Source organism: Lytechinus variegatus, chromosome 6, assembly GCF_018143015.1.
Source record: "Lytechinus variegatus isolate NC3 chromosome 6, Lvar_3.0, whole genome shotgun sequence".
Classification (NCBI taxonomy): Eukaryota; Metazoa; Echinodermata; class Echinoidea; order Temnopleuroida; family Toxopneustidae; genus Lytechinus; species Lytechinus variegatus.
Genome location: NC_054745.1, coordinates 731,645 through 803,733, shown reverse-complemented (window position 1 = coordinate 803,733; position 72,089 = coordinate 731,645). Strand labels below are relative to the sequence as shown.

Here is a 72,089-nt window from a genome sequence, read left to right as displayed (position 1 = left end):
TGTTTAGCAAATAAAAACTGAAGAAGGCCAGGGCCGAAAGCTTTACAACATAGTGTATACTTTGCTTCATCCTTGATTCTACTCTACTCTTCACACACACACACACACACATATATATATATGTGTGTATATATATATATATATATATATATATATATATATATATATATATATATATATATATATATGTATATATATATATATATATATATTTTATATATAAATATTGGTAGAATCTTTTTATGATAAAAATGTTATTGCGCTGTGCCACCCCCCCCCCCCCCCTAAAAACAATGCAAAATAACTTTATATAACTTAAATCCTAATGACTTTGACGTCCATTTTAGCAAAATGGTTATTATTATTATTTTTTCATTAACTTCCTACTTTGCCAATCTTGCTGAATATTTTATATGTAAATGGCTACTTCAAGATATTGTAGAGTGTATTGATCCAAACCAGTACGGAAATCGACCTGGATTAAGTACGAATCACTATTTGATACAATTTCTTCATCAGATATCTGCCAATGCTGATGAACCCAAGACTCTATCCACTGTTATACTCACCGATTTTTCAAAAGCGTTTGATCGCATCGACCACAACATTGTTATTAATAAATTGATTGACATTCATGTGAGACCCTGTGTTATATCGTGGATTGTGAGTTTCCTTGAGTGTCGTCAGCAAAAGGTTAAATATTTTGGCCAAATCTCAAACACTAAAGTTGTCAATGCAGGAGTTTTGACTATTGTTGAAAGCCGTAAAGTTTCAGCTCAGTCTAATATACAAAATGCAATCAACGACTTGCATCAATGGTCTTTGAAAAATAACATGACCTTAAACCCATCTAAATGTTTTTCTATGGTTATAACATTTATGAAAAATTATGTTGAAGAAAGTCAATTTTTCATTGGAAATAATAATTTAAATTTTGTTCACGAAGCAAAAATACTAGGTATTCTTATACAATCTAATCTTAAGTGGGATAGCCAGGTATCAGATCTTATAAAAAGATGTAATAGAAAATTGTACATGCTTCGTTGCCTTAAAAAGTATAGACTCTCTTTTGATGACCTTATTTTAATATATAAAGGATACATTCGCCCAATTTTAGACTACGGAGTACCGGTTTACAATGGTAACCTATCTAAAAGCCATGTACTTGCCTTGGAAAATATTCAGAAACGTGCTTGTAAGATAATGCTTGGATTCCAGTATGAAGACTATGCTAACGCATTGGAAACGTGCAATATTTCTTCGTTAGAGGCAAGACGAAAACAGTTATGTTTTGACTTTGCCAGTTCTCTTGCCAAACATCCACAATTTACAAATAGTTTACCTCTCAGGCAGCAATGCAATTATGTTTTAAGATCACAATTGAAATATCAACAATATAAATGCAAAACTAAACGTTTCCAATGTAGTTCTCTTCCATACTTTGTTAATCTTTTAAATAACATGTAATCAATCTAATTTTGTTTTACTTTGTATTTTGACGTTTCCACAGTTTAATTACATCGTTTGTTATCATTTTACCTTTTTACTATGTTAATATATTGAACGTTTTTAATGTTTATTTTTTATTTAAATCTCACTACAATTTTCTTACTGTATACCATCTGCGATAGGATATGGTGTGTACATGTCAAGATGTGATGAACGTGATCTGTTCTTTTCTCCTCTTTTCCTCCTTCTGGTTTCTCCTCCCTTTTCTGTCTCCTCTCTTTTCCATTCTCTCCATCTATTCCCTTACACCTTCACAACTTCCATTTACATTTTTCTAGTTTCCTTCTTTCTTTTCGCTTACCTACCACTGCATTCTTCTTTTTCTCCACTGACTTTTTTTTCTTCTCTAAGATCACATAGTATACATAATAGGTTCGTGTATCCTTTTAAGAAAATGTTACGATACTTTGTATGAGAACTTTATATGTAACTTGCATGTTTGTAAAATTGATCACAATTCGGCCTTTGGCTGCGATGATCTTGCGGTGATTATGGAATTATTGCGTGGGGATGTGCAATACAAACACAAATAAATAGAATATTACTTCTCCAGAAAAAAGCTCTAAGAATAATTTTTCAAACACACTTTAGATCACATACTGATGTCTTATTTTTTGAAAATAACATTCTTAAAGTAAATGACATATATCTTTTCGAACTTAGTCAATTTATGTTTAAATTAAGCAGGGACGATCTCCCCGCCATTTTCTTTAATATGTTCCGTAAAAATGCTTCCGTACACAGCTACCCAACAAGGCAACATCAATGTTATCATCTTCCTTTAACAAGAACTTTATTTGCAAAAAACTCGTTTGTCTTCTCCGGGCCTGCCTACTGGAACTCTCTGCCTCAAGATTTCAAAGAATCCCCTAATGTAAATATTTTTAAACGCAAACTGAAAAAATGTTAATTCTGAAATATTCGTCGCAAACAGGTCAAGCTGAATAACTAAAATAACTAATTTAATTATACTCAACTTTTATGTATATGTGTTTATATTATATACATATAGTCATGTATATTATTTGTTTTACATTTTTTTTTCTTCTTAAAACTGCAATTAGCCAAGTACCTGCTCCTGCTGCCTGCCATATTTCTTTTCTACTTAGTGTATTGCACTGCTCTGTCCCTTCTGCCCCCCCCCCCCCTTACCTCCCCTCTCTTAAAATATTGTATAACGTAAATATTTCTTTTCATGACCAATCAGTTACGTTTTTTCAAGTGCACAAAAATTGTATTTATTTTTAAACAAATTTATTATTACGAACCAATATTTATTTGTTGTAGTTTTAAACTAAGTTAGGGGCTTGCCTCCTGTACAAGCTTTGCTTTTTTCGGCAAGTCCCTCCGTATTACTTTCAAATACAAATGTCATTTCAGATGAATGTATTTACTCAATTGTGTTCTTTAAATTTATGATTATTTATGTATTCATATTATATTTCGTAGTATTTTCCACCTTGTTTTGTTATGTTTATTATATGATTGCTATATTCATTATATTATTGTGAAACGGAAGATAAATAAATCAAATCAAAATCAAATCAAATCTTTTGATAAACCATTTTATCTATCTATCTATTATGGTTTGATACGAAACTCTTATTGTCAAGTCAGTGAGACAAGGTAAGATACCTAGCTAGATCATGTAATTGAGTTTCTTTTGAGATTAATACAATCAGTATAAATCTGCTTAATTTGTAAAACAATGACATTTGATAAAAATGTTATTGCACTGTGATAACTGCCAAATACCAATACAAATAACTCCATATAGCTTAAAATTAATGATAATGTCTTTGACGTCCATTTTAGCATATTGGTTATTATGGTTTGATACGAAACTCAATAATACTTCCCGTACTGATCATGCTGATGGGAAATATGAAATGATCAGACATGGTCATTCCTATATCATATCACTAGAATATTAGATTGACACATTCATCGTCGACGTTGTTTTGACTTAAAGTATCGTTCATTAAATAGGATTCAATTTGAACATTAGAATTACCTTTGAGGTTGAAGCTAGTATTGCAATCTCATGATAGAACTGGTCATGTAGAAAGAATGATGAACCGTAATCAGGATCATATCCATTTATTGTCAGGTCAGTGAGACAAGGTAGAAGACAGAGAAACCTGGCTAGATCACGTGATGCAGTTGGGTCATTATCCTTGAGATTACTATCTTCAATAATAATCGTTTGGATCTGAAAAACAACGAAATGTGATAAAAATGTTATGATAAATGCATGACAATACAAAATGACTCGAAATATCTTATAATAACTCTTTAAAGGATAATGAGTTTGCCGTCCATTGTTGGTGAACGGGGCAGCAAGCACAGGGGCACCAGGCTCGGCCAGGATGTAGCTGGGAACTTTCGTGGTAATGATGCAGGATGATACTTGTATTGATTTAAGATTTCAGTGTCGATTTTATTTATATCTATGCTTTGTAGTTGTTTATATGTATGAACTATCTGTATGAGGATAAAACAAGTCTTCCAATCTCATGGTAGAACTCGTCATGTAGGAAGAGTGATTGACTGTAATCAGGATGAAGTCTCTTAATTGTCAATTTGGTGAGACAAGGTAGAAGACAAAGAAACCTGGCTAAATCACGTGACGCAGTTGGATCATTACTTTTGAGATTGATACCATAAATAAAAATCTTTTGAATATGTAGAAATTTGATGAAATTTTGATTGTGGTAACTCCATCAAAAACAAAACAAAGCTATAATAATAACAATTATGATATAGAGTATTTATAAAGCGCCAAATCCACATTATGTGCTCAAGGCGCTGAAATACATATGGTGTATTAATATTACCCCGGCTGTAGCTGAGCGGCCATATAGGCGCTAGAGCATTTGAGGAATAAATCCTACCGGGTATCCATTCACCTCACCTGGGTCGAATGCAGCACAATGTGGATATTTTTTTTTGCCGTCGGAAATTACGCCATGGCTCGGATTCAAACCCACGACCCTCTGTTTCAAAGTACGAAGACTAATCCAATGGACCACAACGCTCCACTTTATAATTTTTTTTTTAGGAATAATGAATTTAGCAGTAATTTTTTAATTGTATTTATTGATCATTCAGATTATAAAAAAATACTTATCATAATCTGCTTTACTAGAATGTTACACAAAAAAGAATAACATAATTGTTATTAAGAAACAAACATACAGAGGTTACCAAATGCAAAGAACTAGGCAGATAGGCTGGGGCGAAAAGCCATTCATTCTTAATCTCGATCTGAAAAAATTATGATATTCAGACCTAAAAGAGGGACATTAGAATAAATTTGTTTGATTATGATATGTACCACGTCTCACTAAACAAAACAAAAAACAGAAGATGCTCACGCGAAGCGCGTGCTGAAATTTTGTTAATACATTGCCCCCTTACTAGAACATCTTAAGCACTATTTTTTTAAGAATTCATGATGAGCATACATATATCTCACCATAGCCATCTAGAACAAGTGCCACGCGCCTGCTAAACTGCATTAAAATTACATTTTAGCACATGGAAAAGTTCTTGTAGTCAATCTATTCATTGTCATCATTAACACCTCACTAATCAAATTTTAGTTGGCGCGAATAATTGGTGAATATTTATTTTTCTTTTTCTCTTTTTTAATAGAATACATTTGTATTATTATTAATAAGATAATAGAGCTGTATTCAGTTTAGAATATTACAGTAATGAGGATTTGTCATATCGTTTTCATGTTGGGAGCAGGTTGTAAAGCGAAAAAAGGTCGGGGATTCGAGTCCACCCCGGAAAGATGAATAAATAGTGAATTTCGATTAAACGTGCCACATCTTCGTGCGATATAGCATGTATATGGCGGCTATGTTACAATGGGGAACACTTCGTTCCTCGGACAGGACGTTAAATGGAGGCTGCGTGCAGATGAAAGTTGCCATCTTTTTTTACATTATGAACCCAATTCAATGTTCGTAGGAGAACAAAAAAGAGTAATATTTCATAAAAGTATTCTGAATAACACATAAATTTTTAGTGATATGCCTTTTACGCCACTGCCTATTTTCTTGTTACTGTTTGGGGCCACATATTTTCAATTGAATTCAATGCAACATGGAGTGTAGCTTCTAAGGTTCTTCATACTTTCTGTTTTTTTTTTTCTCTCACCTGCATAGCAGAGTGAGACTATAGGAGGGCTGCGGCATCAACACCAAATCTTAATCGAAGGTTAATTTTTTTTGAAATGACATCTTAACTTATGAAGTATACGAACCTAGTTCATGAAACTTCGACATATACTTAATCAAGTATTACTAAACATCCTGCCTGAGATTCGGGTCACATGACTAAGATCAAAGGTCATTCGGGGTCAATGAACTTAGACCTTGTTGGGGGCATCAACATCGAATTGAAATATTGAAATATCATCATAACTTAGATAATATAGAAACCTAGTTCATGAAACATAAAAAAGGGTTAATAAAGTATTATTGAACATTCTGCCGGAGTTTCAGGTCACATGATCGAGGTCAAAGGTCATATAAGGTCCATGAACTTTGGCCACATTGGGAGTATTTGTTGAATTACCATCATAACTTTGAAAGTATGGTGGTCTAGTTCACAAAACCTCGACAGAAGAGTAATCAAGTATCACTGAATATCCTGTGGAAATATCAGGTCACATGATTAAGATCAAAGGTCATGACTGTAAGGTCAATTAACGTTTGCCAAGTTGGGAAATATTTTTTGAATTACCATCATACCTTTGGAAGTTTATTGGTCTAGTTCTCACAAACTTTGAAATAAAACTAATTCAGTATCACTAAACATCCTGTGCGAATATCGGGTCAAATTACCAAGTCAACGGTCAATGAACTTTGCATATGTTGGGGGTATCTGTTGAGTTACCATCGTAACTTTAAAAGTTTATGGATCTAGTTCTTAAAAAAATAGAAAAGTAATCATGTAGCACTATGTAGCACTATCTCATGCGACGCATGATATAGTGCTACATGACCTCTCGCCGAGTTTCAGGTCACATGGCCAAAGTCAAAGGTCATCTAAGGCCATTGAACTTTGGCATTTTAGAAGTAATCATTAGATTGCTGTCATAACTGTCAAAGTTTGAAGATACATGTATAGTGTACAAAATGTAGATATAAGGGTAATCAAGTATCACTGACAAGTCTTAGGTCGCACGATCAAGATCAAACGATATTTATTGTCAATGAAAGTAGTATTTTATCATTATGTGAATTCTATAGTAGTTTTCAAAGTCGACACTGCTCCTATATTGAATCACGCGATGCAGGTGAGAGGGAGGCGCTCCACTTGTAATAAATTTATTCTTGGTCATTAATATACAGAAACCGTGCATACGACTTGAATGAATGCGTGCGAATTCCACTGCTGTGCGGACTGACTGAAGAGGGCAAAATAAACTTGAATTAAGTGCGTGAGGTACGTGAGCTAGCCAAATATATATTTCTAATATATAAATCAATTTGTTATGACAGATTTTGTCATGATGTTTAACACATACATCAAATTCAGTTGCAAAAAATGATTTATCTATTTAAACCGCTATTTTTGGCTCGGTCGCTTCCCTCGCAAACAGCATTCTTAAAGTATTTTAGCCCTTTATGTCATGTCTTGCCCCGAAAATTTTAGTCTCATTACGCCTCTGAGCTCTGCCCAAGCTAAAAGAATGATAAAAAATAAAAAGATCCCTTACAAGAGAAAAAAAACAGCCCCAAACCATGAATACAGATCGACACCCATAACTTGCCAGTATATGCTACAACCATGACAACAGTGATTTATTTTCAACCTACCACGATGATTAACATCTTCCGTACTATTAACTCTATTCATGTTCAAAAGATTATCCAAAACTTCAGTTCTTGACAGATTATGATTATTTTCCTTCAATATGTATTTTAAGTTGATGTATTTGTATTTAAGTTGATGACCTACCCAGAATGTATGTTGTTTAGTATGTGCATAATGTGGGTTGATGTCGTTGTGTGTATATGTGTGTTTGTAATAGTTTTCAATTCTATTTTTAGCATCCTAACCATATGTATATTTTGTCTTTTTTGTATCTTGTATATTAGTATATCCTATATGTTTTATATTAATATACCAGGGTCCTAATCACAATCTTTGCATTTAAAGGGGTCCTTAAAACCAATTCGTCTATGCTACATGTATAATCTAATTGATGTATGTCTACGTACTCATTTATCTTGTATGTATGTCTGTTTTCATTATGATGTGATGAGTTTGGTTTTGAATAACTAAACTTAAACATGAACTCCTTGCTTCAGTTAGCCAAGCTTTCACCTCTGTTCATCCCCCATCCTTGCCACTAATATCTTATTACCCTCCTCGCATCTATCTTGCTGCCATTGTTATGACCCACTGCCTCAGATACATTCTTAAAATTCATCATATTCGCTTAGAGAAATTACTTCAACACAACAACCAACCTGCGGATAGCCGCTGATCTTAGAACACTGGTGGGAAGAACAACAAAGAAGTAGAAATTAATAAGAACATAACATGAATGAAATGATTAAGGAAAATCATTCCTTATTTTCCCACCCACATTTGTTTTAATTGGGAATGCAATTAATCTTGAATAAGGTTTAATTTTTTTACCTTAGAATCCATTGTTTGTTGACATTCAGCTGATAGCCATTCTCCGTCGGAGGTTGTTCCACTCATTACCAGCTCCTTGATAGATGTCCGATGGCATAGAGCATCAGCTAAACCGGGTGTAACTTTACAGGATTTCAACTTTTTTTGGCCCTGTAGATGCAGAATCAACGTGATGGAATATTGTAATTAGACATGTTAGAACCGATCTCAAATGCGTCCAGACAACAAACCTCCATGAGCCTTACCATCTTGTCAATGTTAACACAAATAACATGCAATATTACAAATGTGAAAAACTGGTAATATAATTAAATTCTAATTTGACGTAATGTACATCAATCCGAATCAAAACAAAAACAACTCTATTTTTCAGGTAAATCATAACAAAATAAACTTGTCAAATATATAGGTTTAAGTCATAATTATTCACTTGTTTTGTTGTTAGTCACATGCACTCTAGTGCAATCGACCATTGACTGAGTTATTGCCCTAAATACCTATTAACTAGTCTCTTAATATGATGCCTTTTTATTTTCATTTTTATATTTTCATATTCTTTTTCGATTCATTTCTCATTTGTCATTTTTACACTCCTCCCCTCTTCTTCCTCCTTCTTCTTCTTCTTCGTTTTTATCTCCTTCTTCTTGTTCTTGTTTTATCTCCTTATTAGTATCCTTCTTATTCATATTTTTCTCCTTCTTCTTGTTTTATCTCCTTATTAGTATCCTTCTTATTCATGTTTTTTCTCCTTCTTGTTTTTCTTCTCCTTCTTTGCCTTCCTCATCCTCTTTTTTTCATTTACTTCTTCACATTCCGTATTGCCTTTTCACTATCCTAATCTATTCTGAACGATCTGGTCTGACCGCTATAAGTCCGTTTTTTAGGAAGTACAGTTCAGGTCGTTTGCCCCCTTCTTTTATAATAATAATAATAATTGGCATTTATATAGCGCTTTATCAATCTAGGACTGTTCAAAGCGCTTCACAATTATTATTACCCGGTCACTGGATTCATGGCATTCCAAGCAGCCCGTTAGGCGCAAATCTGCTAAACCAACCACAATGACGGTTGTTTCCTACCGGTACCCAAATAGCACCTGGGTGAGAGTGGCAAAGTGTGGATTGACGCCTTGCCAAAGGGCGCTAGGCCATGGTGGGATTCGAATTACACACGACCCTCTGATTACAAGGCAAGGGTCAGAACCGCTACACCACGGCGCTTCCATTTCTTGTGAGTGTTGTGTCAAATTAAAATGATATATTAATTTTGCCGTAATTCCTTTCTTCTTCGTCATTTCCCGCTCTTCCTTTTTAATGGTATATTACATTCCTCCTTCATTGCACGTCTTCCCTGGTCTTTATTTATACAGACTATACGCATAATTTCTCACTAGTTTTTAAGTATTTAATTGACATGTAATTGTGTATTTAATGCAACATTTTCACTTTTGCACTGTAAATAATCTAACTGTCATGGTTGAAGTCAGTTAATAGATACATAAATACAAAAAATAATAATCAGGAGAACATAAAACAAAAACGAAGTAAAAAACTGGGTTTTCTTAAAAAAAAAGAAACGTTGAGGTAGTAACAAAATAATCGTGTTTGTGTGTGCGTGTTTTTTTATTTACGTTTTCGTACCGCTCATTGCTGCATTTAAAAACAATGAACCAGTGTTTTCAAAGGTTTTTCTAACGATCAGTACATGTACCTGATGATGTTTAATTTCGACTTTCATGTTGTTTTCCTTGTTGATGTCTGACACCACCGGATCAAGCTCTTCATCAGTATAACAACAGATAACACTGCATAAATATGATATAAAACAAATAGCAATCATTATCTCAATCGACCAGATGACAACTAGACCGGGGACATCTAGACTGACCCCCCTAAAGACTGAACGACAGAAATACATCTTAAATGTTAACGCCATAAGCATGATAAGAGCAATCGAGGAGTGGGGTGTGATGACCATCAGTAAGATAAATAAGGGACTTCGCCCTCCAACTTGGCTCACCCCTCGGTTCATCATCCGTTGAGCACATTTGAAACAGAAAACATGAAAGAAATGAAAGTGATCTAGCGTTGTGGTATAATTTTATAGTTAAATCTAAATTTTCAGAATACTTATGATCATAAAACGCATTGTTAACAATTATACTTTATTTTTTATATTCATCATAATGTTCATGGTAATTTTTTTTAAATTGGTTTCGATATTACTAGAATAACTATCTCCATTATTATAACATGATAGCGAGAATGATTATAAAGATGATCACTATTCATTTTATCGTTGTCACATTTACGGTACATTCATCAGCATTATAACTTTTTTTTCTTTTTATCCAAGGTTCAAGGTTCAAGGTTTTTATTCATATCAAGCATACCACACTTTCAACAGTGTCAACAATAATATTATACAAAACAAACAATAATAACATACAATACAAATTATTATAGGTAAGCATAAATAAATGTCGTGAAATATGAAAAGTATATTTAATATAAAAAAAAGTACTAAAATGCATTCTTGTAAATTGTTGTAATATAATGACAGTGAAAGAAAATGTGAGGTGAAGATATGGGGAGCCAAAAGTAAAAGCAGAGCTTGTTGGTTGAAGGCTCCAAGGAATATGCAGTGAGAGTCCCGTAAAAATATCAATACGACAAGAGGGAAAAATAAAAGGGCAAACAAAAAGTAAACAAAAACTAGGGATACACAAATACATATATGATGAGTAGGAAGAAATAAGAGTAGAAAGCAACAAATTGAATTGAATTCGAGCCTGCAGAAAAATGGAAATAAACATTGCTAAGAGTGGGAAATGGAAAATTTATGGCATAAGGCAGCAATAAGATGAATGGACATCTTCAAGGATTAAGACAACCCACGCGCAACGATAGAGGAGCAATGAAAGAATAAGACATAAAAAAAAATCAATTTGGTATAAACCTGTAGAGCAAAGGCTATAACTAATTAAAAAGGTACACAACTGTGTTCGTGCTAAGTATAGTCCTTGAGAAGATGGTGTTTCAGCTTTCGTCGAAAGACATATATTGAGGGTGAATGTAAAAGATCATCATGGAGGGCATTCCAAAATTTAGGGCCTGTAAAAGTGATATTCCTTTTGGCAAATGAAGTTCTTACACGAGGAAGATGAAACAGATTACTTTGCCGAGTAGGATATCCATGGACACTGCTATTTTTTGAAAAAAGGGAGGCAATAACAGAAGGTATATCATTGGCATTTAACTGATACATAAAGATTCCTAAGTTATAGGTATAAATATCAGTAATACGAAGTAGTTTGTTTTTTAGAAATAATGGAAATGTATGAAATAGGTAACCAACACAGTTAATATTTCTGATTGCACGTTTCTGTAGTAATAAAATCCTATCAAGCAGGAATTTTGCCCCATTGCCCCAGGCTAAAATACCATAGTTGAGGTAGGATGATATGAGAGTAAAGTATAGTGATAATAGAATATGGTGAGGAAATTCGTGTTTCAGTTTATTTAAAACTCCCGCGTTTCGAGACAGCAACTTACATAGGTAGTTCACGTGAGTCTTCCACGATAAATTAGAATCTATATACATGCCAAGGAATTTTGTTGACTCAACTAGGTCAAGAGGAGTATCATGTATAAATAAATTGCCAGGAAGTGTTGAGAGTGAATTACTGAAGAGCATGTAGTGAGTTTTATTAACATTTAGAGATAGTTTATTGGCATTTATCCAACTTTGAACCATTTTTAACTCTTCATTTAGAGTATCAAGGAGAGTTTGAGGGTTGTGGTGGGAGTAGAATATGTTGGAGTCATCCGCAAAGAGGATGAATGACATGATTTCAGAACAATATTGAAAGTCGTTTATATAAAGAATAAAAAGCAAAGGCCCCAACAGCGATCCCTGTGGAACGCCACAGGATAATTGTCTTGAGTAGGAATCCTCACCATTAATACTCACAAATTGGTTGCGGTCCGTTCGGTAGCTCCTGAACCACTCCAAGGCCTTTCCTCGTACACCATAATTGCTCAGTTTGTACAATAATATATCATGGTTGATGGTATCAAAGGCCTTGGAGAAGTCCAGGAAAATTCTAACGGTATGAAAAGATTTATCGATTGCGCGGCTAACTTTATCCAAAAATAGAAGAAGGGCATGAGTTGTAGAATGATTTTGTCGAAAACCAAATTGGGTATCGGATAAGATTTCATATTTTGTAAGAAATTTCACTGTGCGAGAATAAATCAATTTTTCCAAAATCTTGGAAAGTGCAGTTAAAAGTGATATTGGGCGGTAGTTTCCGAGGTCTTCTTTACTACCCTTTTTAAAAATAGGTATAACTTTTGCAGTTTTCATTTTTTCGGCACAGTTCCATTAGACAATGATAAATTAAAAACATATGTTAGGGGAGATAAAATTTCTGTGATTGTTTTTTTTTAGCAAAGAGTTGGATATACTATCGAACCCAGCACTTTTGTTTATTTTCAGATTGTTCACTATGTCTAAGACTTCATGCTCAAGAATTGGATCTAGAAACAGCGTTTGAGGGTTTGGCGTTTTTAAGAACTGTTTGAAATTACAATTTGGTTCAGAGACATTTCGCGCCAAATTTGGACCAATGTTGACGAAGTAGTTGTTGAATTCCTCAGCAATTGCAAGAGGATCCTGTACTTCGGTTTCGTTTACTAGAATTCTGGAAATAGGAGTTGAGACTACCTTGGTTTTCAAGACATCATTTATAACTTTCCACGTCTTTTTTAAATCGCCTTTGTGAGCATCGAATTGTGAGGAGTAATAGTTCTTTTTAGCTAGTCGTAATGAAGTTGTTAGAATATTACGATATCTAGTATACTTGGATTTGGTTGTGGTGTTTGGAGTAGTTTTGTATTTATAAAAGAGGTTGTTTTTTTATTTATAGATTTGAGTAGCGATTTGGTAATCCACGGAAGCTTAGGAGTTTTTTTTTATAGTTAGAAACACGGCTTCTGCGGAATGGAATAGAAGAATTGAGGTTATGCATGAAGATATCCATAAAGTTATCGAAAGACGAATCAGCATTGTCTGTGGCATATACAGAGTTCCATTCAGCAACAGCAAGTGCCCTAATAAAATTGTTAACGTTATCCTCCGAAAAGTTGCGGGTCTTAATGTTGTTGGCTGATGCAGGCAGACAGGATGAGATTGGATATGATATTAAGTTATAAACAGGAAAATGGTCCGAAATGTCGCTGACTATAATCCCAGATTTTACGTTATTCGTTTTATTAACAAAAATATTGTCAATTAGAGTAGCTGATGATTCAGTTATTCTAGTAGGTTTGGTAATAGTTGGGACGAATGAATAAGCAAGTAGCAAGTCAAGGAAGTCTTGACAGTCTGAGTTTTCATGATGCTGGAGGAGATTAAGATTAAAATCACCCATAATTGCACAGGATTTGTTAGTAAGAGAGCAGGAAGATAATATATGGTGTATAGATTCAATGAATTCGCTAGAATTGGAATGTGGAGGTCTATATACTACTCCAACTATCATATTACCCTTGCTTTTTAATTTAATTTCAATGAAGATAGTTTCTAATGCATCAGATATTTGCGTCAACTCTCCAATAACTTCAAAGTTAAAATCAACCGGGACATAAATTCCCACTCCACCACCTCTTTTGCCAATGCGACTAGAACAAACAAAGTTAAAACCATTCATAGAAAAATAAGAGGATGGCGTGTCTTTAAGCCAAGTCTCACTAATTCCTAAGATAGAATGATTGAACTTTAGCTGTTTTGTGAAAAAATCCAAACGATCAAAGTTTTTGTTGAGACTTCTGATGTTAAAATGTAAAAAGAGAATATCATTGCCGGAAACAGATTCCAAAGTTGAGAAAAAATTGTTCTCTGTTACATGGTTTGATGAAAAGGAATCGAATGGAGTGTCTTCTGCATCAAAGTCAAAAAGAAGTTCAGGTGTTTCAAAGTTAAGAGAGCTGTTGTCAAGCGAATTACTAGAGGACTGGTTAGTATGCATATACGGTACATTAGTTAAGGTACTACTCATGGATGTGTAAGAAAAATTTGTCAGTTTTAAAAGTTGTAAATTGAAGGAAATCCATAACTAAATGGACAGAAGTAAAAAGAAGTCCATTCGCAATATACGGGGATGTTATCACTAACATATCATGGCGCGTGGGAAGTAAAGTGAATTGTGGGTAAGCAATTGGCAGTGTTAAGAAGAGTTGCTTTTCCGTAACGAAAGAAGGACGTCGATACTCAAATATAGGGAAGGGGGCAGGCTGGAATAAACATAGCGAAGTATACATGAACAATGAATAAGATGAATAAAATGGAACTAAAAATAAGATCATGAATAAGTAAAATATAGGTATTGATATAAATAGCGGGACAAGCACTGCATATTGAGTGATGGCGCACTCTAATTCAAGCACGAGCTGGACTACTGCCATTAAGAATAAATTATTAGATGATAATAACACGCATTATACACTGCAAAAGAAAAGAACGAAGTGCCAACCCAGCAACCACGGCGCCTGCATAACGACTGCACCGCGAGCGCCGATCCGCCAGCTCAGAAATTTAAAGGGAAACCAAACCATCGGAACGGGCCGGCCCATGCCAAAAAGGACAAATCAGAGAACGAGAACCAGGAAAGTCCGAGAGAAATCGGACAAGCACTGAGAGAACTATGGGCACCCAAATACCGCGACCGCAGGTGCTATGGAGATCCCCCCACCGGCAAAGCCATAAAGACGTGCGATGCCACGCGCGAACAACTCCATCTGCTTGACTAAAAAAATAAAAATAATAATAATAATGGGGAGAGCTGCTCACAAGCGACACCACACACCCCCATCGCACCGCCACCGGGAGGACCCCCACAGCAAAACATCAGCGATCGCAACACCCAAACGCCCACAACCCACCCCCCCCCCCCCCAACACCCTACCGACTCCCCTCAAACCACCGTTGGTCCGCTCCCCGACCCCCATTCCCACACAAGCCAGCGCAGCCACCACACAAGCACCCAAAGCGCCTGAGTGAGCACCGATGCAAAGGAGTAAAGCATTATACCAAGAGTAGTTGTACTGAATCTAATCTGGTCACTACATTCAGGAATGTTAACTCTGTTTGGTATCCCAACATAACACGTAATTCTAGCATCTATGATGCTTCAAAAATGGGTGGGGTTGACACGAGTGTTTACACACATTTACACATACAAGAATATATGAAGATCACAATACATTAAAGAAGAAACTTTTCATATGAAGATCTGAGTTATAAATAACTCAATTATACAAAAAAAATTGGTGTTCATACTCGTGGATAAAGATTACAGATTTAGAATGATCCTGTAATAATTAGGTCAGTGAAGTAATACCTTTACAAACTAGTAGAGAGAACAACTATGCATGGAGTTAGAAACAACTCCAACAACACTGAGGAAGTTGTTCACTATTGTAATTGAGAAAAAAAGAGAACATCTTTTACAAAGTAAATGTAGTACAGTGCATGTTGTACTGGAGTTGGAAATATCCAGTGTCAATGTCAGAATACCAATGTCTATAAAGTGCCAAAAAGTCATATCTGTTTCATATCCATGCTTAAGATTAAAAAGCATGGTTGAATGAAGTAAAATAATGAACTATAATAATGACCAATCTTTTCATAGCTGCAAGTAGAATTGTTTTGTTAAAGGTCAAGTCCACCTCAGAAAAATGTTGATTTGAATCAATAGAGAAAAATCAGACAAGCACAATGCTGAAAATTTCATCAAAAACGGATGTAAAATAAGAAAGTTATGACATTTCAAAGTTTCGCTTATTTTCAACAAAATAGTTATATGAACGAGCCAGTTACATCCAAATGAGAGAGTCGATGATGTCACTCACTCACTATTTCTTTTGTTTTTTATTGTTTGAATTATACAATATTTCAATTTTTACGAATTTGATGATTAGGACCTCCTTGCCTGAAGCACAAAATGTTAAAATAATGGAATTCCACGTGTTCAGGGAGGAATGAAACTTCACTTTACATGACAATGAGGAGAAAATAAAAATATTTCATATTTCTTATAATTTTCAGTGTTAGGCTTGTTGAATTTTTCTCTTTTTATTCAAATCAAGTTTTTGTTGGGGTGGACTTGTCTTTTAAGAATCCGTTGTCTTGCCATTATAATTATGCCCATCAATATTTTTCTGCGAATTGCGTAAAGAGAAGACATGTTGGTCGATATGTTCAAAAGAAGTAAGTTTATTTATTCATTGTGCATGAGCCTGTCGTTCAATTATCTACGGGGTATAACGAAATGAAACAAATAGTACTATACCTAACTTTCTGTGTTTTCCGATGTTTCTTGAGGGAGTTTAGGATAATTTTGCATCTATTGTTTCCTATCATAATGCCGTTGAATGCAATATTGATAAGTTGTTGGAATGATTGCAGGAAACATCTTTCAAGCGAGGAGGCATCGCCAATCAATGGGACAGGGCTTTCATAATAAAGATTTTCGCTCAAGTTTGAAAATGACAATTCTGTTATTCCAGAATGGGCCAAGGCGCCTACAGTTCCAGGTGACACTGTTTGGAGAGTACTGTAATGAAGACTTTCCAGATTTGGAAACAGCCTATCCAGATTTAAGCCATGCTGTACTACATCGTTCAGGAACCGGTGATCCAAACGAAGGTGATGTATCGTGCTACCTGACGTTCCAAGCTGTTTGGAAAATAAAGAGACAACTAATAATATCAATCTTGTCAATACAGCAAACTTCGAAAACAAAATTAAAGATGCAAACTATCAATGTCGATCTTTCTGATACATGTGAATGGTTCAATAGATGGTTATATATTCATATGTAGGCCTTTTGATATAGTGATTGCATTAACTACTCCCATAAAAAAAAATATTTGTGGCAAATTGGAACCTATATTTCTGTTTATTGTGCATGGGCTGGAAGTATTACTTCCAGCCCATGCACAATAAAAAGAAATATAGGTACGATCAGGAATCATATCTTCATCTTTTCATGAACATTAAAGCAAAGTAGCATTATTTCTATTACTTTATCATCACTGTTAACATTTTTATCAATTTAAACACTATATATTGTTATATTTTTAATATTTGTCATCATTTTATACGGAAAGGTAGACAAACTATAACAATGCTAAAATAACAAGGGATTTTCTTGTTGCCGTCTACTCTCTCTGCAAATAATCTGCAATCGCTCTTTTAACCATGGAACAAGTTACCTTGTGTAAAGTGAAAGTTTTACTAAAATTTGAAAAAAGACAGTCATAAACATTTGAATATCGAGAACACTGATGCCGAGGGGATCCTTCCACCATTGTCCACGAGCAGGACACGAAAGCCCTACTACTATCCTTATTAGACTCTGAAAGCATACCCAGAAGATGAACGCTTTTTTGTGTTTGTTTGTTTTTTGCTGTAGCTGAAGGACCAATGTTATCTATTCAGTTTGGTTTGGTTTATTTTATTTTCATTTCAACTAAAGTCAATTTAACAGCAAAAGATATCATTACAAAGATATAAATGAATATGCAAGTAAGTACAATATGACAACATGACATAGATAAATATTTACAATAGACACGAAACAATATGACCATATTAATGATATTTACAATGAACTACATAATCATAATAATAACTGTTGACTATTCATGATACAGAATTTTGCATGTAATTTCTTTTATTCATCTTTACTATTTAAATAAATGTTGAGGAAATGGAGGGACCCACTAAAAGCAGGGCTTTTTGAGTGTGGATTCCTCAAAGATAAATGCAAGAACGAGCAAAAAAAAATCTTAAAAATTCTATTGTGATGGATGGAGTACGGGAATGATGGGTGAAAGTGAAAAGAAATGTAACCGAGAAGAAAGACTGGTGCACCTGTGTGGGTGAAGAGAAAGAAATGGGGGAAATAAGGGTAATGGCAGATAAAAGGGAAGGACAAAGAGGAAAGAAGAGAGAGAATGAGAGAGAGAGAGAGAGAAAGAGAGAGGTTGGGTCCTGAGCGCTCAATTTGGACTTAATCTATAAGATTCGAGAATGTGTTTTTTAGCTTGATTTTAAAGCACTTCAGACTAACGGAGTTAATGATGTCGTGACTGAGTGTATTCCAGTATCAAAAAGGAATTGTTTTTTGCGCAAGTTGAGTGCGGGTACGGGGAAGGTGAAAACGGAGTGATTGTCTTGTTGGGTAATTGTGAATGGTGTTATTTTTGGTAAACATGTTAATTAATATGTTTGGGAGTTCGTTTGAATTCAATTTGTACATGAATTGCCCTGTTTGAAAAAGAAATAGATCTGGAAGTTTTAAAATATTCGACTTGTAAAATAAATTGTTAGTATGAGAACGAGGCGAGCATTATGTATAATTCTTATAATGTTCTTTGTAAGATGAGAATTTTGTCTGTAAGATATTTGTTGGCGTTACCCCATATCATTATTCCATAATCCAGATAGGAAAGTATTAGGGAGGAATATAGTGTAAAAAGTTTTAATTTTGGAGAAAAAAGTTTATTTTATTCATTATACCAATATTCCTGGATATAGTTTTGGATATATTTTGAATATGAATGTTCCATTTCAATTTATCGTCAATCATGAGACCTAAAAATTTGGTTGAAGAGACCCTATTTAGAGGAGTGTCGTCCAAAAGGATGTCTCCAGGTAGATTTTGCAAAGTATTACTAAATAACATAAAGTTTGTCTTCATGATGTTTAGGGATAATTTGTTAGCTTTAACCCATTCAACTACATCTCTCACTTCACGATTTATAGTAGATAATAGTGTAGTTTGGTTCGCATGAGAATAAAATAAGGTCGAATCGTCTGCAAATAAAATGAGAGATAGAACATCAGAAGATTTACAAAAGTCATTTATGTATATTATAAATAACAAGGGACCCAGTATACTACCCTGCGGAACTCCACAAATTATTGGTTGCAATGCAGAACTGTGATTATCTGTTTTTCTATAGTTTCTATTCGATAAATATTTCCTGAACCATTCCAAGGTTTTCCCTCTAACATCATAGTGTGACAACTTTACTAATAGGATATCATGGTTAATTGTATCGAAAGCCTTGTAAAAGTCCAGGGATATTGCAATTGTATGTAAATTTTGATCAACAGCATGTGATAATGTTTAGATGCATTTTAATACCGCTTGAGTTGTATTGTGATTTGCTCGAAAGCCACACTGTGATTCGCCAAAAAAATATTATGTTGGTTTAAGAAGTCTGTTACGCTAATAAATACGATCCTTTCCAAAACTTTGGATAAGGATGGTAACAGTAATATTGGTCTGTAGTTTTTTGTTTCAGATGTGTCTCCTTTTTTAAATATTGGGATTACTTTCGCAATTTTAAGTGAGTGATAGGTTAAAAATATGGGCCAGCGGAGTCGCTATTGTTAAGATTATTGATTTGAGGAGACAGTTATCAATCTCGTCGTGTCCTGAACTTTTCTTTCCTTGCGTCCCAGAAAAAACGAAACCGAGATTTAGCGATCATTTATCATAACTTAATCATAAATAAAATAGACAAATGACCTACCAATTTAAAGCTTAGAATCCCCTCTTTCATCTGAAATTACTTAGATTATTTCTTATTCACGCATGAGTGAGCAAAAACAATTTGAAGAAAGGATACCAAAAACTCATTTGGCGGGGGGTATCTGGGTTTCAAAAAGAAAACCACATTTCTGAAAAGTTCAATATCTGCTCTTCAATTTGGTACCTAAATTACAGAAAATGGTCAAGAAATAACAAAGTTCTGGTCATTTGAAATAAGGCTTGAATTTCAATAATTTCATAAAATGAAGAGGTTTTCCAAGCTGGCTTTCAAACTCACTCGACACTCCGTTTTGTTGACGATCAGCCATGCATTAAATCTTTTGTTCACCATGCGAAAGCTTCTGTGGGAAACCGGTGAAAACACGTTTATCTCATGAAATTATGGAAATACAAGCCTTATTTCAAATGACCAGAACTTTTTTATTTCTTGACCAAATTCTGTAATTGAGGTACCAAATTAAAGAGCAGATATTGAACTTTTCAGAAATGTGGTTTTCTGTTTGAAACCCAGATACCCCCCGCCAAATGAGTTTTTGATATCCTTTCTTCAAATTGTTTTTGCTCACTCATGCGTGAATAAGAAATAACCTAAGTAATATCACATGAAAGAGGAGATTCTAAGCTTTAAATTGGTAGGTCATTTGTATATTCTATTTATGATTAAGGTATGATAAATGATCGCTAAATCTCGGTTTCGTTTATTCTGGGACGCACTGTATACCGAAAATTTTCTCACGGTCAGTAGGGACAAAAAACAAAGAAGATGGGTTATTTTTCCTCAGATAAAAAATCACGGCAACGTCCAGTCGGTTACATAAAAGCCACTGCAAAAATTTGCTCTAAATCTAGATTTTAGCCACACTCACATCTCCTTTTCTATGTGTTTACATCTATATGTTCACTGTGACTATTGTGATTACTATGTGTGACTTCTACAACGAACTCCATTTAGAGAAATTTAAGTGGAACTCCAGCGTCAAGTCGTCTGCCAATACGAAGTAAAGGTAACGTGAACTATCCGTTACACCACCCGGCTAGTTACCCGTGTTTTGTTCTTGGTGAAACATATATGTACTACGGGGTTTCGAAGTATACTCTTCTTTTGTAACCGTGAAACCATTGTTCTGTTCGTATTGTGCTACCTGTTACGTAACATGTCGTTGAACTTGTTCTACCTTCTCGTGCATATCCTTGCCGTACTTGTATGTTCACGTGAAAACTATGCTTTACGTTTTGATGTCCCATCTCTTCCAAGCCACGTATGGACAAATTACAACGATGAACTTTCAGATATACTCGAGCCCTTACATTTTGAATTAGGTTCTGAAAGTGTTTCTCCAAAAGTAGCTGGAGAGCAATTTTCACATCTGCTAACAACCTTCCTGTCTAGAAAAAGTGAATTCACACGTGAAGAAAGGGAAAGTCGGTTCCAAAGTCATGTACCAAAAACACTCTCGGAGGCTAAGAAAAAGAAGAATGAATTGCGGAAAAAAGCATTTGGTAGACATGGTACGGAAGAAGATAGGAAAGCGTTTCAAGAAGCAGTCAAAACAGTGAGCTTCTTAAACAAAATAAAGCGAAGAAATGACGAGCGTAAGCTCACATCACATCAGGAAAAAATGTTCAGGAGTAATTTTTTTGACTTCGCGAAAAAATGTTCAGAAGGAAAGCTACTTTCCTCCCAACAGAAACCTCAGTTCTCTAAGGAGGAAGCTGATAAGTACTTTCTATCCAAATACTCTGAGCAATCCCCATTAGACTTTTCACAATTGAACTGGTTCCCCTGGTTACCCGATAGATTTGATACCAGTTTTGACATGAATGCTATTAAACCTAAAGATATTAAAAACATCCTTCGAGCAAAGAAATCTAAATCAGCCCCTGGAGATGATGGTATTATGTATGGAATACTGAGAAATCTCCCGACTACGCACAGATTTATGGCCACTCTGTTCACCAAAATACTCACTGAGGGGGACCCACCCGAATGTTGGAAAAACAGCAGAATAACTCTCTTACACAAAGGTGGCGACACGAAAGACCCTTCAAATTTTCGTATGATAGCTCTTACCTCCTGCGTAGGAAAGTTATATCACCAGATCCTAGCCAGCAGAACGATAAGTTACCTCCAAGCTAATAACCTAATCGATACCACAACCCAAAAGGCATTTCTTCCTGACGTTAGTGGATGTATAGAACACTCGAGATGCCTTACGGAGATCATCGCTGATGCCCGTCATAGGAAGAGAACAGTTCATGTAACATTTTTCGATCTCGCGGATGCGTTTGGATCTGTGAATCACGATTTGATAGCTCATACCCTTGAACGAAATGGGATCCCACCTTCGATTATTAGATATGTTAAAACTCTGTATAATGGACTTAATGGTTATGTTCAAGGACCGGGATGGAAATCATCTAGGTTTCCTTTCAAAAAGGGAACCTTTCAGGGAGACCCATTTTCTCCAGTACTATTTATCATGGTGTTTGACCCTATAATAAGTTTCCTTAAAACGTTTGAAGATTCTCATGGATATGAATTGAACGGGTATAAGATTATAACACTACCATATGCTGACGATTTTATTCTTGTTACAAATCACAAAACAAAACATCAGAAGCTAATGAACGAAATCTCAAGAATTGCTAGATCAATGAATTTCTCTCTAAAACTACCTAAATGTAAATCGTTGTCAATAAGTAGTGGTTCAATGAAAGAGGTAATCTTTCGAATTGATGGCACCCCCCTTACTAAGGTTAAAGATTCTCCTGAGAAATTTCTTGGTACATGGGTCACAGGTTCGTCTCATGGTTGCATGAATATGATAAGAGATAAAATAGAAACAACCTTAAACAACATAGATTCTGTATGTATCCGTCCAGAGTATAAACTGAAAATATACACGAAATATTTTCTTTATGCAATTAAATTCCTGCTTTCTGTGCATGACCTCACTAAGACGCAAAGATCTAGTCTTGACAAGTGCAGCTCAAGGTTCTTAAAGAAGTGGCTGAATATGCCACAAGGGGCAACACTTGCAATTGTTCACTGCCAACAAGGTATGGATATTCCTACCATCTCCCAAGTCTATAGCGAATGTCATGCACAGACAGTAGCACATTGCCTTATTCGTGCTGATGAAAGAGTCAATGCCGCTATGACGGCATGTATAGCAAGAGAAGAATCTTACTCTAGGAAGTCGTATGGTAATACTGATGCTAGAGATATGGTAAACATTGCAATGAACACCACGCCTGATAGAAAATGGTCGAAAGTGAAATCAAATATCACATGTGCTGTTAAAAACAAATATCAAGATATATGGACCGATAAGGTTGAGGGATTGCTGCTCCAAGGTAAATTCTTGGAGCTCATGAGGCTTGAGCAGGAAGATCTCACCTGGAAAAGTATTATATACGACCTACCATCCAAAGTTCTTAGTTTTGCAGTCAGGTCATCTATTGACTGTCTCCCTACTTTCAGGAACCTTCAGAGATGGGGTAAAAAACTCTCGGCAAATTGTAAACTGTGTGGAAATAAACAGACCCTCCTGCATGTTCTAAATGGATGCAAAATCATGTTAGAACAAGGTCGATACACATGGAGACACAACAACATTTTGAATGCGATATACGAGTGTCTTCAGTCATCAATATCTGGAGATTACACTCTCCGAGTAGATCTTCCTGACAAAGCCAATCATCCCACAATTCCTATGAATATTCTACCGACTCCACTAAGACCCGATCTTGTTCTTTCATCTGTCCAAAATAAAGAAGTCATTGTTGTTGAGCTCACAGTTCCCTTCGAACAGAACATTGATTCACGTCATGTGAGCAAATGCAATAAGTATGCACCTCTAACTAATGACATTATTGACCAGGGATATTCATGCAAACTTTTCTGTATAGAAGTAGGTTCAAGAGGTTATGTGTCTAAGCAAAATAAAGTTAGAATCAAATCATTACTCAAAACGATGAAACTAGGGAAGAAAAACAAAGCGATGTTGAATAGAATAAGCAAGATGAGCATCATGACTAGCTATTCTTTGTTCCTTGCAAAAGACCAACCAACTTGGACCGAGCCCCCATTGCTCAGTGTCCCGGAAAACAACCAAAGCTAGCCTTCTTTATCTGCTTGATAATTTTGACCATTATAAAGATGAGTAACTCCACTTTTTTTTCTCTCAAGATATAGGTATTGTGATCTCTAAATTATAATTTATATTCAGTGACGTTTATGAAACAATTACATGTATACTTACTGTCTAATAATAACATACATAGAATGTGAATCATTCAAACAATATATTTCATTAAATCAATGGATTATTAGTAATATCTATAACTTCCAAATGTCAATCAGAATAAACAATTTGAACTTTTTTTTACATTTATTAGTCTATCTATTTTAAAACATCATAATTACAATAGTTCACATAATGGAAATATTTATCATAACAAGATTCTATAAACTTGAATAAGTACGTAACACTGTTTTCGTTGTGGCGATGCGTACCGATATGTATATATATCTTTATCACAAAGTGATGGTTCCAATTTTGTATTTTCTTATTACTGTCTGGTCCCTCTCTTCATCTCTCTTTCATTTCATTGAGACAGTCACCTTTCTTTTTCATTTAACATGCTTGTAACTTTCATCTTTCTTATGCAATGTAAATTATGTGTTAAATCTTACTATATGTATTGTACCTTATGAATTGTTCAATTAATATTATGTATTATCACCCTGCCTATTGCCAGTGAAGGGGAATTTGTCCCATAATCACTGGCAGAGGACCTGGGTTTATTGTAACTTCTCTATTTGACTATGAAATAAAGATGATTTATATATATAATTTATTGCCAGTTGTCGGAATATTTTATGCAAGTTTTTCTCCAATTTGAGAGAAGTACGAATTAAAAGTCTCAGCTATCGCTTGAGGTTCTTCAATAAGATCGTTAGTCTCTGATTTGATTTTGATAATTTTTGGGTTTTGCTGTTTCTTTTGAATGTTCTGTTAATTATTTTTCATGTGTTTCTCATGTTCTTTTTATTAAGCTCAAATTGCATTGCATAATAATGTTTTTTCGCTTGTCGTAGTAAATTGGTCAAAATATTTTTATATCGAATGTATTTTTCACGAGTCTTAGGATTAGTTTTGTATTTATAAAACAGATTATTTTTCCGGTTTATCGATCTTAAGATAGATTTAGTCACCCATGGAGATCTAGGGTATTTTTTTATAGTTACTCACTCGTTCTCTAAATGGTATACAAATATCAAATTTATCCTTTAAAATATCAATAAAATTATCGTAAGCCTAATTCACATCTTTAGAATCATAAGTTTGTTGCCAGTAAACTGTACGTAAATTTTCATTGAGGCGTTCTAAATTTCTGGCATTTAAACATCGAGTTTTTATTTTAGAATTACGACTTTCATCTCGTGTGTTTAAAAGAGTAGTTCTACAAAAAAAATATGGTAATGCTCAGATATATCAGAAATAACGATTCCTGATTCTAAAGGCATTTCTTGCATATTAGTAAAAATGTTATCAATTAATGTGGAAGATCGGTCCGTTACGCTCGTAGGTTTAGTTATGGTGCAGAAGCCGAAAAAATCATTTCAAGAAAATCGTGAGGAAATCCTTGAGGATTGGACTGCAACAAATTGGCATTGAAGTCACCTATTTAGAAACAGTGTTTATTTTGAATAATTGGACTTTGTAAAATGTTTTGGATATCTGTTAAGAAATCATCATGGGGACATTGTGGAGGGCGGTAAATCACCCCTATTATAACAATCCTACTGTGTTTATTTTTAACCTCTATAAAAAGTGATTCAAGACTGTCATTCATGTGGGTAAGATTTTTTAAACAAGAGTAATCTAGTCGGTCCGGTATATACATACCAACACCGTCTCCTGGTCTATTATGTCTGTTGTTTGAGAGTAAATAATAATCATCAATATTCAAAAGAGAGTTACTAGAGTGTTGGAGCCACGTTTCAGTCAGACCAATAATAGGGCTACTATGTGAATTAAAATGTTCTAGAAGTAGATCAAGCTGATCAAAATTCTTGTTCAGGCTCCTTATATTTAAATGTAAAAGAGACGTGTTTTCATTTATATTGTTCAAATTATTTGATTTGTATTCATTTACCGTATAGTATTTAGATGAAGCAAACTGTTGTACTGGGTCATTGTCATCAAAGTTAAGGGGCAACTCTGCTGAGATTGTGTTTAAATCATAAGAGATGCTGTTGTCGTATTCGGGATTATTTATAGCTCTAGTGATTTTCCTATCTGCATGAAGCTTGAACAAAAACTCGTCGTCGTCAATAGAATTGAAAGGAAATTCCGTTGCTGAGGAACGAATCCCAATACTACATAAATATTTTTAGTAGTAAATACTTTCGAATTCCAATTCAGCAAGCCGAATAACGATCCCAACATTTGGAAATAGGGACTAGATAGGGCAATGCATGTGTGTAGTGAGGTATAACTAAGTGATGAGAAGGAGTCAATGATATGAGAGAAAGAAATAAAAGAAAACATGCAATGAAAACATAACATTTAAATAGAGCATGTTTGAGATAAGCGAAATTGTGAAACGGCGATGGTTAACCCCTGCTTGTGTATAGACCAATTTCACGACCGGTTTATGTATTTGGCCCTCTATCGGCGACGTCATTGCTGCGGTGGGCAAGTGCGCTGACGGCGATTGGCTCTGTGTACAAATTCAATGAAAGATTACAGATAAGCTCTGATATTGTGTCATTAACTTCATCATAAAACAATAAAATAAAGCATGGACACCTGGGTAGACGATGTAAGACAATGGCCATATCTGACCGATGAAGGTATGATGAATTTTTGCACTTTGGCTACTATTTCCCCTTAGTTTTGTCAGTAAAAGTGAGTTGATGATGACCAAGAATCGCTGTTGGTTTTCATCAGGGAGCTCACTTCTTGTTGCTAGTAAATTGTGTTAGAGTAGCGGGAGAGTGAACGAGACATAGAGTGAGAGAGGGAGAGAGGATGAGAGAGGGGAGAGAGTATGTGTGAGAGGAGGGGGATAGTGAGAGGGGAGAGGGGAATAGTGAGAAGTGGGGTAGTGAGAGAGAGAGGGGGGGGGGCTAGCGAGAGAGTGTGTGAGAGAGGGAGGGAGAGGGATAGTGTGAGATAGAGAGGGAGAGAGAGAGAGAGAGAGAGGGACTGATATTTCCATCTAAGTCCTTTCTGTTGATGTTTTTTATCCACTGGCGACGCATTCCTTCATCACGGCCTGGAAACCTATGCAGGGAGTACGGCTTCACACACAAACAGGCTTCATGAGTACAAGGCGAGAGAATTTCATATTCACTTTGCTTCCAATCCTGAAGCTTTCTCCAATTGTTGTGGCAATTGAACACAGCACAGCGGCGACCTGAACTTCTCCGATTAATGCTCATTGTGAATCTTACAAGAAATCTGCTCAATTGGTCCAAAAAAATCGAACGAATGTACCAAATACCCTATTGACTTGTGTACTATAAAAGTTGATTCGCCCACCGCAGCATGGCGACCATTCTGCTGCCCTCTCACGTTGTGAAATTGGTCTATAGATTAAGCTATTTTAGAAGTTCCCTTTGGTATTTACGAATTTCTGCATGATAGGTATAGGAACCAGGGGCAGATTGCACGAAAGAGTCCGGTTTGTATTGCATGTCATTCGATTTAAAAATACATATTGGTGTGGTTTGATGGACTTTCTAATGTTTCATCTGGCCTTTCCCCCCGTGCCACATTCTGCCTTTACAAATCCATCATTCTACCTATAATTGAGTATGGATTGCCTGTTTGGACCCCTTACACGCAAAAATTAATTGATAAAATTGAATCCATACAACGCAGAGCTACACGGATTGTCCTGAAACAAAGACGGAGAGAAATGTCATACATCGATAGGTTGCAACAGTTGCGCTGGTCATCTTTGCAGTCTCGAAGGAAGTTCATATTGATATCATTTATAATGAAGTGCCTTTTTCAGAACATATCATGTGATAGTGTAAACAGCCTCATAGCTTTAAACCCACGATACACCTCTGATCTGAAGTTTAAACATATGTTTGCTCGGACTGAGAGACTTCGATCCTTTGCCGTAAACTCATTCCCAAGATTGTGGGAAACTCTTCCTAGAGATCTACGTAATGACGCTTTATTGATTCGATTCAGCACTTGGTGCTTACACTTGAAGTCCTTTATATGTACATGATTTAAATTAATGAATACATTCACATTGTGACTCTATCTATTCCTCAAAGAGTTGCTGATAAAAATTACATTTCTGCTATTAATTCTATCAATACCGGTAATAACATTGATTAAAATTCTGATTGTGAACAGTTGGTGATAATTTTAATAACAAACAAAGGGCAATAATTGTGTTACATGTATAAATTATAATACCCATGGTGATACACTATGAATATTACTAATACCAATACTACTATTACTACCCCTACTATATACTACTACTACTACACTACTACTAATATAACTACTACTACTATTACCACTATTAACAATCACAACAATAACAACAATACTAATAAACAACAAAGGATATCCCTAAGGTGCAATATTTCATATAAATTTTGATTATGTCAAAATACAACTGTATAAACTTCTCACTTTATATTTTGAGCATATCTTCATTCCGTTTACATAAAACTGTTTCTCACTCTATCACAGCAATTGATGTACATGTAATCCTGGAAGCATTATAAAACAAGGCCGTTAAACAATGATTATGTTATGTTTATGTTTTTGAATTAGTGATTATATGCAATGATTTAATAATTTTTCATAATTTTTCTCCATTCGTTTATACATCATGACCATTACCAAATGTATGTATTTTACTCTGATATACATGTATATATAGATGTATTATTTCAATCAAAATCAGGTGCGTCTGGTCAGGTATGGGGAGGAAGGTCTGCGGACCATAGTTATAAAGTTAACTTTTTCCATACCCTGGCAGCTTGACCAGACGCACCTGATACAACGTAATTTTGTCTTGAATTTTATATTATGATTTGTATGACTCTATTGCATTTTGTATTCACTTGTTTGTAATATTTTATTTGATTCTGTATGCCGAATAAAATAATAATAATAATTAAAAAATTGGGTAAAATAAAATGGGGAATATTTACACTTGTCACATCACAGATCTTGGTTACGTCATGATCTGCGTAACATTCAAATTCAACCATTGTTTGAATAGCTAACACTATCTCACATGTATTATTAATTCAATTTTGTTCCAGCTTGCACTTATTGGTATGAGATTTTTTTGTATGAATTGAACGGAATACTGTGGTGGCCCTGAAGGGACATCGCATATAGACCGAATCACGAATATTCACGACGAAATTGGCGACGAAATTCACGACGTCGCCAATTTCGTCGTGAATTTCGTCGTCATTTTCGTCGCAAATTATTCACGACGAAATTCACGACGTCGCCAATTTCGTCGCCAATTTGAATATTGACGACGAAATTCGCGACATCGTGAATTTCGTCGCGAATTATTCACGACGAAATTCACGACGTCGTGAATTTCGTCGTGAATTTGTTTTGCTTGCCTGGGCGGTATGCGGCCGGGTTGAAACCAACTCGCCTGCTGCTAATTCGTCCACTCACAACAGGGTCTACATTCATTTAGTATAATGCAAGTCTGTCCATTAACTTTTCGCCTAACAACCATGGTCCAATAACCATTTGGTCCAGTCATCACTTCGTCTTATCACCAGTTCGTCTTTGACCATTTCGTCTCATAACTAGTTGGTCTAATATCAATTTTATTTTCCTTAATTTCGCCCAATTAACACTTAGTTCAATTAGACCAAATGGCACATGGAATAAATGGCAATTGGACCAACTTGGTTATTAGACGAAATGGCAGTTAGACCATGTGGATAGTGGACGAACTGATGGTAGACCAAATGATAGCAGACGAGTTGGCATTAGACCAATTGAAAGTAAACCATTGAAACGACAGAACGATGTCCACTGCTATCCATATGCATAGGCGGATCCAGGGGAGGGGGCCGAGGACCCCCCCCCCCCTATTGCCGGAGCAATAAAACATGAAAAAGGGAAGAAAGAAATAAAGACAAAAAGAGGGAATTAAAAGAGAGGAGAAAAAAAGAGGAGGAAGACGAGTGAAAAAAATAAGATGAGGGGAAGACATGGAAATAAAAAAAAATCTTTCATGTCACTACATCAAATTTTCGCTCGCACTCGCATTGCCTATAGGTGTTCCAGGGGCGGATCCAGCCTATTGTGTTTGTATTGGCCTCCATGCATTGGCATATTGTCATCATTTCCCAGGAGCAAACTTTTCTCTGGGTTAGCACATTCCATCCCTTACCCTATCTAATCTGTTCCCATGGTTACCCCTCACCACCCTGTAGAGAGTTATATAATACCCTGGACCCTGAGCGGTACCACATGTTTCATATGTATGAATAAAGCACTTATTTCTCGACCAGCAGAGAGAGCAGTAATGTGTAAAGTGTGCTACATAGAGTGTTATAGTAATGAACGCAAAACAGCCTTCGCCAAATAGGGGGGGGGGGGGGTCATTTTTTAGTCATATTTTCCCCGATCGGCCGCTCGAAGATGATTTTTGGTTTCTCTGAAGAAGGAGTCTTCTTAGCTTTATTCTTATAAATCAACATAAATATGTAATATCATAATCCTTAATTATATAATGTGAGCGTGATACGCGAGCTATTTTTTTTTAAATCTTATGTATTTTGTCCTAAAATTATAACATTCTTTGCAATGTTTTCCTAAAATAAGATGTGCATGCAAATAAATAATTATTACGAACACGAAGCGCGAGCAGAAATGAACTGGTGGAAATTGAAGGTACCTGTTAAAGACTGCATGCAGTTTATCACGGAGACGTTATATATTTTAAAAATCAAATAATGCGAGCGCGATGTGCGAGCTGGATTTTTTTTTACATTTTTACCTAAAAAATGAAAATATTACTCCGTAGAGTGTCGGCAATTTCATCAGGAATCTGGCCATATTACGTGATGCTTGTCCATTGGATATTTCCATTTGTATGAGTGATATTTTTTCAACCTGTAATGATGATAAAATAGGTTCATATTACTGTTTGTTTTATATGTAAGGGTGCATAGAGTAAGTCGATAACCATTTGAAAGAAAAAAAAGATTTGTCTACATTGGCGTAATGTGCCAAACATTTCACAGGGCTACATTTGTGGCATCACGTAGACTCTATAAGAAGTTGCAAGCGAGCAACTGTTTTGTCGCGTTATAAGGAAAATCAAATTTTGTGATGAATTTTGACATAATATTCAGAAAATTATTTCATATTTAACCATTGTCCCTTTCGATTTAATTCCTTTTCTATTAAAAAACAATCCCGCCTTTCTCTTTCTTTCAAGCCCCCTCCCCCCCCTCAATCTGTATGTTACTATGATGACACTTAAAAACTAAACCTTCGGTTAGGATCCGATATTCATGACGCCGCCACCGCCCCTTCCGCTGTCAGAAAATTGGCGCCTATAGTATCGCTCTGCTATTCCAAAAAAAAACCCAGGGGCGGTATTCTGAAAACGTTCTTATCTTAATTTTGTTCTTATCTACGTCACGATCTCAAATTGGTATTCTGAAAACGTTCTTATCTTTTTCTTATCTTTCATGGGATTTACGATAATATTTAAGATAGCTAGAGGGTTTTCACATCTCACGATTTCCTCGTTTTTTCTTGCTTAAAATCGATGGCCACTAGTAGTAACAAATACCCACAAGTATTCCTCCACCCCTTTTCTTTCATTTACCCTTTATTTTTCCGTTTCTTTTTTTCTATCCCTTCTTTCTTTATTTATTTTCTCCTTTTCTTCCTTCCTTTCTATCTATCTGTCTTTCTGACTTTCTATTTGTCTGTCTTTCTTCCTTTCTTTAAGTTCATTCTCTATTTATATCTTTTGTTTTATTCTTTTGAATCTTTACCTTTTTTTGCTTTGTTTCATTTATTCTTCATCTTTCTCCCTTTTTATTTTCCCTTTTCATTTTATCCCTTTCTTTCTTTTCTTCAATAAATCTTTATTTCTGCTTTTATTCATTCCCCTTTCTCTCTTCCTTTCCTTTTATTTTCTTTTAATTTTTCTTTTTTCCGTCACATTTTTGTAATCTTTTTATTTCTTCCTTATTTTTTCTTTCATTCTTTCGTCTTTATATGTGCTTTTCCTTTTTTCCTCTTTTTTCTTTCTTTCTTCCTTCCCTTAATATCAATTTGTTCCCCTTATTTTTTTTTCCTTTTTTCCATTTTGGGGTTCTTTTGTTCTTGTTTTGTTCATTCGTTTGTTCTTTCTTTCATTTTGTTTATTTCTGCTTCCTGACACTCTTGTGTCTTATTTACTTTCTTTCTTGTGTTTTATTCTTTATTTCGCTCATTCTTTTTCCGTTCATTCTTTATTTACTCTCTTTTTTTACTTTCCTCTCTGTGTCTGTCTTCTATCAATTTAAAAAATCTTTTTCTTTATTCCTTCCATTAGTGTTTTTTCGTTTTCTTTTTTTAATTCTTTCTTCACTTTTCCTGACTTTTCATTTTCCCTTTTCTTTCTTTGAATTTACCTTTCTTTCTTTTCATCTTTCTTTAATCTTTATTTTGCTTTAATTTTCCTTTAATTTTCTTCTCTCTCATCTTTATTTCTTTGTTCCATTTTCCTTTTCCTCTCTTCTCTTACTTTTTACATTTTTCGCTTCTTTATTACTTCATTTTATCCATTTTTAAAATCTTTTTTATTTTGTCCTTTTACTTTTTTCCTTTAAGTTTCTTCATTTATTTTTTCTTTCTTCACTTTATCATTGATAATCGTTCTATTTCTTTTTCCTTAATTTATTATCTTTTTACTTGCTTACTTTTGTTTACTATTTATTTCTTTCATTATTTTCTGCTTTGTTCCTTTCATCTCTATTTTATGCTTTATTTACTTTTTTCCTTTACTTTCTTCTTTCTTTCTTCATTTTATGCACGTGTCTCGAAATAATAATCAGTCATTGCGTATAAAATGCCCATTTCGCGCAATGCGCCAGCGCAGCGCCCATGATATTCTCTTGACATAAGGAACGCTTTCATTGGTTAAACTGCCAATATAAAGCGCATTTTGATTGGTAATATCCTAAAAATGGGCGTGTTGAAGATAAGAAGAAGGCAGTCCTCACAAAGATAAGAACGCGTTAAGAAGATTTTCAGAATACCGATTTGCAATGATTTTAGCGTCTTCTTATCTCAATGAGATAAGATAATCCCAGGGTCTTTTCTTATCTGTTTTGTGCCGAATACCTCCTTTCTATCCCAGGGTCTTTTCTTATCTGTTTTGTGCCGATTTTACTTTTCAGGTAGATTTAATTAACTTTGTGTATTCTTATTTTCATTCTGTTTTAGGTCCAGTTTAAATTTACTAAGACTTTTCTCTTTCTTTATATTTTGTATTTTAGTGTTTTATTATTTACTTTCCTTCCACAGTTTTACTTGTTTTTTTTTTCCGGTATCTTTGTCTGTTCTTATTTTACCTTCTCTCCCATATTTTGTAATACTTCCTTTCTATCCCAGGGTCTTAATCTGTTCTGTGTCTATTTTACTTTTCAGCTTGATTTAATTAACTTTGTTTATTCTTATTGTTTTAGGTCCGTTCTATTTTACTTTACTTTTCTCTTTCTTTACATTTTTATTTTTGTTATGAATATCCATTTTCTTTGTTTTACACATTTTTTATTCTAGGTCTCTTTTCTACCATGACTAACCATCTATCTTTATTTCACCAGCTCAGGAAGATCAAGTTGAAGGCCCTCAAGACCTCTTTTCACCAGGACAATTACAGATTTTATTCCCTCAATCGCATTATACCCACAGGCCTCCAACTTCATTGCACTCCCGGTCTCGGTACTCTCACACCTGAACTTCGCAAACGCTGGAACCAGACCTTACATGGAGCTTCAGTTCGACTAATTAACATTCTCTCTGAACAGTGTATTGCTTCTCTTGATTCCTTTTCAGCTGACATCAGTAGCTTGGAAGACGAACTACGTTCTTGTTGTACCCACACCCAGTGGCTTCAGTATAATGATGAAATTGAATCTGATCTCTCTAAACACAGGTCTCTCCTCACTGAACGCAGGAACAAGAAAATAGGTAACCTCACAAAGAAGCGACAACGGTCAAACAGATTTAGACGACATACCAACAACAATGATGCATCCCCCATTTGGTTGTTAATCTCTCATCCTCCCCTCTCTCCCAAGCAGAAACCTCTCTTCTCTCTAAAGGGCTCAAGTTTTGCCCAACGCCACCAGAAGTTGAACAGATAGCTCTCAGCAAAGACCTCTTTACATTCTATCGCAGGATACGTCTCAAAGAGTTCTTTTTAGATGAAATTCCTTCTGATCCTGAGCCCTTCTACCGGAAGAGCACATGGACTCCGCCCAAGAATAGAGTTCCTTCCCTTGAAACTTACATTCAAGCTGTCTCATCCCAAGTTTGCTCCACAGATACCCTCGACACCAGAGCACATGACAACCTTCCTCGAGAAGAACGCCACGCTCTCTCATCACTCAAAAACAGGTCCGACATCATCATCAAGCCTGCAGACAAAGGATCAGCCGTCGTCGTCATGGACCGCCAGCAGTACATCGATGAAGCCATGAAACATCTCAACAATCGATCTCACTATGCACTTCTTGACTCTGACCCCACTTGTAATTTCTCCCTACAGATCCAATCGACACTGAATGACATGAAAGAACGCAAGCATCTATCTGAGAAGGCCCACAAATTTCTCTCCCCTACTAATGCTAAACCTGCCCGCTTCTATCTCCTCCCCAAGATCCATAAACCTGGCAACCCTGGTCGACCCATCCTCTCAGGAAATGGTTCCCCAACAGAGCACATCTCACTTTTTGTTGATTATCACATTAAACCCCTTGTCTCACGTGCACCCTCTTACATCCACGACACTCCAGACTTTCTCAGGAAACTCAATGACATCAAGGACCAGATACCCGAGACTGCGATCATCGGCACTTTGGACGTTTCTTCACTGTACACCAATATTCCCCACGATGAAGGTACCCAAGCATCATGTGAAGCCTTGGCCGCCAGTGGCCATTCCAGTCCCCCCATATCCGATATCAAATCTCTGATGTCTCATGTACTAACAAAAAACAACTTCACTTTCATGGACCAGCACTACCTACAGATATTCGGCACAGCAATGGGCACCCGGATGGCTCCTTCAATCGCCTGTCTCTTCATGACCAAGCTGGAACAGCAGATGTTAGATTCTGCCCCCTGTCGCCCATGGATTTTGTGGCGTTACATAGACAACATTTTCTTCATCTGGACCAGGGAGGAAGATAGCCTCCACACATTCATTGACCACATCAATTCCTTCCACAGGACCATCAAATTCACTTCTGATTTCTCCCAACAGGAAACCCACTTCCTTGATGTCTCAGTCCAGAAAAGGCCTAACGGTATCACCACTACCCTGTACACTAAACCCACAGATACCCACCGATACCTCCACTCATCCAGCTGCCACCCCCATCACTGCAAAACCGTCATCGCTTACAGTCAAGCCCTCAGACTTCGCCGCATCTGCTCCGAGGACCCTGATTTTTCCTTCCATACCAGGAATTTGCGGAAACATCTCTGTGCCAGGGGCCACGGGGCCAGGGCAGTCCAACTGGCAATCAACAAAGTTCGTTCTCTCCCTAGATCTGAAGTTCTCAAACCTAAAAGTGACAAGAAGAATACCGACAGAATACCACTTGTGACCACCTTCCATCCCAATCTACCCCCTCTCCGCAATATCCTGTTTGATAACCACCACATTTTACACAATTCTGATCGTCTCCAACAGGCCGTTCCCGATACTCCCATTCTAGCATACCGACGCCCACCAAATCTCAGGGACCTCATTGTTCGTGCTGATTTGCCCTCCCTCACTAACCATTCTTCTCCCATACAGCATGGCACCTTCAAATGCACCAGCAACAGGTGTATTATATGTGAAATACACATTCACGAGGGCGACACTCTCACCAGCAACTCTACCAGCCTTTCTCACCGAACCAAGGGCAACATCACATGCACTACCACTAATGTTGTATATCTCATCACTTGCAGAGTTTGTAGGGTACAATACGTAGGGGAAACCAAGACCACACTCGAGAAACGATTCTACGGGCACAGATCCACCGTCAACACAGCAAAGCTGGACACTCCAGTTGGCCGCCATTTTAACCATTCCATCACTGACATGATGCTACAAGGCATCGAATCTTTAGGTACCCGTCCTGACTCAGTCCGTACTAGCAGAGAGAAGTTCTGGATTTGATTTGATTTTATTGTTTACTTCTGCAATTACATAATTCGTATAGAATACATTTTCCATAACATAACAAACATAGTATATTGATAATTTTTTTGGCATGAATCATAACTAAATGTACTAAAATTATCATTACAAATAAAATTGATCTCATACCAAATTACATGAGACGACTTCGCACCATCCAACCTCATGGCCTGAACGTCCAAGAGGGGAACGACTGATTAATCCTTCTTATCCACTTTCCATTGTATTCACACACATATATATATATATATATATATATATATATATTTCCCTCAGCTCTTTTAGATTAGTTACATTTTAGTTTCTGCCTCTACTCCCATATCTCATACAAGCTCAGCTCCTTTTTTTCTCCCTTATTCAGGCAATATAACTATTATTATATATTTATTTTTTTCTCTCCCTTCACCTCTCAGATTTACCAGTTATTTATTTTGACTATGTTTGTTTTTTTCTCAATACGCCCCCTCTCTCATACAGCATCAGCTTCTTTATTTGCTTTTACCCTTTTAGGCAATTTGCTTCCCTTCCTTTTATACAGGATTTTTTTTTCTTTTTTTTCTGCTATATAGTCTTCTGTTTTTTTCCCTCACACCCAGCAGATTACAATATCAGTTACACCATTTGTATATATATCCTTTTTTTCCATTTGGATATTTTTATATACTTTTTTACTTATAGATTTATTTTTAGGCTTACTTTTTTCTCTTAGTTTGTTTAATGCTCTATCATACATACTTATGTCTTTTGCACATTATCAGTTGTTCCCTTTTCTTTCCCTTTTCCCCACTCTTATGTACCAGTTTATTATGCCTTTCTTTGTTATCTGTTTGACCCACCTCTCACTAATTCTCTTGTTATTCATCTCTTCCTCATACCCCCCATCACTGTTTTGTTCTAGATCCTGTTTGATGTTGCCTGCCTCATATCTTAATCCCTCCCCAATTGAGGTCTTTCTTTGGCCTCACTCAACTTCCCTTTGTGTCTGCCTACTCCTTTTCTTTCATCTCTTACATTAACCTGATTGGTCATCTCTTCTCACTAATGCCCTTTTGTCTCCTTGTTTCCAGTGTTGCTGTTGAATGTCTGTGGTCTATATTATGGTTGTTCCACTTTATATGTTTGTCATTTTGCCTCCGAAGAAGATTCTGCTAGGATCGAAAGCTTAGGCCCCTTTTGACTCTCTTAAGATAAAAGATAAGAACAAAGATAAGAACGTTTTCAGAATACCATCCCAGATCTTTCTCATGTGAAAGGGGCACTTGCTAAAGACATACAAAAGGTCCTTCTCAGGTGATAGATGTAGAGAGCACGTTCGTGAGGGTTACTTTTCTTGAGTAAAAAAGGGGCAATGATTCGAGAAGGAGGCACTTACAAAAAGGCAAGGAGGCCCTTGTTCACTCATAAAACGTATCCTTCTCAGTTGAAAAGGGATGCGTTTGTGTTTCTGTGGGGGTGACATTTTTTTGATAAGTTGAAATAAATAAAGATGAAACAATCCATTCAACGAGGCGTAGCTAAGTTGAAGTGATCATTTATTTCATCTTTCACCGATCGAAGTGTTCTGTCCATTGAACGAATGAAAAGAACATTCATTATTTGGTTTATATAACACCTTCACTAGATTATTTTTCATATGAAATCAAATAATTTCGATGCAAGCTATGATCAGTCAGTTGATTGCCGCATACATACAACATGTGTGCTGCAAACAAATTACTTGTAACGCCTGCAGCGGTGCGCACGTGGACAAAATCGTGTGGATCCAAAATTGCACGATGAATTGCATATCCCTGATGGATCTAAGATTGCACGGTTAATGACGTCATTGTGAATAATACTAAATGACCGATATACAACCAATCAAATAACAAGGATCTATCTAGGTGTCACATAAAACTTGCTGACAAATAAAACAAGCCCTTCTCATGCGCAAGGGGCACAGGACAAGGTCGAGAGGGGGGTATTTCGGGGGTAAAAATTAGCACTTGGTGACATCTCCAAAGGGTCTTCCTCAGGTAAAATGGTTATACATTATTCGTTTGTGAGGGTACATTATCCTGCGTAAAAAGGCCTCGTTTTCAGTGCTTCCAAACGATGGTCGTGGTAATAATTCATCCCAGTGCCTGAAAATCAATTTGCATATTATGCAAATTAGCCAGTAAAATATAGAAAATATGGAAAATAATCCCAATATTACAAATTAAATATCCAAAACAAATAATTTGAATAAAAAGTTCATGATGAATAAATAATTTTAATGATTTTATAACAAAAACCCCAACAAATCTGCCTCGTTTGCACATTGTGAAAATAGGTATCCTTAATATATCGAGAATGTCAAGAAATTTTGACTTTTCTCACATTGACTGCAGTGAAAATATTTCAGTTGTTCAAATGAGTATGCTGCTATCGCTAAACATGCAAACTAACCTAATATACTTTATATTCAATGAAGAGTCGTGATGTATTGGTTCTGATTCTCGCCTTGTAAACAGAGGGTCGTGTGTTCGAATCCCATCGCGGTCAGGCGTCCTTTGGCAAGGCATTAATCCACAATTTGCCACTCCCGACCCAGGTGCTAAATGGGTACCCGGTAGGATGTGAAAGATATTGTTTGTTTAATTTTGCCAGCGCCATAATGTGGCTGCGACGAATGCAAGGAATGCTCCCCAGCAAGTGGAAATTGTACACTTTTTGTGCTGGATTGAAATAAATCCAATGACCGGGGTAATAATTTGTAACGCGCTTTGAGCCATTCTAGGAAAAGCGCTTCATAAAAAATTGGCTATTATTATCATTATTATCATCATCAACGAAAAATAATGGCAATATGTTCTTCGCTTCCTAAAGCCGTATTGTTTATCTGACAAGATGATGGAATTGGCAAGAACAAAGCACAGTATTTGAATTAGTGTGTAGCTTTATAGACTTGACAACCCTTTCTTATATTGATGTGAATGACAAAGACTTATAATTTATACAGCCTGGATTATTGTCAATCGGTCAAAGAATGTATGATACGCTGTCTACAAACCCTTCTATGGTACTCTTAAATGCATTGTAGCAATTCTGACCTTTACCTTGCGGATGCCTTTGGAGCTCTAATACGCGCAAGCCTTCCTATGAAACTCTTGTCTTCATCCGACACAACTTATGACCATTGTTCCATTGAGGCAACTTGTGTCAGAAGTAGACATGGGAAACGTTCTTGTTCTTGTCAAAGTTCTCTTGATTTGAATTCATTCTCCTCTGCTCGACTTGACGGATTTCAGTACAGAGAATTGTATACCCCCGGGGGGGGGGGGCGCTCGGTAGTTAATGCATAGTGGGTATGTGCCGCGGAGGAGAGCTCCACTTTTTTACTCTCAAAATTCCGTTCCAAGGCATAGCATTTTTGTCTTTTTGAGAAAAAGAACAAAGAAGGCCGCTCCAATTAAAGCATAGCATTTTCTTCTTATCGAGAAAAAAGAAGGAAGAAATCCGCTCCAATGCTTCCGATATTATCTGTTACGACGTTCCAGCCGTATTGATCTGCAACAATGAGCCGCAATGTTGGTGAACAGCGGCCGAAGAGCGCTGTCCGACCATCGCATCTGCGCTAGCGCTGGCACCCGGCGCCCGTGCCACTTGGCTAGCTGCATGCATGTATGCCCGTTCCGTGAGATGAATACGCAATCACATGCAGGCGACCCAAGGACGCCCGTTTTCACAAACATTTGTAGTTCCGAGGCCCGCAGGATCCTCCTTCTTACAATAAGCCTGCTCGAAAGCCCCCGTTTTTTTTTTGTCTCGCCCGCGGCACACACCCACTACTCTTTTGGGCAAGTACAGTGCCCGCCCCCCCCCGGGGGTTGTATGATTGTCCAAGGTACATCTGCTTGATCTATTGAACTCAGCGTTCCTCCAGAACCTTAGTCGTACTATAATTACTAAAAGGTTTAATCCTCTGTATACCCTCACAGTATACCCATGAATAACACATTGTGGCAAATAAATCCTGAATTGTTTACACGCCGTCTAATCAATGTTGAATGCAATTGATGGTGATGTTAAGGGTGTTCCATTATATTGTGTCTTCTTGTTGGAAAGGCAATAATCTGGCTTAGTCCTGCATCTGTTAAAGTCTACTTGTCTGTTCACTGTCTCACTGAGGAATTTCTGATTGCCATCAATATCGGGAAATTTATGTTATTATTTGCATACGACTAGCTTAGAAACTATACCTACAATATTTGGAGATGGTTGCCATCCTTAGGAGATTTACCAAAGAGGAAAGAATAGAAAATGGATGTTTCATCCTGTAGCAGCAGCTGGATTCAGCAAAAACGTCTAATCATGATTCCTGTACGTGAAAAATATGTCTGTATTCACTTTAAGCCTTTATCTTGACCTTATTAATGTCAAATGCTCGTTTGTACTCTTATTTATCATACCCAAAGGTCTCGTGATCCAAACAATTATCCACCCATAGAGGGCAACTGCTCATGAAAAAAAGGTCAACATCAACCAAACAAGAAGTGTAGGGAAGGTCATCATGGTTATCAACATGGAATTTTAGAGGAACGTGTTTACACGATGTCGGCCGCAACCATTCACCCATCAAGGGCGACAAGAGAAAAACAGATGAGAGCGAAGGGACAGGCAGATAATGTGGTGTAGTGTTTATTAACTATGGACAAAAACATAAGAAGGAAAATGGAAACATCCTAGTATAATAATGTCCCAGGAATATATGTCTCCTGGTCAGCTGCGCTCACGGTCAGAAGCCATGAATAATCAACAGCCTCTATATCAGCGGCTGGCAAATAACAACCGCAAACATACAGTAAAAAGCTAATGTTCAGCTTCCATAAGAGTGAACAAGCTGCGACGACTTCGTTTTGTGTTGTGCGCGGACACTAAGCTGAATATAAAAGTATTCAACGTCCTTATAGTGGTAGCAGCATGCAAATTTCAACATCAATTAAATGTTTTCAAGCAGTCGATGTGAGAACAATCACAATATTTTGACATCGTTGTTTCCATATAAGGATTCTTATTTGCATATTATGCAAATGAGGTAGATTTGTTTGCAATTTTGATCAAACACATTGAATACAGTCATTTATCATGAAATTTCGGTCAAATTCAATTATTTCGAACACTTATTGTAATCTTTGGAATATTTTCATAATTTTTCTAACGTTTTATGGCTAATTTGCATAATATGCAAATTTCATAAATTTCCACTGCTTGGCCGCGTTTCTTGGAACTTTTAGTGTGTTGTTAAAGGGGAAGTTCACCCTGAAGAAACTTTGTTGTAAAAAGAAAAAATAGTAAAAAATATTGGTGAAGGTTTGAGGAAAATCCGTTAAAGAGTAAGAAAGTTATTAGAGTTCAAAGTTTTTTATTTGTGACGTCATAAACGAGCAGCTGCCCCATGTGTTATGTAATTTAAAATGTATGAATTTCAAATTTTGTATGGTTCCTGATGACTTAATTTTGATTTCTTTTTATGATCGGGTGTGAAACGATTTGTCTATTGATATACAAAAGTTACAGTAAAAACCATTTTCAATTTTCTGAGAAAAAGACATTTCGTTGATTTTTTACCATTCGCTATGTAGGAATGCTGCTCGCATATGACGTCACACATCAAATAATTGAAATTCTAATAACTTTTTAATTATTTGATAAATTTTTCTCAAACCTTCGGCAATATTTTTTATTATTTTTTCTGCTATTTTTACGATAAACCTTTTGTCAGGGTGAACTTCCCCTTTAAGGAGCCCTTCCTGGAAAGCATTGCAGTGGAATTTATATCCTGTGTTGCAATCAGTTGTGAGTCAAACCCTATATTGACTGGACTATTTGGCTGCATTAGGTTGATGAAAAGAGGAAGGGTCATGTGCAAGATCAGAGAAGTCGATGTGCCATCCATTGAGTACCTCTGAATCAAGGTAGATCTGGTCAGCATATGCCAAAGCGTTCGTTTGAGTTTGATGACAATATCTGCCTTTATTCCTCTTGATAAGGTCATGAAACAGAGATTAATTAGCATGAGATGACTTCGCTATCTGCTTCCGTAGCGAGAGCTTTTGGAAAGAACTGGCCTGTCTCAAGGAACTCATTATTTGCTGTCTAGATGTTTTCTTTAGTTATAGCCTGCTTTGGGATGGTTCTTAGAACGCCATTCTCTCTATCCTCTTTTAGATTTGTTTTAGATAGCTTGAACAGCAAGGTACCATTCAAGCTTGCCTCTTTTGTTTGTCGATGGATATCAGTGAGGTAGTGAGAAAGATGTCTCCTCCATTGCTTCTGTAAAGCTGCATAGGAGATTGTTTGTGTTAATTCTATCAAGGAACAATATTTCATCCAAGATCTGAAAAGCTGAAAGGCATATCTCTCCTTTGGTAGGGTATACTTGTCATTGTCATTGTTACAGGTCCAGTGCAGTAACAAAGGACGAAAATGATAATTGCTGGAATACTGTTTCACAAGAAATCACATACAAGAAAGTGGATTGGAATTATAGATCAATAATGATAACACATTTTCAATATTTCGAATTGACAATATCCACATTCGTGAATAATATCATGAATTATGAAAAAAATATATAGAATGATTGATTGATAAGTTTTTTCTCTCATTATAAAAACAATACAAAGTATGTATATTCAAATAATAAACACACAATAATCGAAATAGTTAATATAGCGAATAGGTATATACATTTGAAATAATAAAATTTATGTTCTCAGAGAAATATGGGGAAAAAATATGCAAGGAGCTTGAAAGGGATTTTTTCAGTTACAGAAAACGATTGCGGAATAGATAACATGCAAATACCAAAAGCTGCCTTTCTTCCGACTAATATTTAGGTAGAATTTGATTTTTTCCCCTTGTACTTGTCGATAAGAATGAAGATTGTTTGATGTCACTGGAAAGTAGGTGCCTGCATGACATCGGGTCCCATGTGCCCTATTGAGTTAGAAGTTAACATGTTAACAAGTAAAAATGACTCCACCAACGTCTACGCGATATTTCCAAAACGCAAAAAGATGACTTGGTTTTTTGAAGGTCTCGCTCAACCTTTGAGATCAAATTTGCGACATACAGGTAAAGCATCGTGACGCTACGAGACAATGTCATACCGAAAATGGCTTATTTTTGTATTTTGTGTATAAAGTCTATGGTATATGAAATTCATCAAAGGGTGATGATTTTTCGTACTAATTGGTCTGTTAAATTAATGTAGGATATAATTTAGTTGTTAAATGGTCTGTAATAATTTCCTTTGAAAAAAAAATGAAAAACAGCCGATGAATCTACAAAGAAATACATAGGAAAAGGGGATATACAATTGACTTTCGCAATTTCTTTTAAACCTTTGAATTAGAATACAAAGATGAAATCTGGAAAAAAAAAATGAATTTAAATTGGGTGTTTAATATGCAAACAGTTTTTTTTTCATGAATAGGTTTGCAGTCTGAATTACTGTATATTCATATCAGCAACTTTTAACAGTCCCAACCCTTTAAATAATTTGGTCGATGTGGGCTTAATAATGAGATCCTGTACAAAATCTTACAGCTCTCTTTTGTAATTTGAACAGCATATCTATATGTTTTGAGTAACAATTTCCACAAGCAATGATAGCTTATGACAATGAAGACAAGATAAAGAAAAAGGTTTAGAGGGAAGGTAGAATTTAAGCTTTAATGCCAAGTGTATGTGACACATTTACTTAAAATTTTTCAAACTGGGGGTTCCATGTGAGACATTCGTCAGACAAAAAAAACCCCTAGGAACTTCACAGTTTACTTCTTTTCTAAGATAGTATTATTAATAATAATGTTTTGATTTGGGTTATCAACAATTGGTTTGTTCTTGCTATGAAATAAAATATAATTGGTCTTACTGATATTGAGCGATCATTTATTAGAACGAAGCCAATTGAGTAGTTCCAAGAATTCGGTGTTATACTGAGAGAATCGTATCTTATTGCAGAAAACAAATCATTAATCCTCCCCCTCCCCCAACAGTAATGAAGTCCTTAACTGATTGTATCGCTTGGTGAATCCAAACACTGATTAATCATGGTGACGACACGTGAGGACGATTCCCGAGACTTCTTCGCGTAGTTCCCGCAAGTACCCTCACGGCTTTTCTGTTTCCTCTTCTGAATTCAAAGTATAACTACAAGGGGAAGGAGAAAACCTCTGTACTTGTTACAGCAGCAATCAAAGACATCCTTACTGACGTTCGCTTCGTATCACTCATTGAGAGTCATGTTGTGAAACACATCAGTGAAACGAAGGATGAACTGGAGAAACAAGAAGCTCGCATTTTAGATATGGAAGCCACCATCCAAAGTAAGAGCGCTGAAGTGAGAGTTCTTCAAGAAAAGCTTGAGGTCAACACAAACACCATATCCCGGCTGCAGGATCAAATGAACCAACAGGAGCAATACTCCCGCAGGAATTGCTTGAGATTCTTTAGCATCCCAGAGACACCAAACGAGAACACGGATGATCAGATTATCAAGATATCATCAGATGTGCTCGGAATTGAGCTGACCAAGCAAGACCTGGAGAGGTCACATCGCCTTGGAAAGTCCCACGAAGGTCGACCGCGTGCCATCATCGCCAAGTTTAAGTCGTACCGAAAGCGTGACGAGGTCATCAAGCACAGGCGGAAACTAGTTGGGACAAGGAAGGCAATTCTTGAAGATCTCACCTCTACCAATGCGGACTTGCTTCAGAAAGCAAAGAACAGTGAGCGCGTCAAGACTGCCTGGTCTCTGGATGGCCGGATCTTCGCAATCGGCAAAGCCCCTGGTAGTACAAAGAGACTTATTAAATCCAAGAGAGACATTGAACATTTGTAGCTTATCTCACCGTGTACTCCTGGATAATCTCAAATGTCATACCATTTTTTCATACCTTTAATGTGTTAATTTTTTTGTTATGCTTTCTCATCTTTGTTTTTCTTTGTGGTGGTTATTTTTTATCTTTATTTCTATGTTTTGTATTGATTGTAACCTCGCAGTAAAAACTGAACTGATTACATGTTCCTACTGTAAAAATAATAATCAGGATGTTCCTGCCAATTTATGTCAATGCTCATTTCCACAATGCTTCCACTCTATTTTCCCTTTCAATGACATTGATGATGAAGAACTGATTAATATAAATTGCAATACTAGGAGTCCCAAATCTTTTAGAATTGATGATTTTAATAATTTGTTTACAAATTTCAGTACAGACAACTCTGATTTTAACTTGGAGATTGATTTTAATTGTAAATACTACTCAGATAATCATTTTATTGATAATTTTAAAGATGTGAATAATAAATTTTCTATATTACATTTTAATTCTCGTAGTTTGAATAAGAATTTTAATACTATATGTGATTTCTTATCTACATTGTCTTTCAACTTTTCCATTTATGGATTCTCAGAAACATGGATTAATAACACCACACCTTTACTATTTAATATGGATGGTTACACATTTATTCACTCTGATAGGAACTACGGCAAAGGTGGAGGAGTAGCTCTTTTTATTTCAAATTATTTTAATTACATAGTTCGAACTGATTTGTTAAATAACTCATTGAATTATGAATCACTTTTTATCTAAATAATACAACCTCAAAGAAAAATATAATTGTTGGCATAATATATAGAAAACCTTCTACAAATGTTACTGAATTTATAGATGACTTTGAAGAATGTTTGAAATTGATAAATTTGAAATGTAAATATGTATATATTATGGGTGATTTTAACATTGATTTAATGAAATACTCTAATTGTGGACTTGTAAATAGATTTCTAAGTCTAATTTATGCCTACAGTTTCTTGCCCCTGATAGATAAACCGTCAAGGATTACTGAATCATCATTTTCTTCATTTGATGATATTTTTACAAACAATTTTTATTCTGATGTTGCATCTGGCCTACTGGTGAACGACATCTCAGATCATTTTCCTGTATTTCAAATTGCAAACAAATATAATTTGTCTAAAAATACTATTGTTTATGAACGCTGCAATATTAATGAAAATACTATTTCCACATTTAAAGAAAAACTTGCTTTTATGGATTGGAATCAAATTTTGTTTTGTGAAAATACTGAAATTGCTTATAACTTGTTTTTAGATACATTTTGTGCTTTGTATACTAAGGTTTTTAAGAAATTCTCCAGAGGCAATGGAAAAGGTATGAGGAAGAAACCTTGGATTGACTCAGTCTTATTGAAAAATATACGCAAAAAGAATCAATTGTTCAAGAAATATCGTGAGAATCCAAATAATACTTCTAAAACAAAGTATGCCAAATTTAGAAACTTTCTTAATAAATCGTTAAGAAATGCCCGTAAAAAATTTTATGAACATAAATTTCAAGAATCTAAGGGAAACTTAAAAAAGACACGGAATATCATTAGAGATGTTCTTGGTAACAAAAAGAAGAGTCTGCCTGATTTTATTAATTATAATGGTAACACTATATATGGGAATAAGGATATGGGAAACACTTTTAATATTTTTTTTGTTAAAATTGGTCTCTGCCCAAATGGTAACTGCTCAAGTAGTAAAGATTTTACCAAATTCTTGCCCAATAAATGTTTTCAATCATTGTTTTTAAACCAGTGAATCAAAATGAAGTAGTTGAGATTGTTAAAAATATAAAATGTAGCAGTAGTTGTGGTTATTGATGATTTAAGTCCAGTTGTTATCAAGAAAGTGATTGTATTCATTCTGCATCCTTTATGTCATATTTTTAATTTATCACTATCTTCTGCCATAGTTCCTTCTAAAATGAAAATCTCAAAAGTTATTCCTGTACATAAGAAAGGTAACCTACATGATGTCTCTAATTATCGTCCCATTTCACTACTACTACATTTTTCAAAGATTTTAGAAAGAATTGTTTATAATCGATTATATAATTTTCTTAACTGCAACTCTCTTTTAAATGACGTGCAATATGGATTTTTAAAAAATGTTTCCACTGAAATGGCCCTAATTAACTTACATGTACATGATTATGTTATCAACTCATTAAATAAGAAATTACACACTATCGGAATATTATTAGACCTTAGCAAGGCTTTTGACTGCATTGACTATAACATACTTTTACACAAATTACAGTTTTATGGAATTAGGGGTCATGTATTATGTTGGTTTCAGAATTATTTATCAAATCGTGTGCAATACGTATCTTATAACATATTTTATCTGAACCATTAAAGGGGAAGTTCACCCTGAAGAAAACTTTGTTGTAAAAATAGCAGAAGAAATAGTAAAAATATTGGTGAAGGTTTAAGGAAAATCCGTTAAAGAATAAGAAAGTTATTAGAGTTCAAAGTTTTGGATTTGTGGCGTCATAAACGAGCAGCTGCCCCATGTGTTATGTAATATAAAATGCATAAATTTCAAATTTTATATGGTTGCTGATGACTTAATTTTGTTTTCTATTCATGATCGGGTGTGAAATGATTTGTCTATTGATATACAAATGTAAAAACCATTTTCAATTTTCTGAGAAAATGACATTTCACTGATTTTTTACCATTCGCTATGTAGGAATGCTGCTCGCATATGACGTCACAAATCAAATGATTGAAATTCTAATAACTTTTTAATTATTTGATTAATTTTTCTCTAACCTTCGTCATTTCTTTTTTATTATTTTTTCTGCTATTTTTACAATAAACTTTTTGTCAGGGTGAACTTCCCCTTTAAATGTTTTATGTGGTGTGCCCCAAGGATCTATCCTCGGACCACTATTATTTTAAATATTCATTAATGATTTACCAAAATGTTCAGACAAATTGAATTTTTTGTTTATTTGCAGATGATACCAATATTTTGGTTTCTGATAATACACTACAATCTTTTGAATAATGTTTTGAATCAAGAATTACCTCATGTTACCGCATGGTTTTACTATAACAAACTCTCTTTGAATATGGATAAATCGAACTATATATTATTTCATGGACATAATAGAGTAAATAATATTGAAGTATCAAATATTAAAATGAATAATCAAGTTATCAAACGTGTAAGTAGCTCAAAGTTTTTAGGCGTTTTAATTGACGAAAGATTTCATGGAATAATCATATAATGGATATGACAAATAAAATATTTAGGATTATCTGTATCATCCGCAAACTTAGTGATTTCTTGCCTCAACACATTCTTTTAACTTTGTATAATACCTTAATCTTGCCTTACTTGTCTTATTGTAATGTAGTGTGGGCAAATACATATCCTTCAAAACTAGAAAGATTGTTTCTTTTACAAAAAAGAGTTTTCCGAATATGTTCATTTTCTCACAGATTGGCCCACACTAAAGAACTTTTCGTAAAATTCAACGTTTTTAATATCTATCAACTCAATTCCTACTTCTGTGCAATATGAATTTTTAAACATAAACATAATATACTTCATAATTCAGTATCGTCTATGCTTGATTTAAATGTTAATATTCATGATTATAATACAAGAAACAAAAATAAATATCTTTTATGGGCTGTAAATAAAAATTATGTATTATTTTCGTTTAGACACATGCTCCAGCTGTTTGGAACAATCTTCCAATAGAAATAAGATCAATCAGTTCAACGAATGCTTTCAGCAGGAAATTGAAACTATATTTAATCAATAGTGTGTGAAAGCAAGGATTTTTACTGCCTTTGTGTGTTTATGTGTTGGGTTTGTGCGGTTAAATGTGTTTTAACTTATGTTTATATTATTACATGTACATGTATTATCAAATGATTTCAGTTATTGAATTTAATTTCAAATGAGCATTTTACTAAATTCATGATTTCAATTTGGCTTATTTTATTTTTTATGTATTAAAGGGTGGTTATCTCGACAAACCTTGATAGGTTTTTATGACCTCCTAATTCCAATATTATATCTCTTTATTCTCATTTGTATCTGTTTAATACTTGTTTTACATGTACCTTACATTTTCTTGCCTTATTATTGCACATTGTATTTGTTATTACTGTATTCTATACTCTGTATTGATTTTTATTGGAATTGAATAAAACATTGAATTGAATTGAATTGAATATCAAAGTCGATACTGAAAAAACAAGAAATCAAAGCCGATTTTTGACATAGCAGCTTGAACTGTAAAAAAGTCATGTCGATGACACACAACAAACAATATCCATGTATGTCTGCTGGAATATGCAAAGCGAAAATTAAGTCGAAATTGACGTTGCCCTTAAAGCCTGTGTATAGCTTTGGTAAAGGGTCAATAATGTGATTGATAATCGAATATCATCTAATATGACAGTCTTACTGAAGCGTAGAGACAGTTAGATATTTTTCCAACTGCACTTCTCTGAGAAAATTTCAAATATTCAAATCTTGGATATATAGCGCCCTCTCTCAGCGATGCTTGTTTTAAATTTAAAAAATGGGCATTCAAGCACTTATCTTATAAATTTAGTGATTAGATATCCAAAAGTTACAAAGAACATATCTTGAAAGTTTCAGCCCATTCCATAATGTGGAATAGGATTTAACTGAAAGACAAAAACACACAGATATTTCAATTTGATTGGGTGACCCGATCAAGTTAAATTTCCATGTAAAATCGCAAAATTTATCCTGTAAAACACATTTTCATTTCATATCCTCCACATCATAACTGTTATAGGGCATATCCATTCATATTAGCTAGCAATGAATTGGAATAGTGATAGGTGCATTTTGGTGGATTTACCAAAGCTATAAACAAGCTTTAAGGAAAACAATAAAACCGGACAAATCATGTCTTGCTCCCTTCAAATCACAGAAACATAATGACCAATCTGATATATTCAGGTACAAGTACAACGTATCGCTTTCCACACTCTCTTCTAGAATTGAACCGGTAAAAAGCATCAGCCATTTGAGATGGGAGCTTGCTTACCACGATGAGGGACTGGCTATCATCGTTAAGCAGTCGTGTAACTCAGTGCTCTTGGATGACCAATATATCAGTTTTTAGTATTTTTTTTTTAATAAAGGGACAGGTATTGAATGTGCCAATGGTAAGATTTGGTGCCTTTGGTGATTGTATAACGTTGGGAGGTATAGGGTGCTTGTGAAAATGGAGGTTGGTGCCTCTGTGATCTACGGTGAGTTGGGTGGACTTGGTACGATAGACAGATTCCCTTCTATGCTTTCCAACATTTGATTTTAAAGGAGGCGGGGCTCACTGAGCAAGTAGATGTTGGTATCTTGGAGGGATGCGTCAGATCACTGAGGGTTGTCGTTATTTCAGCAAGACTTTTTGTGTCACGCTGACCGAAAAACCCATCTGGGTTTGTTAAGATGGTTTGTTGCCTTGAAGGTGAAGTGTAATGTATGTTTGCTGGTGACTTAGGTTGAGAGCCTGGGGGCAGTGTTCATAATTTTGGTCAGGGCCATTTTGATTGCTGAAATGTTGGGAGTTTGGTTGCTTCTTTGCGATGACATGATTTAGAATTGACTTAAATTTCAAATGGTCTTCACCAGCAACAGTCGCACGAAGGGGTAAATAGCTGCCTGAAGCATCAATCAATAGCTTATTGTACACAAGTGCGGGGCACCTCAGGATTCTTCTCAGGGGGTCAGCCAAGCATTGTTCTGATTTCGAACAGGCTGGTAATTCAGCAAGGAGATCTACTGCTTTAGAGTGAGCTGGCTGTGTAGCTTGACATAATGACCTTCACGCCCAGTGTCAGTGAAGAGGATTGGTATCGCCATAGACGTCTCCTTATTTTGGTGAACTGGTGGACTAAAGGTCTGTTGCTGAATATTAGATATCCTCACTGGACAGATAGTGGTTGTTGACATGTCAGGTAATGACGACTATCGATCATCAGATGAGCCGCAGACACAGACCTACTCCTAGCAGATTTTGATTTTTCTTTAACATCAGGTTGTAAATGCTCTGAAAGGGGCCTGGTGGTTCAGCAAAGAGGCTGAGCCGGAAGTATGTCGGATCTCGTTTGGTACAGTGTATGTACGTCGGAGAGGGAGCATTTATCCAATCGGTGAGCTTTGGAAGGTAAAGACCACTATTACCAGATTACGATGGGGAGAGGTAGGGGAAGACTTAGGAGTGGATCTGGTACTCTTCTTTTTGCTCTTGTTGCGAGCAAGATCATGCCACTTTTTGTAACCCGGCTAGTATTGCGATACGGGGTTTGAACTAAAATCGTTTTGTTGAGATGCTGCGTGATCCCGTCCCCGATTTGAAAGGGCGCACCGTCATCAAGAGAGAGAGAGAAAAGGAAGCAGGCCCGACTGCTTTCTTTGGCATTGGATTTGATTTGGAAGTTGGTGATCAGTTTTGGTTTATGGCCATTGGTAGGAGCCTTGCTTGGGGCAGGTTCAGAATTAACATCGGTAAGGAGACCATCGGGCTAAGGTTTTGATGAAAGTCAAAAGAGTCGGGATTGACAGAATCAGAAGACGATAATTCAAAGTCTGAGATAATCAAAACGACAGTGCATCAATCCGATTAGTAAGTTTGATACGAGCTGGTAGGCGACTTCATTTCGCTCGAAACTCTTGAGGTTGTAAAATTGGGTTGGGATGAATACGAGGATCCATGTGTTTACCAGTAGTTTGGAAGGTCATTGAGGATCTAATAGGGGCTAGCTCACAAAGAAACTTGGTTTTGTTCCTCTTTAGATTTAGGCTTATTTTTCAACAATTGTTGTCTTGTGTCAATTGCTTTGGAGCTGCATGGCACGAAAGTATTTTTTTAACTTGAGATAGTTCCACCACGATATTCTCATCTTATGAGAGAAGAGCTTTGTTGGTCAGTTCTGGGGACTCACATGACTCAAGGTCGCTTCTTGAAGTTTTCAGTAGTTTCTCATGCGCATTGCATCTATATATATTTATGAGTGAAATCTCACATATTTTTATCCCATTTAATTTTTTACAGTGATTTTATCTTGAGATCATTACAAAAGAATGAATTCAATAATAATAATAATTTGAATTTATATAGCGCTTTATCAATCTACGACTGTTAAAAGCGCTTCACAATTAGTATTACCCGGTCACTGGATTCATAGCATTCCAAGCAGCCTGTTAGGCGCAAACTTGCTAAACCAACCACAATGACGGTTGTTTCCCACCGGTACCCAATTAGCACCTGGGTGAGAGTGGCAAAGTGTGGATTGACGCCTTGCCAAAGGGCGCTAGGCCATGGTGGGATTCGAACACACGACCCTCTGACTACAAGGCGAGAGTCAGAACCGCTAAACCACGGCACTTCAAGATTACAATATTGTTGGGGTTCGGCATAGAAGGATATACTTGTTGTCTTAGTCATTGTGCACTTTCCATTATCAAATTTAAAATGAATTGTCAAGTAGTGTTGTTGCCCTTCTGAACACGCACAAGGTTATTTGATAAGCTCTGTTATATAATGGATATTTCACTGGTCAGATAAGCGAATTAATTGGTCAGATTTTGAATGATCTAAGGGGGAAGATATGCTAGGGAGCACAAAAACATACAGCAGTAGTAGCAGTGCTGCATGTATGGAAACTTGGGGTTGGAAAGCACCGCTGTTATACAGTGCGTATCAAAGAAAGTTTACACTTGTAAAAAAAAGTTTACATTTGTAATATCCTGAAGATTTATCCACATTGTAACATTGGTACAGACTCATTTAAGCACCACTTACTTTTAAAAAGTTAGTGAAAAATGATTGGCGCAGAACTTTGAAATAGTTATGCGAATAAAAGTAGACCTTAATCATGAAGAACACGTGGAATTTAGCTAGTGAAATTGATTTGAAAATATCTTTTACGTTTTTAACTTGTTTCCTTGCCCAAAACATTTCGAAGAGTGCATTGCACCCCACCCCTCTCTCCCACACACAGAGGCCGTCGTGGCGATATTTGCTTTACACTGAGCTGTGATTTATATGAAATTGCTCACGCTTGATTTTCATTTTTTTTATTAATTGTCAAGTTTTTGAAAAGTGTAGAGAATCGAGTATTAGATGAAAAAATGAAATGTAAACCCACTTTAAATGATAAACACTTATTGAAAAAAAATGATGGAGATATCTGATTTAAACTCTTGCTCAGATTCTGTCTTCAGATCCAGCTGTCACCAAAAGGGTAAAGGTTGTGCTTACTAAGTGTTGAAATTTCAATTTGGGTGGCAAAAATGTTACAAAATGCTTAAATATATCCGTTTTATTTCAGTTGACTAAAAGTGCGAGGGAAATTTATGAAAAATGTTTCGCAGGGTAAGTTTGATTTCGCCCTTTCCCCTTGACACAGCGTGAAAACCAGCATTTCTGCGCAAACAGATTTCTACAAAAATGAATAGTGCTCACTCAATTGTAACAATCTGTCAAAACTTTTATTTTCGTTGGATAGATGAGACCCAACCCCAAGATTATTTGTGAAAAAAATTACCTACATGTTGTATATTTTTTATTTCCCAGGGCATTTTCAAAGTGTAAACTTTTTTATACGGACTGTATATTAGACTGTGCATTCAAAACCGCTGAAGCGAGACCAATGAAATCATAGAAGTTAGCACATGAGATAACTATCTAAAGGAGAATAATTTTCAATGTTTGGATTTATTCAGCCGTCTATCAGAGTTACATTTTTGGTCGCACTTTAGAATAAAGCCTTTTTGGGTGAAGTTCTAATTTATACTGTCATTGATTCAGTCGGAATACCATAAACATTTTCCCTCAGTTTCTTAGTATACCATTTGTGATCATGGTTACAAAAGTGCTTTGAAGTATTCAATAATGAAAACAAAAGGAGCAGCTTGCGCTTGCATTGTTTTATTTTATTTATTTATTTATTATTATCATCATCTTTTCATTTCTGCATCAATTATGTTCACACTTGGTACATATGATCTATGCATTACCTTACGTGTTTTCTTGAAAATGAAAGTTCAATGGTCATCTAGGGGTCAAAAGATCATATTGCATAGTTTACTGATTGCCAAATCAGGTGAGACTCATGGTCGTGAACCATGTTGTTTAATAATGTCGTCAACCATATCTACGCAGTTTTGATAAGGCTAAGAGAAGAGTTCATCAATTGTTATGTAAAGAAATAGGAAAGGTTAAAAGCCAAGTGCCCTGCCCCAATATTGCGCCTCATGGTTAGACACATTCCACCTGCCAAAGTTTACAATATGTTTTTCTCATCATTGAGTTGAAATGAATGACTAATTTTGTCTGTTCTTAAAATCCTTACGACGAATCTACAAACATGTATCACGAATAATAAAATGACGTAATTGTGGTATGAACCTACCTTGGAGTCTTGTGCTTTACCATCCAGTACTGAAAAGAATACATCATGCATATTGATCAGCTCAGGTTGTGTCCTTGAGTAATTGTTCGTATCCATCTGTATAGTTACTGACTTCAAAGTTCGTGAGGAGCAGATGAATTCAGCCAGATCCTCTGAAACAGTCCGTCCACATGATTTTCTAATTACCAGGTTCTCCTACATGTATAAAATATATCATAAAATAACCATAGGTCCATTATAGCATCCAGAGATCAAACAATTTCACTTTTTATGTACTGTCCGATCATTCTTTATGAATTAGGTATACAATTATTATCGATTAACAGAGCCCTAAATAAAATAAAATGAACTTAGAGGTCAAGTCCACCACAGGAAAAATGTTGACTTGAATAAATAGAAAAAGATGAAACTAGCATAACAATACAAATTCCATCAAAATCGGAAATAAAATAAGAGAGTTATGACATTTTAAAGTTTCGCTTATTTAAAAAAAAAACAGTGATATGCACAACTCAGTGACATGCACATCAAAGAGTCGATGATGTAACTCAATCACTATTTCTTTTGTTTTTTATTGTTTGAATTATACAATATTTCATTTTACAAATTTGACAATATGGACCAACTTGACTGAACCAAATAGTATTACACAATGCTTATTCCGTATGCTCAGGGAGGAATTATTGTTTCACTTGACACTGAGGAGAAAATTAGAATATTTCATACTTTATACAATAAACAAAAAATATGGATGACGTCATCAGTCTCCTCATTGGCATACCGACCAAGATGTGAAATTAAGGGAAACTTGAAAGTAGTGTCACAACTTTCTTATTTTACATCCGATTTTAAAGAGATTTTCAGTGTTATGCTTATTCGACTTTCCTTTTTTTTATTCAAACAAACATTTTGTTGGGGTGGACTTGTCCTTTAATACGAAAGAGCCATAGTTCGTTAATGACGCACTGATAAAATACTTGCCACCTTTCGCAAACCTCAGGAAAGGTAACTTTAGGGTCCCCTAACACAAAAGTTAACGATTAATCATAAACTTGATTTATAAGATTGATTGTACATTATAGTCAATAGAATCAAACGTAAAAAACTGCTCTACAGTCATTGCTAAGTTTTGTGTTAAAGGCCCTAATAGATCTTCTTTTCGTGTGCAAATTTCTTAAACGCGACACCCGTACCATACGGAATTTACATTACGACTGATGATCATCATCGTATATGCCCCCTGAGCCGGCGGCGAGCCTCTACTATGACAGCTGGCTTGAGATATTCGAAATACAGGTCCCTCTACATTAGATTATGACATGGATAAGAAAGTGTTTTTTTAAAAAGAATCGAGTACAAATTGAGTGAGGAAAAATTACTGACTAAAGGCTTATATATAGATCAATACAGCCCATTGAATCGATATTGCATTTAATGTGGATTATTGGTGGATCACTGGCAATTGATTCCATGGATTAGATCACCTCTCCAGCCGAAAGCATTTCGCATAGGTTGATATGTACACAGCATGCAGCAGGGCAAATTCGTCTGAACTTCAGTCGATTTTGCGGGGTTTTTTTCTTTTGTTTACTCTTTCTACACAAACGATATGCCTCTAGCACACAATGTAATGGACATTATGTTTACTTTCCCCAGAAATGGGGGATTAGATTCGAATTCCCGGGGGACCACTTCCATTGGGGTTTACCAGGCACGACCATGGGGTTTCGAAAAGCACCCTAAATAAAGGGAAGCAAGTCTGTTCCAGATTATGAAAAATGCATCTCATAACAAGTATTTGGCTTGTCAAATCATACAAGTATTGGAATTATATCCCTTTTTCATTTATTTTAAACATCGTTTTGTACACCCTTATAACGTTACAAAGGCCTATACGTAACGTATTTGCCGTCTCTGTCCCCTTTTACGCGTGGTCGCGCCTGGTATCCACATATCAAAGGAAGTGGACCCCCTGGGCGGCCTCTCGAGCTCTGGGAGGAACCAAATGTGGCTTTGGAGAGTCGTCCTAAATCGGATATATTTATCGCTGTTACCATAGTAGCAACCAGAATTTGGCACACGAAACGCATATTGAATGTGTCCGTTGCAGATGCGAAACGAAAAAAACAAATCTCATGTCACACAATTTGCATTGCAGGACAGAGTTTTAAGACCATGACGACGGGCCCAAAAAGTATTTTCCAAAATCAACTAGCGTTGTAAATAAGCGTTCGCGTCCTCAAACGAAAGGTCCGGACTAATGAATGATGATGGATTTCCACCGCGATATTTGTAACGAATTAAAAGTCCGCCAATTTACAATGTTTGACGTTTATCAACAATACCTCAAGGGCACTATCTAAGATTTGTGGTTAAAAAAATCACCAAACAGTTTTGTAGTATTAAACTGAATATACCTTCTCCAAACAGCCAAACTTCGCCTTTCCATAGAAGTATGATAAAAATCATATGAAGTCACTAAAATATGCTTACAAAACATTCAGTACCAAATATCGCTGAACACGATTACTCAGTAATCCCATTGTTTAAAGAAGGGTATTTGCTTACCACTTGACGATGATTAATGATGAAAATATGTCCTGATACAGTGTGTGCCTGCATCTCATGGATGATTCCCAGAGTTTTGCTGGATGAAGTCGACAGATGATCTGCCACAATTTTAGCCACTGTTTGGTCTTGGCTTTCATAGCCTACGTCAACGAGGAAGTCATCGTTGATAGGCCTATAATAGCCAGAGTAATCAACAGTTTGTTGATGTTTTATCAGATGAGAAATAATATCAAATCCGACTTCATTTTTCTGGGCAGATGTAAAGTACAGCAATTCCCGATATTCCCGTGCTTTGTCTATGATGTCTTCCCTCAACCTGTCATATTCGCTTCTGTTTGAGTTGTAAAGAGATGCTAAATACATTCCTGATAGATACTCTTGAAAGAGCTTATGAGGGAACTGTACAGATGGCGCTGCAGACTGTGAATGTTGTCTTCTCGTTCTCAAAGAAAAGATTTGCGTTTGTTTAGTTAGTACTCCAACTTTGCAACCTATATCGACAGACCCGGGAAAGTTTTTGAACTCTCCTTCTGTAAATACTAATCGTCTTTCCCTTAGCCCTTGCAGGGCAAGACATCCAATATTAGTTAGATGAAAGAGAATCTCCTTACGTTTCCTATCCATTTCTCCATCAACATTGTTTGAAGATATATCGAGCTTGGATAGGCAATGGTCAACCAAAAAATTGACCATTTCACTAAACAGCTGGGAAAAAGTTTGCAGCTTTGACATTGCTACGCGACGCTCTCCGTCAAACTCTTTCCACATGATGCAAAGCATTGCTGTATATATTGGATAGGGGGCCATGTTCTCTCTGATCACATCGTTACTTGATATGAATTGATCCAAATCCTCAGATGAAGTCTTGTCTGGGTGGAAGAACTTCTCGATGTAGGAAGACAGATTTTTAGCCGAAAAACCTTCTACTGCAATGAAAGCATAAGCTTTTCTGAGACTTGCGTTCTTTCTAATCTCACCAGATCTCCATCGTCTTGATGTGATCAGTACTTTACCAGACATGAATAGCCGGTTGAAAGTAATCAATGCAATTTGATGAGAACTTTCAACATCATGTGCAAACTCGTCCAAGCCGTCTAGGACAAGAAGAACGTCATTTTGATTTGAAAGGAAGTACTTATCCAACTGCTTGTCTGTGACAGGGTTATCGTCAGGAAGGTATGACTTCACAATCTGCCCGACAGTCTGATTTCCTGCTTCACGAAGGAGTACGAGGAGAACCAGTCTGAACTCGTTGTATCCAGTTTTATGGATCCAGTCCCAAGCAATCTTAGCGCAAAGCGTTGTCTTTCCCACACCACCTTCGCCCTCAACTAACAACCGCTTAGGATAGATGCCGTTTACTTTGGTCTTAAGCAGATCTTTATAGAGCAGGGGTGTCTTATTTTTTGTTCCTTTATCTTCTTCCATTAAAGTTAAATTGGTGAAAATCCGATCAAATTGAATAAGAAGTTCGCTATTCAGTGGATCTGCTTGAATCTGACAGTGATGAATTCTGTAATATGTTTGAATATGTGTAATGACCAGCTGGACTTCTTCTTTTGTGAGTGATGTAATGTGATCACCGACATGAGCTGTAGATATAAAACCAGCAATATATATATCCCATTATTCATGTTCGTATTTTTCTCATTCTCTTAAAACGGTAGAATTCTAAATTAAATGTGTAGAGGAGTAATGGAAACATAATGATATGTCATCCTAATGCCTATAATTCATAACACGAAAACTATATATTGATCAGACCGATTAGTGAAAGAATATCGGACTATGAATACTTATTAAGACCATTGTTTGAGTAGTCATTGTGTGAGTAGTCGGTATATGCTTACGCTGTTTTATGGTCTTAAGAAATGAAATGAACTTTTTTTCAAAAGGCGCTCGTTACTGTTTGATTCAGTAACCGCCCGCAGTCCTGTACTACTAAGCTTGCCTATGAGTAAAAAATCATGATTGCCGTTAAACTATCAAATTGATTTTTAGAAAAATTGAATGTAGTCTTTAAAAAGGTTATCATCCCATTAAGGATTTCAACGAAACTAAAAAAGTCATAATGAGACCTAAATAGAATCGAATCGTTCGGAAAAAAAAAGCAAAACTCAAATTTGACCTGAATGTTTCAAAGAATTTCATGAAAAACACGAGATATAAATTGTAATCTTATAATACTATCGTTGACTTAACATGCTATTTTTACATTTATATATCATGGACATGTTCAGAAGTAATTAATAACAATAATAATAATAATAATAACTAGCATTTAGTACGCTCTCCATAGTTAACTATATCACAACGCTTACAAACGAGTTTAAAACAAAAGTACATAATAATTACAATAAAAATACATTAAAAAAGAAATTAATTTGAAAAGAGGTCTATTTTAGAAGTTTCTTGAATTGATCTGAAGAGTTTAATGGTTTATTGAAGTGGGATTATTATTCCATTCTTTATTAGTATAATTAGTATCATTATGCATACTACTCCAAATCCAAAATATTTGAACGTCGATATCTCATAATTTAAGCGAGGGTCCAGCTATTTTTCCCCCTTCACATGCTTAACATAAGCAAAGATCTGATACGGTGTGACTATCAGAATGACCAAGAGTCTTTGTGAATTAGAATTGAGAATGAGAAATAGGGAAGATACACTGAAAACCTAAACTAGTCAAGCGAAGGCTGGACTAGCCTTTTACTAGTCAAGCATGCTAGTCGAGGCCGCTGGACTAGGAAAAACCTATATTTGAAACTAGTCCAGCCTTCATTTCCATCTTTCGGCCTGCTGGACTAGCTTTAAATTAGTCGAAATTGCTCGACTAATGTCCTTTTCGGTGCTGGACTAGTTTGGAGACGGACTAGCCTTTAGCTTGTCAAGCAGGATGGACTAGTTTATGACTTGTCAGACTAGCTTTTAGCTTGTCAGACAGAACGGACTAGCTTCTAGCTTGTCAAGCCACATCGACTAGCTTCTGGCTTGTCAAGCAGGATGGACTAGTTTATGACTTGCCAGACTAGCTTTTAGCTTGTCAGACAGAACGGACTAGCTTCTAGTGTATATAGAGGAGCGTAGATTTTGCTTGATTTTCTGTGAGAATATTAATCTTTTTGAAAAGTATTTTTGTGCAGACTACTATATAATACTGCTAGATTTTCGATGTAGATTTAAGTTGAAAATGTGTTTCTTTTTACAGGTTTCCTTTTGACTGCTCTATCGAATGCACTTTAAAGTAAATTTATTTTTTGAACTTTTGAATTATTTACATGGGATGTATATTTTTAAATTCCCAGGGCTTTTTCAAAGTGTAATTTTTTTATACGCACAGGATAGTTTGCGCTTTACATGAGAACTGTATGAATCATCTCCTTTATAGTATTGGACCCAAACTTTTAATTTACAACATATTCTAATTATGAAAAGAACGTGGTAATTGTCAGTATTTGGAAATGAAAATGGTATAACCTCTGTGACTCGCTCTTAATGCTATTTTAGTGTCATGAAAATACAAGCTGCAGAAGTTGTGTCGCAAATCTAAAGCTGCCTATAGTGGTGATTATGATGACGAACTGCACTAAGTCTCGATTCTAATCTAGCATTTTATCACATAAAAACAACTTAATTTGCTTTGGTAGCATCAGTTAGATAATGATAATCATACGAAATGAATTATTTTTTCCCCAGCTATCTACCGAGATGTCTCGTCTTCAAAACAAAGATGCACCACTGTCCAGATCATTAAAAAGGGGTCTGTTAAAATATGCAGATTCACTGATCAAATTTGGATGGAAAAAAGAAGCACACAAATCAATTCACCGTCGCCGTATCTAGGATTAGTAATTATAGAGGCCAGGAAGAAAGAGAAGGTAAGTTGCTGCTTCTATGTCTATAGGCTGCTCACAATGTTTTATTTTTTATTCAATTATAAAAGGCAAATTTATACAAATATAAACCATTAATACTTGACATTTTTACCATTATCGTATATGCCACTGATAATCATTGGCGGCGGAAGCCAATAAATTTAGGGGGTGTCCACCTGAAAGTTTGGGATGGACACATGTAAAAAATAGGACAAGCGCCCCAAAAATTTTTGAGAAGAAAAAAAAAAAAAAAAGGTCATCAACCTAAATTTTAGGGGGGGACAACACACGTGTCAAGGGGGTCCACGTGAACTTAGGGGGGGACGCAGGAAAAAAATTGACAAGCAAAAAAAAAAAAAAAAAAAAAAAAAAAAAAAAAAAAAAAGGTTATCAAAACAAAATTTAGGGGGGGGACCGTCCCCCCCACCTAAAATTTAGGGGGGGACACGTCCCCCCCGCTTCCGCCGCCTATGCTGATAATATTCTACAAAACGATATTTCACTGTAGGTCTTCATTACGTAAAGGGGCTATAATGGATGAACTGCAGAACTGCATTTAGTGTTATGTATTATTATTGTGTTTGTCTTACTATGTTTGATTTTCAACACGAAATAGGTAATGTGAATTTAAGTATTATTAGAGGGATGGTGTATAGTATAACACATCTGTATACATATACATCTGTATTTTACTTTTACATAAAATTTCAGAGGCAATGATGAAAGCAGCACTTCTAGCCATACCAGGTCTCCTTCAGGAAAAGTTGGATAATGTTTTTGTGTCACCCGGAACTGAGGTTAGTGACTTTTCCATGTTTATTTGTTTCCTTCATTAAAAAATTATATGATTGAACAAATATGGAACATTGTGAAATTTCTGATAAAGTTCTTTCCGCTTTCAAAATTTGATGTCCTCAGAGTTCATTTCATTTTTTTTTCAAGAAACGTATTCTTATGGCAGCATTCGTCAGATAAAGTTATGAGTATTTGGTCTGTAATATAATGTTTAACTATATCAGGCAAATGTTTTCAAGGGGAATATCTTTCTGCAAATGCATTATTTTAAGCAAACTGTAGGCCTATACCAAACAGTCATAGCCCATGTACTTATGATTTAGATATGGGTAGTTCTATATCATGCTATTTCATAAAAACAAAACCCATTTTGTTTTTTCATCGTTCTGATCCTCCATTTGTTTTTATCATTTTAATTTTCATTTGTATCATCTGTTATCTGTTATTCAGTCACAGAACCCCGTACATATTCAGACGGACGCTGAAGACGTAATTGATTCAGAATCTTTTGTGCTCAGCGCTGACGGAGAGACGATCGCCACATCGCACGACCTTCTGTCAGCGGCAGCCATGTGGGTGTCTTCGTTCTATATATTTAACTTGCAATACCCAAGTGATTTAAGTAAGACACTAATTTTCATTCAGAAGGTCCTTTTGAATATTCAAGACGGAGATAGCACCCCAAGACCCATATCTACTTTAATAAATAAATTGAACATTGAAAATGCGAGTAAGTGAGTTAAGATAACTATGTCTATTTGCCTTAATGACATCATAATGCTGTTGCTTATAACCTAGTAATCAATCCTCAGTATTTTAATTATTTGGGTTATGTTCTGTTCCATATCAAATTTTATCTCAAATTTATTTGTGATGTTTTTTTCTTTCCCAATTTCATATTTTCTTAATCAGACATCAGGTATACTAACTATTTCAGTAGATTTGATAATGTAATCACCAGATGAAAATGTTCTTGTTATGATATTGGAGAGAAAATATCATTTCTTTTATATTATACAAGCATTATGGTGTTAATGAAACAAAATTGAGGCAGCAACAGTATGCACAAACCAAATCTTTAATTAATATTAAATCCATTTTACCACAAAGGAATTTTTCTTCCTGTTGAAATCGTACACGTGTTTTTTTTAAGGATTCTGTCACTCAAGAAAGAATGACATTTTTTTCTACCTTGAATTTGTATCTAAATTATTGTTTTGATATTTTCATGAGAAGCTAAACAACATACTACGACTGCAATGGAAAATTTTCTTAATTTTTGACATAAACATACGTATAACAAAAGTAACAAATGAAGAAATAGCAAAGTGCCATTTTTCCATTAAAGCTGATGTATTTTTGAATATTTGTATAAATCGCAAAGAATGATAAAGAATATATTTCCTCATTCTTCATTCGCAGCCGTAAAATAGCCTTAAAACGGTTCAATATAAATGTTTGAGTACATTCACCTAAAACTGTCTTATCTACAAAAATACAGATTCCCTCGATCGAGAATGAGCTATAATTACAATCACAACTTCGAAAAATTCGGGGTTTATTTTGTATTTCAATTGAAATTGTTCGGACGGACATTGTACTTCTGTAATAATTGTATTCAGTGTATGTTAAATTTTCATGTTTGCATAACGCTTTTCTATAATGTAAACAACTTCAGGCCTGTCTAGAGTGGGAATCCACTGGAATATACATGTAAGCCATGCTCAGTGAGTTAATTTTGAATACTTCTATACTTAATACTTCATTTCATCTCCATCTTATGGACTTTCCTCTCATTTTCTTTACTTTTTCTGTACGATTTAATTCTATTCTATGCCCTTTCTTCTACTGCCTTTTATTATTAAAGATTTTTTTCTCATTTCATAAATTGAAAGAGAGAGTTCAAATATAACGGTTCGCATAACCTTTCTTAAAACTTCGTAAAATAGTTGAAATGTGTAGTGAACATAATAATATGCTCCATGTTGTCTTTATGTACTAGTAACGATTTGTTAAAATCATGTAGAGAAGGAAAATCTTAATTTAGAAAAATAAATGGGTTATTCATGTCATATTTGGAAAGGAATAACAAAATGACAAACAGTTTATTCATCTTACTGCAAAGAACGTATTCAATATCGATTTTTTTTCTCTCTCTCTTCTACTTAGGAAATTATTTGTCAGTTAAGTATTCCTATATTGTACATGCTCTAGCTCATTTGGATGCCATTATTTTGTTATTGCGATATTACATTTCATGTTTTGCAAAATGTATGATAACTGGATAATAAAGCTATATTGTTACTGCATATGAATTAACATGCATATTTCTTGATTTCATGTATTATTTCCCAAAGATATTTTCCTGCTTAGCGATGTCTATTAAAGCGGTCGGAACGTCTGAAGGCGCGTCTAGGTTGTCTTGACCAGTCATGGCTAGTCCGTCAAGTTAGTCCGTCATGTTAGTCCAGCAACCTAGTCCAGCTTGACGCACCGAAACATGCTAGTCCAGCAACCTAGTCCAGCTTGGTAGACTAACATCATGTTAGTCCAGCAGGCAAGACTAACCTGAAGTTAGTCCAAATGGGCACCATTTGGACCAACTTAAAACTAGTCAATAACTAGTCGAGCGACTAGCCTTCAGTTAGTCCAGCTAGCTGGACTAACGCTAAACTGGTCGCTTGACTAGCATCAAACTAGTCAGGCTTGCATGACTAACGTCAAACTGGTCGCTTGACTAGGAACATGCTAGTCAACCGACTAACGTAATGCTAGTCCAGCCAGATGGACTAGGCAAAACTAGTCCATCAAGCTAGTCCAGCAAAGCAGACTAACCTAAAGCTAGTCCAGGTGGGCACCATTTGGACTAACTTTAAGCTAGTCAGGCGACCAATTTTGGTTTTCAGTGTATACTTTAGGAATTGTAATAATATATAATAAAAAGAGAATGATGGGAATAGAAGAAAATTGTAACATTAAAGACGGAATAATATCAGAAACTCATTGAACATGTATACATGAAGAGTTTTGTTCCAAACAGAAGTAGCTAAATCTACTTTTCTATTTTTCTGTAAATCATTTTCTTTTTAATTCACCACTTTCCCTTAGCCAATGATGTTCTATTTTGATATATATGATTGTGCTTGCATCTTAGAATAATTCAATCATAATTTGTCGTTTATTATTTTCAGTGGGTTTAACTAATTTTCGAAGGAAACCTTAATAAAATCTCAATTTTTGCAATTTAAACAATCAAACAAATAATTTTAGCAAGCAGAGTACACTTCCCATCTTTTCTTAAGTTTATCTATCGAAAATTACAAAAAGAAAAAAAAATGATGCTTTGTCATCTTTTTTAAGGATGGTGACTTTTCGATATAGTCTAATTGCAAAAGGAGCTAAATCCGGGAATATTCATGAGCATTGTGAAATTCTGTCATTAAAATCAAAACTTGTACTGGTGATGTAAACTTGTACCCACAACATGTACCTTAAAAAAAAATGAATGCCTAACTTAACGTAAAAAAAAAACCGTATAGTGGATTTAGTTCCTTTGGGAACAAAACTGTGTTAAATTTAGCTCCTTTTTGAAAAAAAAATCAAATTTCCAATCAATTTTTAAGCTGTGATATGTTGCATTTGATTCCCACGTCTACGATACATATGTTTGTTTGTTTTTTAAATCAATTTCGGTCAAAAGTGGATTTAGCCCTCTTTGGAATCAAGCTCTTCACATGTCTTGTGAGTTATGAGAAGTTGGTTGACCTAATTCTTATTAACCATCATATCCGTATAAATTTTATTTATCGATCCGAAAAAGGGGTTAACAATCCTCACAGAATCAACATCTTAGTTAATATTGTCATTAATATTTATCATCTAATTAATGACAGTATTGGCATATACTAGCAGTGGCTGGCAGGGGTTACATTTGGTCGGGGTTTTATTATTTTGTTGTTGTTGCTTTTTTAGCAATCACCTTTTTGCACACTGTCAGCGAGCTGTACCAGGTTAACGCCTCGCAACTTGTCGGATAGTATGTCCCTAGCTTCAGCATTTGATACTGTCTTCAGCCATTCACAGAGCATCTTATAGGAAGCTAGCATCGTGCTGCCAGTATTGTCTTCCTTGAACCGGTTGAGTGGAGCGTTAGAGAATCCTAGAGCTAGTCCCACTTTCATGAAATCTGATGGATCCATGCCGTCAGCTAAGAGGTACAGTTCATACTCACTTAGGTTTCCAGGGCTAAAACGTATAAATAGACAGAGAAAACAGAAATGAGAGCTACGCAGCGACAAAGTTGTCTTCACGTTGATATTGTGAGCTCATGTGTAATGAAACATTTAGAATCTATCGGGGAAGAAATTATAATCTTTCTTGAAAATATGGATGAAAAAAATCAAAGCAAAATAAAATTGGATTCTTTTGAAGTAAGAGGTCCTCTTCTTTTGATATCAGTTTCATGGAAATAAACTGTGAGCTCATGAGTAAACCATACTAATGTTTTTTGGAGAATAATGTTGGAAAATTCGTATAAAAAATTATACAAATATGGTTGAAATCAATAAAAGCAAATGTTTATCGATAATTTGAGTAGTAAAGTAAATAATTACGAAATGTATACCCGTCGCAGTGTGGCATCAGCAAATACGTCAACTACGACTAAAACGACGCAAGAAAAGAAAATTCCATAAACAGATAAAATATCTTGGTTTTGAAAAAGGAACGTGATTTCATGCCGTCAAGCCAAACAAATGAGCCTTTTTATTCTAATATCTTATTTAAAGAAATAATTGTCTGGGTTACGCGTCAAATGTTTTTCACTTTGAGGTTAAAGGGGAAGTTCACCCTGAAGAAAACTTTGTTGTAAAAATAGCAGAAAAAATAGTAAAAAATATTGGTGAAGGTTTGAGGAAAATCCGTTAAAGAATAAGAAAGTTATTAGAGTTCAAAGTTTTGGATTTGTGACGTCATAAACGAGCAGCTGCCCCATGTGTTATGTAATATAAAATGCATGAATTTCAAATTTTATATGGTTGCTGATGACTTAATTTTGTTTTCTATTCATGATCGGGTGTGAAATGATTTGTCTATTGATATACAAAAGGTACAGTAAACACCATTTTCAATTTTCTGAGAAAATGACATTTCATTGATTTTTTACCATTCGCCATGTAGGAATGCTGCTCGCATATGACGTCACAAATCAAATAATTGAAATTCTAATAACTTTTTAATTATTTGATGAATTTTTCTCAAACCTTCGTCAATATTTTTCATTATTTTTTCTGCTATTTTTACAATAAACTTTTTGCCAGGGTGAACTTCCCCTTTAAGTGGAATAAAACATAAAGAATAATGATGATAGACAATATCAGTACGAGTCAAGTGAAAATCAGTTAGATGATTGCATCGAGTTTGTGTGTGTGAGTGAGTGTATGTGTATGTTACGTTCAACTCGAAGATATCACCTGCGAATCGTCTCTCATTGTTTTGCACCCCTTAATCGATATCAAATTAATTCTTATCACTGTTCATGTATCATGTTTCCAAAAAAATAAAAGCATTCGTGACGATTGTAGACATTTTAGGTTTTCCATGGATGTATCATGTTTTAAGGGAGAACCTGTAAGATTTATAAAATGAGCATTCTTATATGATTGGCAACAAGTGAAAATATCCCAGGAATCACATTAACACTGATTACACATCTCAGGTGATTTCTGTCTAGAGGTAAGTATTACATATGTATAGATCCTGCATGAAGTTAAGCTTTAAACAAGTACAATACACTAGTGTTAAATGGTTAATTCTCTGATTACCTGGTATCTGGGCCTGGATTTTCTTGTATGTCACCGGATCTTAACAGGAGTAAGTTGACTATGTCAGCACTGTCATTCCCTTTCATTACATCTGCTTCATCAGAGGTCGAACCTGATCTAAGGAATGGAGTCATCGCTGTTTGACGATTCGCTGCAAATTCCTTAGAAATAAAGAGAACAATGAAACTCGTTTTGCTTTGAAAACTTGATAAAGCTTATTGATATTGGTCTTTAAAAATATATTTTGTAGAAGTTATTATCCTTGTTTTCTTAATAAATGTGCAGCCTTATTAAGAACCAAATTAAAGGACATTTCATTCCATTGTATTTTAAGTAAAAGAAATCACGGTAACAAAACAAAACTTGAAAGAATGACTACACTTAATATAAGCAGTAATTCTTAAGCTAGGTGTTATAGTTTTCAAAGACGGCAAATATGAAGGAGACACGTGCAAATAGATAACAACAGAGTTGGGGAGGCAGAGAGGGGGGGGGGGGGAAGGTTTTTGAACAAGAAAAAATGGAGAGGTGGAAGTTAAGGCAGATGATAGCTCCTAGAGCAATGTATTTACCTCATCAAGAAAATATTTTATTCTGGAGGTTTTGCCTTTGACATGGGATTCAGTGGAAGAGCTAGTGTCTTTGATGGGAGATTCAGTGGAAGATCTGTTGTCTTTGATGGGAGATTCAGTGGAAGATCTGTTGTCTTTGATGGTAGATTCAGTGGAAGATCTGTTGTCTTTGATGGGAGATTCAGTGGAAGATCTGTTGTCTTTGATGGGAGATTCAGTGGAAGATCTGTTGTCTTTGATGGGAGATTCAGTGGAAGATCTGTTGTGTTTGATGTTAGATTCAGTGGAAAATCTGTTGTCCTTGATGGTAGATTCAGTGGAAGATATGTTGTCTTTGATGGTAGATTCGGTGGAAGATCTGCTGTCTTTGATGGTAGATTCAGTGGAAGATCTGTTGTCTTTGATGGTAGATTCAGTGGAAGATCTGTTGTCTTTGATGGTAAATTCAGTGGAATATCTGTTGTCTTTGATGGGAGATTCAGTGGAAGATCTGTTGTCTTTGATGGTAGATTCAGTGGAAGATCTGTTGTCTCTGATGGGAGATTCAGTGGAAGATCTGTTGTCTTTGATGGTAAATTCAGTGGAATATCTGTTGTCTTTGATGGTAGATTCAGTGGAAGATCTGTTGTCTTTGATGGGAGATTCAGTGAAAGAGTTGTTGTCTTTGATGGGAGATTCAGTGGAATAGCTGCTGACTTTGTTGGGAGATTCAGAAGTAACGCTATTGTTTTTTATGAGAGATTCAGTAGAAGATCTGCTGTCTTTGATGAGAGATTCAGTGGAATAGCTGCTGTCTTTGATGGGAGATTCAGTGATAGAGATGCTGTCTTTGATGGAAGATTTAGTGATAGAACTGTTGTCTTTGATGGGAGATTCAGTGGAAGATCTGTTGTCTTTGATGGTAGATTCAGTGGAAGATCTGTTGTCTTTGATGGGAGATTCACTGGAAGATCTGTTGTCTTTGATGGTAGATTCAGTGGAAGATCTGTTGTCTTTGATGGTAAATTCAGTGGAATATCTGTTGTCTTTGATGGTAGATTCAGTGGAAGATCTGTTGTCTTTGATGGGAGATTCAGTGAACGAGTTGTTGTCTTTGATGGGAGATTCAGTGGAATAGCTGCTGACTTTGTTGGGAGATTCAGTAGTAACGCTATTGTTTTTTATGAGAGATTCAGTAGAAGATCTGCTGTCTTTGATGAGAGATTCAGTGGAATAGCTGCTGTCTTTGATGGGAGATTCAGTGATAGAGATGCTGTCTTTGATGGAAGATTTAGTGATAGAACTGTTGTCTTTGATGGGAGATTCATTGATAGAGATGTTGTCTTTGACAGGAGATTCAGTGGTAGAGATGCTGTCTTTGATGGGATATTCAGTGGTAGAGCTATCGTCTTTGATTGGATATTCAGGGATAGAACTGTTGTCTTTGATGGGATATCCAGTGGTAGAGCTGTTGTCTTTGATGGAAGATTCAGTGGTAGAGGTGCTGTGTTTGACGGAATATTCAGTGGTAGAGCTGCTGTGTTTGACGGAATATTCAGTGGTAGAGCTGCTGTGTTTGACGGAAGATTTGGTGGTAGAGCTGCTGTGTTTGAGAGAAGAATTAGTGGTAGAGCTGCTGTGTTTGACGGAAGATTCAGTTGTAGAGAAGTTGTGTTTGACGGAAGATTTAGTGGTAGATCTGCTGTCTTTGAGAGAAGATTCATGAGTTAAATCTTTGCAGTTGATGTCCTTCACAGATGTAGGGCCATTGACTTGATGACTGTTCGTCGATTCATCATCTTCGATAGACGAAGTTTTTAATCTGTCATCAGTTAAGAAATTATTATTAGAGCGGTTGGTAAAAGTCTTAGTTCGTTTTCCTTTACTCTTCCTGTTCCAAGATTTCCTTCTTACAGATTTTACTTTAGGTTTTTCTTTTACATATTTAATCTTTCTGTATCTGTTCTTCATATGCCCACTAGAAGTAACGGTATCTTGATTAGACTCGGTCTCTTTGGTGGGGTTAGGTTTGGTTTCAGTTCTGGCTATGTTTGATTTTACTTTAGAATTTATTTGACCATCGTTCCATTTCACACCCTCTCTTCTTTCTCTGTCGTTTTCATCATCTTTCCTCGTTTGGAATTTGCATTTCATTAAGGACGGGGATTTTAGTTTTACTTCTACAGAATTGTCAGAAGTTTTGTTAGATCTTGTAGGGGTATTATAAAGCTTCCCATCTTTGACGATACAATCACTGCCGCGTTGTTCAACATTCATAGCTTTAGCAGGAATCAGTTGATATTTAGGTGGTACGTATGGAGTGCATGTTTTTTCAATGTTCAAGAGCCCTGACAATTCTTCTTCATTGACGGTAGTGCTATTAGGAATACTATCTGATTTATTGTAAGATATTGTTCTGGTTTTTACTGTAGTTTGGTCGTTCATTGAAATAGTTTCTGCAAGTTGTGTCTGATTTTTCATGTCTTTCCTGGAACAGTCAGAGAAATGGTTTCTGTGTTTTGTAGTTGGTACACGGCTGTTTTGGTGGGTATAGCTGGATGACCCCCTTGGAATTTTGCATGCTCTGGTTTTATATTCACACTTCCTGTTCTCAGCCTTGTTATCATGTATACTTGTATTTCCTTTGCCCTCAATATTAATCGTCCTGTATGTCACTGCATTGTATGCTATGCAACCGCAATATGCCACAGTGAAACATAGATCTGGCCACCATAATTCATTTCCCAACTTGAGAAGATCTCGACGTCTCTCATGAAAGACACATGGCCAAACAGTAAAGATAGTGATCAATAACAGCAGTAAAACGGGTAGTGCAAACATCAAGATAAAGAACCAAATGTTTTCATATTTGGTGGGTTGATGTTTTGTAGCTTCACGTGCCTTTTTCGTCTTTTTATTCCGCTTTTTCTTTGGAGCTGAAACACAGCAGTTATTTTTCTTTGCATCATTTCCACTTTTACCAGTCAACGAAGATTCCTTTGAAACACCCTCTACGTTCACTTCAAGCTCCGTCGATTTGGTCTGGTAGTCTTTTACTGATTCACCATTCTTTTCTTGACGTCGCTTGCGCAACACGTTCATCAACCGATTTCTCTCCTTCGATAAATGTTCTCTTCGCTCTCTGACATCATACTCTCTGAACCGATGTACGTAGCGTCCTATTCTTATCCTCCATTCTCCGAGTGAAATAGCCATGCTGAGATCGTAAGCGTTACATTCCTCGCTGTAAAGACAAATAATTGTAATAATTAACATTACTTATATAGTGCTTATCACAAAGAATGTCTCTAAGATCTTAAGGAAAATAAATAGGAAGACAAGAAATTTCAGCTTTAATTAAATGAATTCAAAACACAAAAAATAAAAAGAATCTAATTGACGTTATGTATCTATTATCGTCGGCCTTATGCCAAAAGGGCCTTAACTGCTTTTGGCCATTCCGAGATAATGGCGTTTATAAAGGTTTTGGCCTCTCTAATAATCAAAAGTTTGTGGTCGTTTTTTTGCTTTTGAAGCCAATTTCGATAAACGTGTTAAGTTATTAAGTTTTACATGAAATGTGTTAAATTTATTATAAAATATTCAGAACCCCTAAAATCGGGTTAAGGCCCTTTTGGCATAAGGCCGACGTTATTATCTATTATGACTCTTTTGGGGAGGCCTTTAAGTTATCAATGATGAACGGTTATATCACTTATTTTCTGTTTCTTTTCACATTCATATTTAAAATCATTTTAGACATTTTATTATTTTTTAACATCATTTTTTAAACAATGTTTTCAAACAAAAGGGCAGAGCTCTGTGATTGCTTGATTTTAATGAACTTTCTTGATTGTAAACTGAACCGGTTACATCAAGCAATATGTTTGATATCTATTAACAA

The 72,089-nt window shown here is 35.7% G+C and overlaps 2 protein-coding genes and 1 long non-coding RNA gene across 3 annotated transcripts; 2 read left to right on the top strand and 1 right to left on the bottom strand.

Moving 5' to 3' along the window:
- The first annotated feature begins 21,204 nt into the window (after positions 1–21,204).
- On the top strand, positions 21,205–24,263 carry LOC121416780. Its single transcript, XM_041610254.1, has 2 exons — positions 21,205–22,164; positions 22,561–24,263. Exons 1-2 carry the CDS (start codon positions 21,424–21,426, stop codon positions 23,926–23,928), a joined length of 2,109 nt encoding a protein of 702 aa, XP_041466188.1. The 5' UTR covers positions 21,205–21,423; the 3' UTR covers positions 23,929–24,263.
- Positions 24,264–53,783: 29,520 nt separating this feature from the next.
- LOC121416722 lies at positions 53,784–66,011 on the bottom strand. Its single transcript, XM_041610182.1, has 4 exons — positions 65,792–66,011; positions 57,137–58,731; positions 54,569–54,763; positions 53,784–53,792 (listed from the first exon to the last, which is right to left on the bottom strand). Exons 1-4 carry the CDS (start codon positions 66,009–66,011, stop codon positions 53,784–53,786), a joined length of 2,019 nt encoding a protein of 672 aa, XP_041466116.1.
- LOC121416778 lies at positions 60,817–62,767 on the top strand. The gene is made up of 3 exons (XR_005970251.1): positions 60,817–61,020; positions 61,729–61,814; positions 62,263–62,767. It is a non-coding gene; the product is annotated as an uncharacterized LOC121416778 (long non-coding RNA).
- Positions 66,012–72,089: the final 6,078 nt, after the last annotated feature.

Coding starts and splice junctions, on each gene's coding strand:
- LOC121416722 (XM_041610182.1), bottom strand. CDS start 66,011: ATGGATCCATCAGATTTCATGAAAGTGGGACTAGCTCTAGGATTCTCT. Junction 58,732..65,791: donor CGCTGACAGTGTGCAAAAAG/GTGATTGCTAAA, acceptor TTATATCTACAG/CTCATGTCGGTGATCACATT. Junction 54,764..57,136: donor TCATTAATCATCGTCAAGTG/GTAAGCAAATAC, acceptor TTATACATGTAG/GAGAACCTGGTAATTAGAAA.
- LOC121416780 (XM_041610254.1), top strand. CDS start 21,424: ATGTTCAGGAGTAATTTTTTTGACTTCGCGAAAAAATGTTCAGAAGGA. Junction 22,165..22,560: donor CACCTTCGATTATTAGATAT/GTTAAAACTCTG, acceptor CCCCTTACTAAG/GTTAAAGATTCTCCTGAGAA.